The 72089-nt window shown below is 42.8% G+C and overlaps 1 protein-coding gene and 1 long non-coding RNA gene across 2 annotated transcripts in view; one reads left to right on the top strand and one right to left on the bottom strand.

The window, feature by feature from the left end:
- The window catches only part of LOC138664845 (uncharacterized), an 879-nt gene extending 450 nt beyond the window's left edge, over positions 1-429 (top strand). Inside the window, exons 3-4 of the long non-coding RNA XR_011318396.1 lie at positions 40-127; positions 206-429. This is a non-coding gene — a long non-coding RNA (uncharacterized lncRNA). The remainder of the gene's footprint in view (positions 1-39; positions 128-205) is intronic.
- A 10358-nt stretch (positions 430-10787) lies between these two features.
- LOC138664844 (src-like-adapter 2) lies at positions 10788-37679 on the bottom strand. The gene is made up of 8 exons (XM_069751840.1): positions 37559-37679; positions 25320-25440; positions 23682-23781; positions 19361-19447; positions 18909-19012; positions 15944-16093; positions 14934-15063; positions 10788-12487 (listed from the first exon to the last, which is right to left on the bottom strand). Exons 2-8 carry the CDS (start codon positions 25393-25395, stop codon positions 12337-12339), a joined length of 798 nt encoding a protein of 265 aa, XP_069607941.1. The 5' UTR covers positions 25396-25440; positions 37559-37679; the 3' UTR covers positions 10788-12336.
- Positions 37680-72089: the final 34410 nt, after the last annotated feature.

A 72089-nucleotide genomic window follows, 5' to 3' on the forward strand; every position in this document is an offset into this window, starting at 1 on the left:
TTACATACTATACACTTTCTTTCTTTGTTATATATTTAGAAAATAGAATTGACATTGGTTGTCTCCTCATGATGACTAAACTGAAGCGTCACACCTTAATGTCACATTAGACATATGGCTACACCTGGTTAGTATATTAATTCAACTAGCATATTCTTTCACGTTTCTATTAATATACCCATTTTAAAACTTCCTTTTCCTTTAGGGAAACCATTCTCCTGTAAGGTTCTTTTGAGCCAGCCCCCACATACTTTCTGGCCATTCCTGATGTACGGCTATACTTACTAGGTGCACCATAAGAGCAATGTAGCTTGTTCCCTCTCTCCCTACCCAATTTCTCCTACCTTCACCTCCCCCACTTTGCACTTTTTTGGTATGAGATTTACTTGGTTGTTTTATATTTTATATTTTTTGTTCTGTACATATTATTATGTTTCCTTATTTTTGTCTCTTTTTGTATAATGTTTAAGCAGTTTACTGATGAAGGTCTGGTTGTGACCGAAACGTTTATTTTTGGACTGCAATAATAAATCTTTCTAAACCAAAGACGCATACAAGTTGAGTGCCACATTATTATATACTAGACTGTGGCCCGATTCTAACGCATCGGGTATTCTAGAATATGCATGTCCCCGTAATATATGGACAATGATGATTCCAGAATTCGCGGCACACTGTGTCCGTCGCTGATTGGTCGAGGCAACCTTTATGACATCATCGTTGCCATGGCAACCATTATGACATCTACGTCGATACTGTGCCCGTCGCTGAATCAGAAACGTGAGATGTCTACGTCCTTTATGACATCATCGTCGCTGTGCCCGTTGCTGATTGGTCGAGGCCTGGCGGCCTCGACCAATCAGACGCGGGATTTCTACGTCCTTTATGACATCATCGTCGCTGTGCCCGTTGCTGATTGGTCGAGGCCTGGCGGCCTCGGCCAATCAGAGACGCGGGATTTCTACGTCGATGCTGTGCCGGTCTCTGATTGGTCGAGGCCTGTCGGCCTCGACCAATCAGAGAGCCGGGATTTCCAGGACAGACAGACAGAAAGACAGACAGACAGACAGAAAGACAGACAGACAGACGGAAAAACCCTTAGACAATTATATATATAGATTATATATTCGTTATACTATACAGGCTGCCTAATGGGGGTGCATTATATTGTACTGGCTGCCTAATGGGGGTGCATTATACTTTACAGACTGCCTAATGGTGGTGCATTATATTGTACTGGCTTCCTAATGGGGTGCATTATACTATACAGACTGCCTAATGGGGGTGCATTATACAGTAATGGTTGCCTAATGGGGGTACCTCATACTATACAGACTGCCTAAAGGGGGTGAATTATACTATACAGGCTGCCTATTGGGGGTGTATTATACTATACAAACTGCCTAATGGGGGTGCATTATACTGTACTTGCTGCCTATGGGGGTGCATAATACTGTACTGGCTGCCTATGGGGGTGCATTATACTGTACAGTCTTATGCGGAGTGCATTATACTATACAGGCCTATGGGGAATGTATTATACTATACAGGCCTATGAGGAGTGTATTATACTCTACAGCAGGGGTCCCCAACTCCAGTCCTCAAGGCCCACCAACAGGTCATGTTTTCAGGATTTCCTTTGCATTGCACAGGTGATGCAATTATTACCTGGGCAAGACTAAGGAAATCCTGAAAACATGACATGTTGGTGGGCCTTGAGGACTGGAGTTGGGGACCCCTGCTCTACAGGCCTATGGGGAGTGCATTATACTATAGAGGCCTATGGGGGTGCATTATACTGTACTGGCCTATGGGGAGTGCATTATACTATACAGGCCTATGGGGAATGTATTATACTATACAGGCCTATGAGGATTGCATTATACTATACAGGCCTACTGGGAGTGCATTATACTATACAGGCCTATGGGGAATATATTAAACTATACAGGCCTATGGGGAATGCATTATACTATACAGACCTATGGGGAAAGTATTATATTATACAGGTCTATGGGGAGTGCATTATACTATACAGGCCTATGGGGAATGCATTATACTATACAGGCCTGTAGGGAATGCATTATACTATACAAGCCAATGGGGAGTGCATTATACTATACAGGCCTATGGGGAGTGCATTATACTATACAGGCCTATGGGGAATGCATTATACTATACAGGCCTATGGGGAGTGCATTATACTATACAAGCCAATGGGGAGTGCATTATACTATGCAGACCTATGGAGAGAGCATTATACTATACAGGCCTATAAGGAGTGCATTATACAATACAGGCTTATGGGGAGTGCATCATACTATACAGGTCTATGGGGAGAGCATTATACTATACAGGCCTATAAGGAGTGCATTATACAATAAAGGCCTATGGGGAGTGCATTATACTATGCAGGCCTATGGAGAGTGCATTATATTATACAGGCCTATAAGGAGTGCATTATACTATACAGTCCTATGTACGAACAGGATTCACTATTCTTGCTTCCACTGGTGTAGTAGGCTCACTATTAGCTACGCTACTGGTGATTCTACATAGCACAGGTTTACCTGATCTCCTACGATTGTTCCTGCTCACTGTGGGCATGACAGATTCACCATTGGCAGAGGGTGGATTCTCTTGCTCCACTACTGGTGTGGCATCTGCTACTTGAGCCCGCTGGTCTTCAGATTGATCTTGAGTCTCTGCTGATTCAGGTGCTGTAGGTTGAGGAAAGAGCAGAACAGGTACTACAATGGCTTGTTTTACCTGTGTCCATGACTGAGGAAAATCTCCAAGAACGGTATGGATTTTCTTTTCCTTCTCTTCCATGGGTTGAGGGGTATCTTGGTCTTTCTCTGTGTCTCTCAGTTGGTCAGGGCAATCCTTAAGATGATCTCTTGATACTGCTGTTGAGGTTTCTCGTCCATCTTTACTGATGAGGTACACCTTGTTGTTATCAAAGTTTGAGGGCATGACGATGTATGGTTCTGCCTCCCACTGATCATCCAGTTTGTGCATTCTTCTTTTTCTCTTGAGAACTTGTTCTCTAGGTGACAAGGGAGCTGCAGGGGCATGCTGATTATAGTTTCTCTCCTGCCTCTGTCTTGCTTGGGACAAACACCTTTCACTCATTCCTGTACTTTGCGGTATTGCTGCTGCCGCTCTGTGTCCCAATCTGCATCTGTTGATGTTGTGTCAGGTGTCGAAGTCAACAGGTCTCCCTCTCATTAGGTAGGCTCGAGTGCAGTTGGTGGAATTCACCAGGATATGATTGTACACATCTACTAAGTCCAGCAACTTCCCTGGCCACAAGTTTCTCTCTTCCAGGGGCAAAGTCTTCATCTTCAAAAGGTCAATTACCACCTGGTTCATTTTCTCACACATGCCATTTGTCTGTGGATGATACAGTGCTGTCCTGATCTTCTTGCATCCGTACAGGTTACAGAACTTCTGGAACACTTCTGCCTCAAAGGCTGAGCCTTGGTCGGTGAGTACCTTTGCAGGGTAACCAAGTGGTCTACAACAGTGTTGTTGAAATAGCTTGGCTGCCATCCTTGCTGTTTGTTCATTGACAGGCACGACTACCAGGAACCTTGAGTAGTGGTCCACTATAGTCAGGGCATAGGCATAGCCTGAATGGCTTGAAGTCAGTTTCACATTGTCCAAGGCCACCAGTTCAAGCGGCTGCTTGATGACTATGGGCTGTAGGGGAGCCCTCTGGCTGTTACGGTCTTTCCTGTGCAGGTTGCAGGGGCCACATTCTCGGTACCACTTCTCAATGGCTTTCCTCATGCCAATCTAGTAGAATCTTTCATGAAGTAGAACCTCCAACTTCTTCCATCCGAAGTGTCCTGCTCCATCTTGGTATGCATCCAAGATCATTGGCGCACCTCGCCTCGTGACTACCACCTGCCAGATCAGTTCATGAGTGCGTTGGTCAATGTTCCTCAGACACAGCTTACCCTCATAGATGAACAGCTTGCCCTTCTCCTTCCACAACTGTTGGGTCTCTTGTGGAGCATCTGGACCAGGGTGTGAGTCAGCTTGTGTCAGTAGTTCCTTTACTAGGCAGACTTCTGGATAACTATCCTGCGTTTCTGCCGATCCATGGTGGGGCAATGGGTTCAGTGTGGCTTCTCGCCTGTCATTGCGCTTGTTCCTTACTCAATAGGAGTAACCTTGGGGTGATGGAAGGCTGGTAGCTCGATCTCTTCAAGTGCATCCGGATATTTTCCCTCTTCTGGTAAATTGGTAATCCTGGACAGCGCATCAGCATTTGCGTTCTTATGCCCTGCTCGGTACTTGAAGGTAAACTCGTAGCTAGGCAACCAGGCCATCGATCTCTGTTCCAATGCACCTAGTTTTGCTGTTTCCAGGTGGGTCAGCGGATTGTTGTCCGTGTAGATGGTAAATTTTGCTGATGCCACGTAGTGCTTGAAGCGCTCCATTAAAGCCCAGACTATGGCGAGAAACTCTAACTTAAAGGAACTATAGTTGTCGGAGTTCCTTTCGGTGGGACCAAGCTTCCTGCTGGCATAGGCCATCACTCTTTCTCTGCCTTTGTGCACCTGGGACAGCACTGCTCCCAATCCCATGTTGCTGGCATCTGTGTAGAGTACAAACGGTTGGTCATAGTCCGGATAGGCCAGGACTTCATCTCTTGCGAGAGCCAGCTTCAACCAAGTGAAGGATTCTTCTAGTCCATTGTTCCACTCAAGCGGAAGACTCTTGTTCTTAGTCTTCTTGGATTGGTCTAGCAAGTCTTGCAGGGATTCATCTATATTAGTTAAATATTTAATGAATCTTCAGTAGTAGCCTACCAATCTGAGGAGTTGTCGTACTTCATGAATGGTGCTGGGTTTTGGCCACTCCCTGATAATGGTGACTTTGTCAGTGTCTGGTGCCACACCTTGGCGCTTATCACGTGACCTAGGTACTGCACCATGGGCTTCAGCAGGTGGCATTTGGACGGCTTCACCTTCAGGGCTTCAAACACCTCGGCCACATGCTTCAAGTGGTCTTCATAGGTTTTGGAGAAGACGATGATGTCTGTTGTGAATTCTGTGGTGGAGCTCCCTCCTGTGGTCATGATTGGTACTTCGGCTGGTTCTGTCTATGAGCTTCCTCTGGTGGATGTGAGTGAGGCTGCGGCTTCTGAGTTTCCTTCCTCAGGTGACGAGGTTAAGTCGTTAGGTGCTGCTCTATTTAACTCCACCTAGTTCTTTGTTCCTTGCCTCCAGTCAATGTTCCAGTATTGGTCTTGCTCTCTCCTGGATCGTCTTGTGGCCTGTCTGCCCTGCATAAGCTAAGTTCTGCTTGTGTTACTTTTGTTTGCTATTTTTTCTGTCCAGCTTGCTATATTGGTTTTTCTTGCTTGCTGGTAGCTCTGGGACGCAGAGGGAGCACCTCCGTACCATTAGTCGGTACGGAGGGTCTTTTTGCGCCCTCTGCGTGGTTGTTTGTAGGTTTTTGTGCTGACCGCAAAGCTATCTTTACTATCCTCGGTCTATTCAGTAAGTCGGGCCTCACTTTGCTAAAACCTATTTCATCTCTGTGTTTGTATTTTCATCTTTACTCACAGTCATTATATGTGGGGGGCTGCCTTTTCCTTTGGGGAATTTCTCTGAGGCAAGGTAGGCTTATTTTTCTATCTTCAGGGCTAGCTAGTTTCTCAGGCTGTGCCCGAGGCACCTAGGTCTGGTCAGGAGCGCTCCACGGCTACCTCTAGTGTGGTGTGATAGGATTAGGGATTGCGGTCAGCAGAGTTCCCACGTCTCAGAGCTCGTCCTATGTTATTAGTAACTATCAGGTCACTTTGTGTGCTCTTAACCACCAGGTCCATTGTGTTTCTGAATCACCAGTTCATAACAGATGTCGTCCAGGTACAACAGAACGGTTTCAAAGTTCTTATGCCCGAGGCAACGTTCCATCATCCTCTGAAATGTCCCTGGTGCGTTGCACAGCCCGAATGGCATGTAGTTGAAATCGGAGAGGCCTATTGGTGTCATGAAGGCAGTCTTTTCTTTATCCGCCTCTGCCACGAGAAACCTGCCAATACCCACTAGTGAGATCTAGGGCGGAGAAATAGTTAGTGGATCTCAGTGCAGCTAGTGACTCCTCAATTCTAGGTAATGGGTAGGCATCCTTGTGTGTAATGCTGTTAATTTGCCTGTTGTCAACACACATTCCCATGGTACCATCTTTCTTTCTAACGAGGACTAATGGAGCTGTCCAGGGGCTACAACCATCTCTGATGACCCAAGCCTCCCTCATCTCCCGTAACACATCTTTGGCACATTGATAGTGAGTTGGGGGTACAGGCCGGTACCGCTCTTTAATGGGAGGATGATCTCCAGTGGGGATATGATGTTGGACCCCTTTTACCTGCCCAAAGTCTAGTGGGTGTTTGATGATTACCCGCTCATACTCATGGACCACCCGATAGGCCCCATGTTTTTGGTGCAAAGGAGTGGAATCAGTGCCTATGTGTAACTGTTGACACCAATCCTCCAACTGTCCTGCAGAGCCATTGTCCTCCGCCTGGTCAGACGAGACCAATGGTTCTATTGCTTGTATTGCATTGTTACTGACAGTAAACAATTTAGCAAGGGTGGCATACCTGGATAAATGGACCTCTTTCTCCTCACAATTCAGGATGCGTACTGGTACCCTCCCCTTGCAGACATCAAATAGCCCTCTTGCTGTCAGGAAGGTGAGCCTACTATCAGAATACATGGGTTGTACCAGGGCCTGGTAGTCTTGACCCCTGAGGCCTATTGCTGCCCGACACCAGATCCACATTTCACTTCTGGGGTGTATTGCAATGGGGATTGGGTCACTCACTCTGACAATGCTGACTTCTCCACCAGATAGTTCTACCTGTTGTCTCTGCATCAGTGCTTTGATCTCCTTCTGCAGGACATGCTGCTCACTGGAACCAGCATTTTCGGCCACCTGTTGCAACAACACAATAACCTTGCCAAGACAGTTTTCTATTACATTAGTACCTAAGGTCATCATTGGGTTACATTCTCGCCAATCAATATCTACAATTACCAGACCTTGGGCTTTCAACTCTACCCACAACAACTTAATGGTCACCTCCTTATACCCTACTTGTGGCAAATGCTGCCCATTGCTGGCTACAATTGTCAAATCACAATCTGGGCCACGGGTAATGTCTGAGTCAGCCCCGTACTATTTGTAAAGAATATATGGCATTGTCATCACCTGAGAGCCAGTGTCCAGTAAAGTGTTCATCGGGATGCTGTCAATCACAATTGGGAGGACCGGTCATCCTCTGACGTACTTGGCTCGCCAGCTTTGTGGGCCTGGTCGTCTTACTCCTGGGGGTTGGCCCTCTGCCCCAGGGGTTGCTCGTTTAAATTGCAGAATCTTGCAATGTGTCCCACCTTGCTGCAGCAGCGACAAAAGGGTCATCTGTTCTGGTCGTAGCGGTCGTTATCTCTCCCTCTGGTCGGTGGGATCTTCTTCTGCAGTCGCCACGGGACGTCATCTGGACTGGAAGCCAGCTGGATCTTCTCCTTTGGGGACTTTTGCAGGGACTGCATGGTTTTGGCTAGTGCAGCTACACTTTTGGTCAGCTCCTGTACCTGGAGACGCAGACCTGCAGAGGGGTCATTATCCTGGGTCTGCGCGTCGGCTTCCACCAGGTTCTGTGGAAAGGATGCCACTTCCTGGTGGTATGTAATTGCTGTGCGCTAGGGGGGCGCTGTGTGGCTGGAATTTGGTTCATGCAGCACCCGGATGGCCCTATCTTTAATGTGTGCAAAGTCCAGGTCAGGGTTTTGCAGAGCCAAGATGCGCAGCTGTGTCCTGTGGGTGCTGGACAAGAGTCCCTCAATAAACTGCTCCTTTAAGAATCTGTTCCCATCTTGCATGCTGTCAGTGTCAATCTGCTTAATGGCCCGTAGTGCCTCCTGGAGATTAAGGGCATAGTCCCGTATATTGTCCTGCACCCTTTGTTTACATCCAAAGAATCTCATTTTTATTTCTGCTGCAGTGCGATTGTCAAAAGTGCCCTTCAACCCAGCCAAGATTTGTTTGACAGTCCCTTTATCAGTGTTCGGCCAGGACTTTACTTCCCTCTGGGAACGAGGATGTTGACATTTTGCTCCTCAGACAGGGGGTACACTTTAAACAAACTGCAGTCTCTCCTTAAAATCACTCAGGGTTTGTGACTCTCCGGAATATTGTGGTAACCAGGCCACTCCCGGCATGTATGGCATTGATAGCGGCATTATGGGGACTGCAGTGGTGGTTGCCAGATTTTGCTGCACTCTGGAGGCTGCATCTGCATCTGCCACCAGATTCTGCTGTACTATGGGGGCTGCGGCTGTGTATGCCACTGAATCTTGCAGTGTTATGAGGGCTGCGGCTGCCGCTGGCACTGCATCTCCACTCGGGCTGGACATGTTCCTTCCCCCCTAGTTTACCTCAGCCAGGCCCCGCGTTCTGTTACTGGTGTGGCTGCTCCACCGGTGATCTGGACGGTGCTCCTTCCAGTTCTCAGGCCTGGGGCCTCCTGCTCTTCATCCGCGCACCACAGAGCACGGAGTGCAGCTTCCATTCGCGCTCTTTCCTCAGGCTCCGCCCATGCAGACACACCTCCTCTGTTCCTTTTTGCCACACGGTGCAGCAATGGCGGTTATCACTCAGTGTAACAAAGTCTACGGCACACAGCTCCCGGCAATGCCGGAGTACATATCTTGTTCGTGACGCCAAGTTGGAACGCCCACTAGGGCAGTGGGGTACTCATTTACAGTCATGAATATGCGGCTCCACCCCTATGGGAGGTGGAGCCACATATTCATGACTGTAATCGGCGGCCCCACGTGACCGCATACAGTAGAAGGTGCGGCCAGGAGAGGAAGCAGCGACAGCCAATGAGGGAGCTGGGTGAGTATTTTCAGAACAGTGGGGGGGCGCACAGGTAGGTGGGGACATGGACCTTTATTTTATACACGAAAACCACAAAAAATGGATTATTCATATCTTCTTTACAGCAAACGCTGCTGCACAGAAGATATGAATCGCGGCTTCAGCACCAGTGGGGGGGACAGCGCTTACTGGAGCGCTGTCTCCTGCACGGCACACGGGCTGCACACGGACAATGTCCGTGTGCGGTACGTGTTTTACTCGGACCCATTGACTTTAATGGGTCCGTGTAATACGTGCGCTCCCACGAACACTGACATGTCTCCCTGTTTGACACATGGAGACACAGTCCACAAAAAATCAATGACATCTGCACAGATGCATTTATTTTAATGCGTCTACATGTGTCAGTGGCTCCGGTACGTGAGGAAACTGTCACCTCACGTACCGAAGCCACTGACGTGTGAAACCGGCCTAAAGGAGAGCTGAAGTGGTGGTGTGGATAAGGCAGTGGGGGTCGGGAAGGATGCCTGTTGGAGAGGAAGAGGACACTTTGAAGTTTGGCTGATATAGGACTGATGCACCACATGCTGTAGAAGAGGTGTCTTTGCAATGCCAAGTATAGCTCTGCCCAAGCCCTGCCCCATTCCCCCTGGCTAAATGCTTCATCGGCCATAAGGTAATCCTTGTGAGAGTCATATACACATACTACAAGGCTATATTCACACTTGTGTTGTGGCTTATGTTCACCACATTACACTGGATTAATTGTAGGACAGATACTGCCATAGACTTTCTATGTTGTACAAGGGTTTCTTCAAAGGGCAAAAGTACTGCAGCTATTTATATATTTAGTGAATTTATCATGAATCCAAAAAAATGGCTTGATCAAGGACTGCAATGGAACTCTTGGTGCAGAAAGGGTGGGCTTGGCTTCATCAGCAGCCCATGTGGGTCATAGACTGCAATTCCCATCTTGCATTGCACACTGGTGTTCTTCCCATGGCTGCAGAATAGCTAATCTCCACGCTCTTGTTTATTTCATATTATTTCTATTCTACTGCCAAGCCGCTACTATCCCCTAACCTTCTAGTGCTGGAACTGAGCATGCTCAAAAAGCAAAGTGAAGTGGAATTACAAATTGTAACCCTAAGCAGCAAGGTAGAACCATAACATTTTGGGCCAAAAATGCAAGTTTGGTGTAGCAGCCATTGTGATAAAAGAATCCTGTTGACAAAATTAGATAGTTTGGTCAAACCTACCTTTTTCTCATTGATGCAAACCACAAGCACCCTGAAACAGGAGTCTGATGTATTCAAGAGTTCTGTGATGCTCCTCCCTTAACTCTCTTTCCAACATTCTCCTATTGGGCTGGTTATATATCTCTATGAAACATAGTCCCTGCTCAGATCGAAATACCAAGGCCCAATAGCCTCATCTAACCGCATATGAGGCAATTAGATGAAGTCAAAACACCCAGAGACTGGGTTGTTTATTCCAATTTCAGTTTCGGACCTTGTTTCACAGATGTTTGAAACTGACCTTACTTTGCATACAGAAAAATCTGTCAATCAGATTCAGGGGCTGCCATAGCACATCAATGTGCCTTATTCCTGCTTTATAGTGCATGTATGCTACAATGAAACAACAAAAGCAGGATGAAGACATTGCCCATAGAAGGACGGATAAGATACCCCTAACCATGCGAGTGCACGGCGCATGTGCGGGATTATGGCACCACAACTGCACCTGTGCTGTGCATGGGAGGTGGATGCTATTATAATGAAGGGAGGAGGCAGGGATTTCTTCTGGCAATGCATGCCAAGAATAATAAGTGGTAAAATGATGGAAATCACAAGATCAATACACATTTTATTGTTATGCAGATAATTAAAAACTGTAAGCAACATTTTCAAAACATCTCGATTTATTCAGTATTGAGTATAAGCTTCACCACAGAAATACACGCTCTTGCACACTTTGGTATGGTATCAATGAGGTTATAGATGGTTGTCTACGGAATGCACTACCACGCTGATTGCACTTGGGCATGCAACTCATCAAGATCCACAGTGGCAGCATCTTTTGTAAATTCCAACTAATGATGTCCCATGTGCTCGATATGAGACAAGTTCCGAGACCTTACAGGCCGTGATGGCACACAGAAGTACAAGGATCTTGGAACCTGTTGAAAAACGGCTCCTGGGCCTCTTTGGAGAAATGGTTGTACCAGTGATCCATTCTGTACTGAAAATTAAATTGGACATCACAGACTCAATATAAGGTCTATACAAATCATCAGAGTGTTTTTGCACAACATTGGGCATATAACTCTGTAGCCGATGATTTCTATTGACTCCGTACCGGCTTTGTGTGCACATTCAGCTGAGTAATTCTGTCTTATGAGCTGCATGCCTCAGGACTCCCACCTATCTGCTTATATATAAGGGCACTCAAATATGAAAATATCTAAAATATCTTATAAGGGTTTAGTTATGCTTTATGGGAACTTGACAGCTGGAGGAACATGTATGAACTAAATGTATGGCATCATCTGTCTTTTAAGGCTGATTTCAAGCAACCGCATTGCATGTGAAAAGTTTACAGTAGTTCACCTTTTCGAACTTTTGCCACATATTCAAATAAAAATGTGTGCACTATGGGTGAACCATTCCTATTTTGTCTGCTGGTAGTATAGCCACTGACGGGTGACCGTGATGACTGATCAGGCCTAAAACTCAACTTTTCAAACTTCTTTATTTTTCTTTTCAACTCTCGGGTCCTTGTGAACGCCATTGCAAAGAAGAAAGAAATTTGAAATGATGAGAATCAATACTGTGTATTCTGTAAACTTTCCCCAGTCAATGTGGTTGCCTGTAATTAGCCATAAAAGACAGATGCAGTGATATAATTAGTTTATAGATGTTCACCCAGCTGTCAATTTCCCTTTAACGGCTTCTCAATTAGGAATTTTGATGCATTCTTATTAATGATCACTAGAGATTTTCTCTAGATTTCAGTGACTACTACACATTAGTGTTAATTGGTCATTGAATTGGCCATTATTCCAATATACGGAACAAGCTCAGACATTCACATACTGTCTCCATATTCACTATTGTGGTTCAAGTGTTGAATTCACCAAAGGCTTTCTTGCTTCTGTACCTATTCTTTTCGATGTTTGTCATATATTGGTCAGTCCATAGCCACAGCGGACATTTATTTATGATGGACAAATAAGCTGATAATGGCGAACGCAAACACACAGAAACAACAAAGCAGCTCAGCTGCAATAAATATAGTACTGTCCTCTCCAGCACCGGTCAGCGAGCATTGGCCTGCAATGTCTTGCTGAACAGGTACCGATTCACTGAAGTCCATTGACTCATGAAAATTGTTCCTCTCCCAAACAATGAAATGAATTTGCAGGTCGCTTTATACATTCCACCGAAGTTCTCCCTCCAGATCTGTCATTGAGTCCATCTCTTCTGTCATATACATGTAAGAACTAACCGCCTCCCTGAGACCCAAGCTCACCGGGCAGTCATCTTCATTTAAGTTGGTATTGTTACTAAATAAGTCAGATCTGCGGAATGAAAGAAAAAGGCATGACAGATCAAATACAGATTGGTAGATTACTGCAACTCCACGCTCCATACACTTCATAAAACATCTCCAATAAACCTACAACCTGCCTCCCCACAATTTCTCTACCTATAATGTCACCACATGGCAGACGGCAAACTATTTAGGCTACTTTCACAATAGCGTTGTGCACTGCACGTCGCAATGCGTTGTTTTGAGGAAAAAACCCATCCTGCAAAGTTGTCTGCAGGATGCTTTTTTTTGTCCATAGGCGTGTATTAGCGACGCATTGCGACGCATTGACACACGTCGCAACCATCGTGCGATGGTTGCGTTGCGTTGTGGTGGACCATCCAAACAAAAAAACGTTGCTTGCAACGGTTTTTTGAGCGTCGTGTCTGCCATTTCCAACCGCGCATGCGCGGCCGGAGCTCCGCTGGGGCAGCGTATGCGCTGGAAAAATGCATCCGCTGCCCCCGTTGTGCGGCGCTTCCACAGTATGCGTCGGTACGTCGGCCCGACGCACTGCGACGGGCCAAGTACGACGCTAGTGTGAAAGTAGCCTTACTTACTCTCCCACTGCCTTTATTTGTCTCAGGATCTTTCGTTTGTGAGCTCCTAAATCTAAGGCTATCTTTTCTGAATATGAAGGGACTGTCAACACAAAATTACTGTTGAAACCAAGTCCAGCTGCTCGGTGCTTCACGGCGGGGCCAATCAATTAAAAATACTTTCCTACTTGCTTGGTTTCCGTCTATCTCCACCGTTCTCTGGCCCTTTGAAGCCAGAATTGTCAATCAAAGAAGAGGTAGGAGGAGATAGAGAGAAAACAAATAGGTGGGGAGGTGGATTTAAATGACTGTCCCCGCCTGAAGCACCGAGCTGCGGGACACAGTTTGAACAGTCATTCTTTGCTGACAGAGACCCGTTATAGGGCGTCCGTCAGAGCAAAATGACTGCTCACATCAAGCACTGTACTTGGTGCTCATATGGTGTAACTATGCACTTTAGTACACCTTTCCACCTACTTGTTTTACCATTTATCCATGTCCTCATCTTGCTACTGTAAATCTAGAGCTATCAATCACGGAAGAGAAGGGCAAAGATAGATGCAGAAAAAGTTGGTGAGAAGGTGTATTAAATTTCTCGGCCATGCCAAGGGTACACTGATAGACTGAGCTTGGTTTGAACAGTCATGTGTTGTCAGGCTCCTTTTAAGGCCGGGGTCACATTTGCGTGTGTAATGCGAGAAACTCGCATCAATTCCTGGCACTGGCAATTGATGCGTGAGTTTCTCACATTACACATGCAAGTGTGACCCCGGCCTAAAAGTCACAGTGGTTGAATGAATTGTTTAGCACCTCTCTTCTCCACCAAATTTTACATTGGGTTTGGAGAGATGCTGCTACAGAGCAGGTGTGATAGTTACAGAGGTAACCTTCTGATGCTAGGAAGCTTCTAAAGACTGCCTCCACCATCTGAATGTAGCACAAAGTAGAATTTAGGCCTCGTTCACATTGTCAGTATTTGGTCAGTATTTTACCTCAGTATTTGTAAGCCAAAACCAGGAATGGACCAATCAGAGGGAAAGTATAATAGAAACACGTCACCACTTCTGTGTTTATGACCCACTCCTGGTTTTGGCTTACAAATACTGAGGTAAAATACTGACCAAATACTGAGCGTGTGAACGTGGCCTAAAGCTGAGGAGAAAAATGAATAGGGTCTTATCTGGTTGATAAGTAACAGAGATCCTATTGATATGTGCTGACCTGATCCAGGATTGTCGGACTGCTGTGGATCAACGGGTGATTTCATCAAAAAATAAATAAAACATGGAAAGTTTGTGGTCCATATCCGCAATGCCGGCTTGTGAAGACATGTCAAATGACAAAGGTATTATAAAAATTATTATTGGCGTTTGATGTTTCTTCACAAGCCGGCAGCGCGGATATGGACCACAAACTTTCCATGTTTTATCAGAATGCAGCAGAATCCTTAGGACAGGTTATCAATATCAAATTGGTAGTGCACCGATTAGCTGCTAGAAGGTCTCACGGCAGAGGTGAGTACACAGTGTATGGAGCTGGAACAGCATAGCTCCATACACCACACGGTGGCTGTTCTCAGTTACTACAGATCATACTGAATAAGTATGTGTGGATTGCAAACCACAGTGCCCCCTCCTGGCAAATGATGGCAACGATAAATGTCTTCTTATACAGCGCTTCCAGCAGCCAAAGTCAGGCAAATCTCAGCATTTCTTTTTTTTTAACTATTGGTGGGTATCATTTTATTGAACAGAATAGTTTTGCAATCCTGTTGGTGAAATATGCCATAATCTGTAAAGGAGGCTTTCAATCAAGCTTTTCATGCTTTGACTTTCATAAAAGAAGAAAATGCTGGAGAGGAATTTGTTCTTATTTGGGATTTTATCTGTACTTTACCTATCTAGAGCTCGCCAGTTCAGTGTTGGTTTCCTGACCATGGTGGGTTCTGTTGTCACAGCAGCAGGAGGGACAAAACCTTGTACTACACATGGCTCCTTTAAGATGCAGCAAATTCCATCTGCCATTTCTTAAAGAGAAAACCAAAAATCAAACTAAGTTTTTAGATAAATAAAAAAAGAGTAAAATAGATGAAGATGCATTTAACTGGAAATCCTAAACAAGTAATTGGTTTCCATATTTTATATACGGTATCTTTAAACAAACATTGCAGAACTAATGCACAATTTATATTGTACATACTTATACAATTAGTTACTACTATAATTAGCTATTAGTTACAGGTTGAGGATAGGAAAACACTATACACACATATACATACATAGATATACAGTATACATACTAGATGTTGGCCCGATTCAAAGCATCGGGTATTCTAGAATATGTATGTATATATGTATGTTGCGCTGTCAGTGGTGTTTAAATCCCGCACTAAAATCGCTGATTGGCTGATATCCGAGACAGACGGACAATTAGACCCTTAGACAACACAATGGCGGCACTTGACAGCAGTGGAGGACAATGATGATTCCAGAATTCGCGGCAGACTGTGCCCGTCGCTGATTGGTCGAGGCCTGCGGCACAGTCTCTGATTGGTCAAGGCCAGCCATCGCTGATTGGTCGAGACCTGGCGGCCTCGACCAATCAGCGACGTGGGATTTCCAGGACAGACAATTAAACCCTTAGACAATTATATATATAGATATCCACTGTATATATATATATATATATATATATATATATATATATATATATTTTTTTTTACAGAATTAGTTCCACTTTTATCTTACACTGCAAATTAGCCCTATTCAGTTGATTAGTCTGAATAGGTTAGTTGCACTACCAGACACAGCCTGTAGATATTAGTGGCGCTGTTCATGGAAGAAAGAAGTTATATTTTTCTAACATCAGACATCATCATATATTTACTTTATAAAACATGGCCTTACCAGAATAATACTCCACCATTTCCTGAAGTGTGGAAAAGGTCAGACGGGGTGAAATATAAAACCAGCCATTTTCTAACTGGTTAATACGATAATGCTTGACAGAATCCAGGGAAGCTTGATTTGATTTCCGTACTGATAAACTATAACACCCTGCAATAAAGAAATATATTTTTTGTAAATAGGTGTCCTATAATTAACGCATTGCTGTAATGCCGAATTGTGATGCTGCGGTTAAAATAGATGTAAGAATGAAAAATTTGTATTTATTTTTTTCGCTTTCAGCATAATTATTATTAAAAAAAATCTTATACCCAATTTTAGAATTCTTGCTCTATATTCCAAAATTCGCCCCACATTAGACTTTCAAACCAGCACCAAACAACCATATCACTATTCTGTACCTCATTATGCCGCTCTATTAGTACGGTATATCTCATTGTACCACTCACATATAGCCACAGGAGTTAGAGTTATGTTTGCTGTTCTTTAATAATATCCAGCAAATTACACTTGGAGGACCCAGATACATAAATGAGAGTAGCTGAGTACACAATGCATTGCACCTGGGTATGAGCGCCAGGCTAGATGGTTTCCTGTTACTAATGTCTTCAGTGCATCATTTCCACAGCCCACACCACATATTGTTTGACAGGTGTGAGGACTTCCTGATGGCAGACAAGAGCACTCTTTGAAAAGTACGGCCCATTAAACAGACGTACGTCTGATATCTAGCCGTTAGACAATTTAGGCCTTCACTCAACACTAACTGCAATTCTCCTCTATATCCTATTCCTCCTAAGGCACACTAACAGGGGTGAAATAAACTGAGATATCAGTAGTTGCTTGGCTTGGCTTCCATGCTGGTCTTTGACTGCTTCCAGCTCGGTGATCACTATTGAGTGGATCCCTTCTTGGGTCCCTGGGTAAGAATGAGGACCGGGCCGTGGGTACTTGCTTCGCGCTGGGTGCGGAACTCTCGGGACTGTCACCTGTGTTGTCCGGGGGAAAGCTTAGGGGACCGGGCCTAGACATGCATCCGGGAACAGGGGGTGTGGCTAAGCTAAGAAAGCCACAGCGCGTGCGGATGCGGTCAGAATTGACAGGAACAAACAGCGCGCAGCAGGGAGAAGGGAGTGCTCTGTCCCTCGAGCACGGCCACAACTCAGGCCTGCGCCGAGCATCCCTGCTGCCCCCAGCAGAGACTGTGCACAGAGACGTGCAGTGTGCCTGCTGACCCTGACAGAGCAAAGCGACGAGAACTTCGGGCCCATGAGTACTGCGCAAGGGCCGCCTGAAAGACACCAGGTGTGTGACTGTTATGTGCACCCTGACCCCCCGGGGTATATTTGCTGAGCCATGTTAGGCTTAAACACTGCTGTGGCCCGTACCCTCTCTACCGCATCAGTATATGGACTAGAAGCTCAGCGCAGGGTAACAGAGACTAACCGCTGCAGCAAGAAGACGGATCATCGTTATCTCCGGGACCTCACCGGACCAATTCCACGTCAGCCTTTGTTGACGCCACCGCTTGCCTTGCAACCCCCACAGCCTGAAAACCGACTGACTGGATAAGTTAACCCTACCAGAACTATTACCCCCTACTATATCTGTTGTTCCTTCAACCAGTATATCCTTTTATATCTGAACTGCTTATTTTTTCCCCATTTAACTGTTTACCTCCCTGCGTGGAGTATCCCTGTGTTCAGTAAATTAGTTAACCCTTGCTCTGTCTCTTGTCCGTCACTGCATCCTGCAACCTGTTCACACCTGTATGAGTAATGTGGTGAAAAGGGTGGAGGATAGGTGTTATCTGCAGGTATATCTGTGTTTCCATTTTAAGCGTTGAGTTAGTCTATAAGTAACCATCTTCCTCACTGTATAATTAGGTTGTCGGGATGGAAATATTTCAAAATATGCCCAGCCACAGTCAGTATCGTACCAGACTCCCATTGATTAGAATAGGACCTGGGCAGAATGCTCACTGTGTGTCGGATTTTGCATCGCTCTACATTTGATGTTAGATTGAACAACCCTACAGTCCTACGGCCCTGCGCTTAGTTACCCGATGTTTACCCTGGTTACCAGTGAAGACATCGCTGGATCGGCGTCACACACGCTGATCCAGCGATGTCTCCAGGGAGTCCAGCGACGAAATAAAGTTCTGGACTTTCTTCAGCGACCAACGATCTCCCAGCAGGGGCCTGATCGTTGGTCGCTGTCACACATAACGATTTCCTTAACGATATCGTTGCTACGTCACAAAAAGCAACGATATCGTTAACGATATCGTTAAGTGTGACGGTACCTTTAGAGATTGGTTCAAACTAAACTCAACCATAGACACCTCAACCTTTACAAAGAGAATAGATTGAGAAATATCCTGTGTACAGCTCCTGTGTATATGCACCTACATATTTACAGACTACAAACAAACTCTGCACAGTCTGATCCTGCAGCTAATATTACTACATACTATCTTACCCTACTTCTTTAGAGTCAGCTGAATGAATAAATTAGTTCAGATGCTGAATAGTGATGAGCAAAGTTGCTCGGATAAGGCGTTATTGGAGCATGCTCAGGTGCTAATAGAGTGACTTTGACGTGCTTGAAAAATATGTTTTAGTCCCCGCACCTGCAAGTCTCGTGGCTGTTCAACAGCCACAGCACATGCAGGGATTACCTAACAAACAGGCAATCCCTGCGTGTGATGTGACTAACAGCCACCGGGACTCAAACATATTTTTCGAGCATTCTCAGATAACATCTTATCTGAGCACATTTGCTCGTCACTAATGCTAAAGCCTTTTATTGAAAAAAGCTTGAAACTTAATTAGCACCCCAATAAAGTCTATAGCCAGAGATGATTTTATCACACTAAACATTTTCTTTACTTCTATTGTTAAAGTAATCTTAATGTAATGGGTGACTTGTATTTTAGAGAGGAAGGTTATCCTCCAGACCGTACCTCTTCTGGTTTCACTTTCTCGAATCAAGAAGGAACCACTTTGGTTACAGCTCACCAAAAGCAACTCTTCTGCTTTCTCCCGGTTTATTCCTTTATATAACCACCTGTAATAGTAATCAGGAACTTGAGGTTAGGAACGGCCTGGTTCCTTATGTGTTATGTTGTAATTTTGTCATATATTTGTACAGAAGACCCTCTATGTGAGAATACAATGTTAAACTGCACAAAAACAGACAATATAGAAACAGAGACAAATTTATCACATCTACAAGCGTTGTGATAAATTGGGTACATTTTGCTAGATAAGTTAGGTTTATGAATTCTCAAGAAACAGGGAGAGATCACACATATCCATGTAGATATTGCCTTGGTTGGATTTCATCCAGTGACTACCATGTTCCAAGACAGCGGGGCATTGTGCTAAGGTTACTATGATTATGATTTCGATTTACCTGTTGTATACTTTTGCAACATATTTTCTAGGCATGTAGCACTCCTTTCCTGTTGAAATTGACTTTACCTTCCACCAGTCATCATCCCTGTAAGATAATAATAATAATAATAATAATAATAATAAGCATTAGTTATGAATAACTATTAGTTTAAGCTTATCACATGATCAGAGCCATCATCTACAGAGATCTGACAAATGTCCAAGGCAATTCCTAATGTTACAGTGAAGTAATGCACACTGTTCCCAAAATTCATTCCATTGATGCAAAAAATGGATATATCCAGAGTAGGCACAAAGATAGAATCACTGCTGTACGCAAAACATTAGAACAAGCCAATAAAGAGAAGGACTGCAAATAATCTGTCTGTAATGCCCTAGTTGCAGTGGAGATCCACTCCTTTTCATCTTTGAAGAGGGTATTTGTATATTAAAATTCCCAGAAATGCATGTCATGGCCTATAAGTCTCCTTATACTGGCTTGGCACTCTCTACAAGGAGAAACGTTCCCCATTAGACCCACCCATAGATCTCTCACCTAGCCAAGTCAGAACTGCTGCTTTGCTCTTATGAGGATCAACCTCCCCAAAACATGTGTCTGCAAATGGAGAGTCTGGGTTGGATTGTTATCCTAAGATATGTGGCAAGGCTCATTAAAAGGTACATATTGACTTTTACGATTGCTATATCCAATAGGTTGCACTAGAGTTCCAGTTCACTTCCTCTCTGAAGATTTGTATCTGTCATGCCCTGTATCTACTATATAATTTTCTAAAGGTCACTTCCATCTGTCTGTCTGTCTTTCTGTCTGTCTGTCCCGGAAATCCTGCATCGCTGATCGGTCGCGGCCGTCAGGCACAGTCTGGCCGAGAATTAGTCCCTCCCTACTTCCGTCCAGTCAGTGCCCGACACCCGCTCCATACTCCCCTCCAGTCAGCGCTCACACAGGGTTAATGTGTGCGCCGGCGCGACCAATCAGCGACATTGGCGCAGGATTTAAATTATGCTTTGCTGATTGGTCACGGTCAGCCAGTGCGACCAATCGGCGACATTGGCGCAGGATTTAAATCCTGCTTCACTGATTGATCGCAGTCAGCCGACGCGACCAATCAGCGACATTGGTGCGGGATTTAAATCACGCTTCGCTGATTGGTCGCGCCCAGCCAGCGTGACCAATCAGCGACATTGCCGGGTGATTTAAATCTTGCTTCTCTGATTGGTCGCGCCCAGCTGGCGCGACCAATCAGCAACATTGGCGCGGGATCTAATGTTAAAAATAATTAAATAAATAAAAAATCATTATATACTCACCATCCGGATCCAGCCCAGGCCTTTCCCGCTCCTTGCGTCGCTCTGGTGACCGGTCCATGCATTGCAGTGCTCTATACTACGTAGCCTGTGTTATATACTGCATGGGCAGTGTTATATACTATGTCTCTGTGCTATATACTACGTGGCTGTGCAATATATTATGTGGCTGTGCAATATATTACGTGACTGGGCAATATACTACGCAGCTGGACAATATACTACGTGACTGGGCTATATACTACGTGGCTGAGCAATATACTACATGGCTGAGCCATATACTACGTGGCTGAGCAATATACTACGTGGGCTGTGCTACATACTACGTGGCTGTGCAATAAACTACGTGGCAGGGCAATATACTACGTGGCAATTTGAACCACGTTTCGCTAATTGCTCACCAAATCCTGTGTGTAAATTGCATTATTAGAAACGGGCCACCATCTAGTCTACTATATAATTGTCTAAGGGTCACTTCCATCTGTCTGTCTGTCCCGGAAATCCCGCGTCAGCGACGAGCACAGTCTGGCCAATAATTAGTCCCTCCCTTCTTCCCAGCCATCACTGCCCGCTCCATACTCCCCTCCAGTCAGGGCTCACAAAGGGTTAATGGCAGCGTTAGTGGACCGCGTTATGCCCCGGTGTAACGCAGTCCATTAACGCTGCTATTAACCCTGTGTGACAAACTTTTTACTATTGATGCTGCCCATGCAGCATCAATAGTAAAAAGATCTAATATTAAAAATAATAAAAAAATAAAAAAATTGTTATATACTCACCGTCCGTTGACCCCCCGGATCCAGAACAGGCCTTTCCCGCTCCTCACGATGCTCCAGTGACCACTCCATGCATTGCTATCTGGCGAGATGATGACGCGCGGTCTCGCGAGACCGCTACGTCATCATCTCGCGAGACCGCAATGCATGAAGCAGTCACCGGAGCGTCGCGAGTAGCATCGGTAAACGCCTCGCCTGGATACGGTGGGGTCGACGGAAGGTGAGTATATAACTATTTTTTATTTTAATTCTTTTTTTTAACAGGGATATGATGCCCACATTGCTATATACTACGTGGGCTGTGCTATATACTACATCGGCTGTGCAATATACTGCGTGGCTGTGCTATATACTATGTGGCTTAAACACTATGTGGGCTGTGTTAAACACTACGTGGGCTGTGTTATACACTACATGGGCTGTGTTATACACTACGCGGGCTGTGTTATATACTGCGTGCGTGGGCTGTTATATACTATGTGAGCTGTATTATATGCTACGTGGGCTGTTATAAACTACGTGGCTGGGTTATATGCTATGTGGGCTGTTATACACTCCGTGGGCTGTGCTATATACTACGTGGCTGTGCTATATACTACGTAGCTGTGCTATGTACTATGTGGCTGTGCTATTTACTACGTGGCTGTGCTATTTACTACGTGGCTGTGCTATATAGTACGTGGCTGTGCTACATGCTATGTGGGCTGTTATACACTCCGTGGGCTGTGCTATTTACTATGTGGCTGTGCTATATACTACATGGCTGTGCTATATACTACGTGGCTGTGCTATATACTACGTGGCTGTGCTATATACTACGTGGCTGTGCTATGTACTACGTGGCTGTGCTATGTATTACGTGGCTGTGCTATGTACTACGTGGCTATGCTATGTATTATGTTACTGTGCTATATACTACGTGGGCTGTTATATACTACGTGGCTGTGCTATATACTATATGGCCAGCCGCGAACAATCAGCAACAGGCGCAGTCCGGCCGCGAATTGGCGCGGGATTTGAACCACGCTTTGTTAATTGATCGCGCCTGGCCAGTCGAATCCTGTGTATTCAAAGTATTATTCGAAAGTCTTCATAAATAAACTACATACATATTCTAGAATACCCAATGCGTTAGAATCAGGCACCCATCTAGTTTACTATAATAATCCTTTATATGCCTGACCCTGTATGATTATCAATTGCTTTTAATTTTACAGGAATAAAAATATATTTTTATCTATCTCAAGTTTCGCCCAGTTCTTGTATAAGATTGCTTTGGTCTCATTGTGCCTATAGTTTTTTCAATTTATATTCTTACATACCAATGTAGGGATGAATATACGGTATATACCGTACATAACATTGTGGCCTAGATTTAAAGACAATGTACTAACGGTGCGATTAGGAACAGAAATTCAATTCATTGACTTTGTAAAATATTCAAATAGCAAGCATGGGAATATGCTATATACATCTCAGTTTGGTGATAAAAATATCCATTTTATGGGATCTGGTATCTTTTTGTTTAGCAGGGTATGTTAAAATCACGAGGGTATCAAAAGCCCTCTAGCTCATTATTGCAATTCGAGAGCTATCATCCTGGACATGAAGGAAGAGCTGTCCCATATGGTCAGTTTCTGATGCCCTGCCGCATTCATGCAACTGGCAGTGATTTTATCCAACAAGCAAAGGCCCATTTTAATCTGAAGTTATTATTGAGAAAGCATTTAATAAAACCAAAAATAAAAAAAGAAAAGATCTCATTCAGGGGGTCCAAAGAAATGAACGCAATGAGGAATTTATTCTACCATTCCAAATTAATCCAATGTCTGACTTTTTGAAAAAGTGATCTCAAAGTGATCTGGATGTCTGTGACATTGTGATATATCAGTTGGTGTAACTGAGACAAGCTAAAAATGTAAGTCATGAGCTACATCGCAGGATTCCAACACATCTCACAACTTCATTCACTTTTATTCATTCATTCATTAGATCTTAGAATGCATAAATGAAAGAATTAATGAATGGCCCATGTATTGCCCACGATTCTGTTCACAGGGATTTCATCTGATTTTATTCATCTTCGGTGCACAAGGATCTGCGTGTATGAGGCTGTGTGCATGAAATAAGGATGATGCCGGGTTAGGTGAGTATCTCAGACAATGCTAACCTGAAAACATATCTAGCTGCATTATACTAAACTTGCAGGAAAAAACAAGGCAGTTTGAAGTCACTTACTCAGAAAGAATGTTCAGCTGCTCCCCAAGGCGAATGCTTAAATCACCTTGACCACCAGATGGGAAATTGAACAAAGCCACAAACACGCACTTGTCCACTGCTGAAAAACAAAACACCATGTTTGCCAATGCTATAGAGAATGCCACACGTTGTGACTGAACAGGTGGCTTAGTAATGATGAGAGAGAGGAAAAATACCATTCACAGTTCCCTACTTTCATATACTTCAGTTCTCTAAATGTAGAACCAACTATTAATAGGTTTTCTAAATTGCTGACTTACTGGAGACACTCTTGGAACATAACATATTAATCATGTATTAGCAATTCCATAATATAGTATAATTTGTCTCCAGGAGGTAGTCCATTAAAGATGGCAGAAGCAGGTGGATCCAGTAACATTTACATGCTCCATAATAGTACCCATTAGTATTTGTATTATTTGGATGTTAAAAGCATGTATGGAGGTTAATAGCATTACAATATTGTCCAGCCACCTTACTGAAAGCCGATGGACTGGGAGAAAATGAACATTATTCCTTCCGAAAGCCGCTGGCTATCAGTCATAGAGGCATGTCCGGGACAGCTACAGTCAGTACTCAGTGAGTGGTGGCATAAGCACATCCCGGCATTTTGATTGACAGGTCGTTCTGCATAGATGCACATCAATCAAAGGGTTGGGGCTGGCTTCAGCAGCCACTCACAATGTGGTGAGCAGTGACTGAAGCCACTCTGGGGACGCCTCTTTGACTGAAAGCTGGCGGCTCCTGGGAGGAATAAAGCTCATCTCCTTCCAGTAGCTGCACTTTCAACAATGCAGCAGGGCAGCATCTGAACACTATTAAACTGCAGATTAACCCTATATTTGCGGGTTAATAGTGTTTGGGGACATAGCAGGTTTCCTTTAAGCAATGCTACTCTGTACTTGATCCATATGGTCATTTAACTGCTTTATACATAAAATGTACATTTACAAATCTAATCCTATGTTATGAGATCTACCAAAAAATATAGGCTGTAATACAGTCATGTGATAGAGCTCTTACCAACCAGAAATGAGTAGTGCTTGGGAATACCACCTATATTAATTTGTGTTTTTCTAAGGTCAATCACCCCAATTAAAGATATTGTTTACTGTCATAACTATTGTTCCAATGCATCCAAAATGGAAAAAAATAGCAACTTGGCATTGCATTTTCTTTACCATTTTGTTTCTACAGCTCCTGTGCAAATCTATGCAACACCATGGCAACAGACTACAAATAATACTTTTCAGATCTATGCGATTTCATGGTAACACACTACAATCAAACCCTTTTGAAACATTATATACTAAGAATGGCAATTATTGAAAACTTTTACGCGACCATGTGCAGATCAATGCAAATACAGTGGGTTAAACTTCGAAAGTTCGCTATTGAAAGCTTCAGTGTGTTCATATGACAGCAGATAAGAAATGCTTCCCTGTTCTTCACTATTTGCATGCCAGTGTGTTGTCTTTCAGTATGAGTGATGGAAAAAGTGAATACCACAGCTGAGAACAGTGGAGCCGGGCTCCTGGCCCAGCACACAGAAAGAGGGTGTCAAGATGTTTTGCTGGAGAACTACAAATGCAATGGAAAAAAAGTAAAAGTTCTTACCAACAGGGCTTCTCTGAGTGCTGGACATGGTGGACTGTATAGCTGAATATCCCCTTTTGCTGGGCAAGCTCCCCATTCCTTACTCTGCTTTCAGTAGTGAAATTCCTTCAGACGTAAGAATCTGCCAGAAATTAGAGCCAAGTAATTATACTATTATTTGCTAATTCTGCTTATAGGATTATGCGTCATGCATCAGGATAAACAGAAGCACAACAGTGTTGATAGATGATCAGATGTAGCAGAGCTGAATTGGTTATTAATCCTTTCCTGCATCATTTGAGTAATGATATTCAAGAGGTTTACATTCTGTCTACTTCGGAAACTAAGGACCTGTATACAAAGCCAAGCACATACAGAAGGACTCACTGACAAAGTGTAAAGTTAAGCTGGCCATACATATTATATGGCTACCAGAGCACAATTCTTCGGCTAATGGTTTGGCTGACAGCCATCTCAGCCGACACTCCTATACACAGGAGATCTCGCCCGGCCAAGCACTCCTGTGTTCTCTAAGAGAAAGCCACCGACTGAGACTGTGATCGGCTGACATGCACAATCAACATCTCTCCCGACCATCAGTCGGCCTGCGCCCCCGCACACATTAGACTGTTGGGAGAGTCCATTAATATCGGCGGATTATGGAAAGTTAAATGTATTGTTTTCCTTTGATAACAGGTTATCCTGCAGTCCTATGCAAAACTACTAACGACACATTTTAGTATAACATTTTCTTGCAGTGTTTCAGAATATTTCCGATATTATTACATACATACACCTGACTCAGGTCACACAATTTCTGATACCAATCAAGACAATGAATTCTTTAGAAACCACTGTAAGATTTCCAGCCCGATAACATTTGTATAAACAGAAGTGAAAGAACGCGATCATCATATATACGTTGAATTTCTATCTCCTGTACAGCGGAAAATTATTCTTGTAGTGTTCCAGGTGTGTGATGTGTGGATTACACATTACACTTTATTTCATGTGGGTGATGGGAGAGCCACCCTTTTATAATAAAGATGCCTTCTGGTAAGTAGAAAAGTTTGCACGTGGAAAAGCTACAGCTGTCACCAGGTCATTGAAATGGTTGACTAACTGGAAAAATGTAGGTAAGATCAAAGACAGGGAGAATAAAAGTGATTGCGCTAGAGCATCCTAGGCAGCTCTAACTACATACATTTTTATTTAGCAGGTGTAAATTTGTGCAATAATTTGCACCAATTTATTTCACACTTAAATAAATTTCTTCCTGATGACGGCACCACCCCTTTAGATAATTCCACCTGCTTTTTTGCTACTTTTTAAAAGTTAAGAAAAGAGAAGAGTGAAAAAAGTGGCATAAATGTATTTGTACCTAAATTTGCAACTTTCTTACGAAAATTGTTATCAACTCCTCCTCCTCAAAAAAATAATTATGAGTAAGTTTTTGAGCTAAATTCAGAAATTGATTCAGCAAGAAAGAGAAGCATTAGTGTTTTCCTCATCTTTTCCATTTCATTTTAGCCTACTCCTGAATTTGACTCAAATGTGCATAAAAACTTGTATCTTATATGAGTGTTGAAGACCACTCGTAGGCTAGGGTCACACAACAGTATAAAAGAAATGGTCCAATTTTTATCCATGTCCAGTCCGTACGCAATCTGTTTTTAACTCAACAGCTACTAATCATTTACTAGACTATAATGAACATTGATCTAATAACCGGTCATATTCACTACATTCAAAACTATCAATGGTCACCTCATCCATAAATATTGCCCATGCGGAGATCTATCTATCTATCTATCTATCTATCTATCTATCTATCTATCTATCTATCTATCTATCTATCTATCTATCCCATATCTATCTATCTATCTCTACCAGGAAGTACACAGGAGAACAGGGAGTAGGGCCTGCAGCATTGATAAGAATTATTAATCAAAGATGCATAGAGAAGTACACCTGAAGAATTAAAAAAAATACTAAGAGGTAAAAATGATATTGCCAGGTGTGCTTCAAGTAAGGAGTGGAACCCACTCCATTAAGGTCAAAGAGAGTAACTATCCCCAACAATACAGACTAAAAATACCTGACCACATGAAATTAAAATAAAATTACCTTTATTTATATATAACATATGGCAAAAATAGTTGTATACAGGTTAAAAAACGCCTGTGCACAGGACAAAGATCAAATAAAATTAATAATATTAAAAAATACAAAAAATATATAAAAATACTAGTGACGGACCTAAGGTATAAAGTGGAAAGAAAATAATATCTGGTTTAAAAAAAAATACCTAAAAGATATACAAATAGTATGTATAAAAATATAAAAATCAATTACCTGTAGATACAAGTGTGGGCAACTCTAATCCAAAAAAAATTCAAATAAATAAAAACAGTCCATAGGAGATAATGACTAATCACATTGAGAAGAAGCAGTGTGCTGATAAATGTATATTTAGCAGATAAGAGTAGGATTGTCCATTCAGCTCTGTAAAGATGGATGCAAAGAGGAGCAGAAAAAAAAATAAAAAAAGACAGGAAGATGTAAGAAAAAAACACTATATGTTGTTCTTGTACTGTATAGTAACAATAGCCATGAAGATACTTTGTTCTGTGAAAAATATTGTCATTCTGGGAATAACCATTTAAAAGTGGCCAGACATATTCAATTACATCAGGAGAAGGTGTGTGATCTTTATGGGTACATTACTTCAAAGCAATATAAAGAATGTACTGTATAAAGATCTAGTGTCAGACAACTGAAGGATAATGTTACATGCAGCCAACCATATTTCATTCACAATGTGTCGTCCGTTGGCTAAAACGATCGTTCACTGTTAAATTTTATTTATTAAAGGATCCGTATGGTTGAAGTTGCCCATCTTCATATAATTTAGTCTACTTTGCACATTAAGTCTAGTAGGCACGATCTATCTTTATTTCCCTTGAAGTTTGCCACCAGATCAAAGATCAAGAGAATAAAAGATAGTCTTCCTAAAGAGATGGCCTTTTGGTTATGTTTCCTTGAAAAAAAAAAATGTGAATCAAAATAAATAAAATATAGCATTACAATAATCCCCAAATTATAATATGTAGCTACTAGTGATGAGCGAATATACTCGTTACTCAAGATTTCCCGAGCATGCTCAGGTGTCCTCCGAGTATTTTTTAGTGCTCGGAGATTTAGTTTTCCTCACCTCAGCTGAATGATTTACATCTGTTAGCCAGCATAAGTACATGTGGGGGTTGCCTGGTTGCTAGGGAATCCCCACATGTACTTATGCGATGTAAATTATTCAGCTGCGGAAAGAAAAACTAAATCTCCGAGCACTAAAAAATACTCGGAGGACCCCCGAGCATGCTCGAGAAATCTCAAGTAACGAGTATTTTCGCTCATCACTAGTAGCTACTGCAGGCAGCAAATACGCAAATCTGTGAGACTACCCTGGCCTAAGATGCTGATGGGGTATAGACATTAGTTTGTGTATGATTATTATACACTTTTATATCAAGAAGAGAATATGTATTCTCTTCATAAGTCATTGTTAAATGATGAATTCAGTTCTGCTACATCTGCATATAGCAGGATTATACAGGTCCTCCTCAAAAAATTAGCATATAGTGTAAAATTTCATTATTTACCATAATGTAATGATTACAATTAAACTTTCATATATTATAGATTCATTATCCACCAACTGAAATTTGTCAGGTCTTTTATTGTTTTAATACTGATGATTTTGGCATACAACTCCTGATAACCCAAAAAACCTGTCTCAATAAATTAGCATATCAAGAAAAGGTTCTCTAAACGACCTATTACCCTAATCTTCTGAATCAACTAATTAACTCTAAACACATGCAAAAGATACCTGAGGCTTTTATAAACTCCCTGCCTGGTTCATTACTCAAAACCCCCATCATGGGTAAGACTAGCGACCTGACAGATGTCAAGAAGGCCATCATTGACACCCTCAAGCAAGAGGGTAAGACCCAGAAAGAAATTTCTCAACAAATAGGCTGTTCCCAGAGTGCTGTATCAAGGCACCTCAATGGTAAGTCTGTTGGAAGGAAACAATGTGGCAGAAAACGCTGTACAACGAGAAGAGGAGACCGGACCCTGAGGAAGATTGTGGAGAAGGACCGATTCCAGACCTTGGGGAACCTGAGGAAGCAGTGGACTGAGTCTGGTGTGGAAACATCCATAGCCACCGTGCACAGGCGTTTGCAGGAAATGGGCTACAGGTGCCGCATTCCCCAGGTAAAGCCACTTTTGAACCATAAACAGCGGCAGAGGCGCCTGACCTGGGCTACAGAGAAGCAGCACTGGACTGTTGCTAAGTGGTCCCAAGTACTTTTTTCTGATGAAAGCAAATTTTGCATGTCATTCGGAAATCAAGGTGCCAGAGTCTGGAGGAAGACTGGGGAGAAGGAAATGCCAAAATGCCTGAAGTCCAGTGTCAAGTACCCACAGTCAGTGATGGTGTTAGTCCACTGTGTTTCATCAAAGGCAGGGTCAATGCAGCTAGCTACCAGGAGATTTTGGAGCACTTCATGCTTCCATCGGCTGAAATGCTTTATGGAGATGAAGATTTCATTTTTAAGCACGACCTGGCACCTGCTCACAGTGCCAAAACCACTGGTAAATGGTTTACTGACCATGGTATTACTGTGCTCAATTGGCCTGCCAAGTCTCCTGACCTGAACCCCATAGAGAATCTGTGGGATATTGTGAAGAGAAAGTTGAGAGACGCAAGACCCAACACTCTGGATGAGCTTAAGGCCGCTATTGAAGCATCCTGGGCCTTCATAACATCTCAGCAGTGTCACAGGCTGATTGCCTCCATGCCACGCCGCATTGAAGCAGTCATTTCTGCCAAAGGATTCCCGACCAAGTATTGAGTGCATAACTGAACATTATTATTTGATGGTTTTTTGTTTGTTATTAAAAAACACTTTTATTTGATTGGATGGGTGAAATATGCTAATTTATTGAGACAGGTTTTTTGGGTTATCAGGAGTTGTATGCCAAAATCATCAGTATTAAAACAATAAAAGACCTGACAAATTTCAGTTGGTGGATAATGAATCTATAATATATGAAAGTTTAATTGTAATCATTACATTATGGTAAATAATGAAATTTTACACTATATGCTAATTTTTTGAGAAGGACCTGTACATGAACATGATATATACGTTAGAAGAGTAGTAACATGAATTAAAGTGTCGCGTTACCCAGAGTTTTCTTAGAACCTAGTTATATATAGACATTGCCTCCCACCAGTGGTTGAGGTTAAAAACCAGAGGAAAAATAATTTAGTGGCTGTATTGTGTGGACAAATTGTTATATTTTGTTGCCAGCAAAATTGACATATGCAAAGGCGCTTATTATGTCATTATACATGTTTTAGTTTTATTTTTTAGAGAGAGGGTGGCAAAAAAAACAAACTACCACATAAAAAAAAAAAAAACATCTCACTGAAAACTGGATGTGAGGGAGCTTAGGACATGATGGGAAACCGTAACAAAAAATATATTTTTTCAATTTTAGATGCGGGGCGCCACTGCCAGCATTTTTCCATCCTGTGTGATTAGACCACAGTCATCTTATATCCATAGTGAAGTGATATTAAATGAGCTTCAAGACACATTGATATTTTATCTACCCAATGTAACTACAAGTGGCGGTCTTTAGATACAGTGGCTTAGCTGGTGAGAGCTCCACAGAGTTGGTTGCCCATTTGTCAAATTATATGGGAGTGCAGAATTTTCCACCATTTTCCTCCTTGTCAAATGATATAGGACCACCTCTGGTGAATGGCCACTGCACTGAGCTTTTTGGAAACAGTATGTGAGTGCAGTGAGTGCTTCACAGTGGCTGGCAAGATGAGAATGCTCTCTGTATAATCAAGGCAGCTTTGCCATCTCAGTTGTTGGCTATATAGAGAGCAGCAACCGATGGCAACCTCATCTTGAATGTTGCAATTTGTAAAGGCAGCGTCCGAGATGACAGAGACTGACAAACTAATGAATGAAAACGGTGTTGAATCATGTGCTCTTCCTTAGCTCTCTACCTCTTCTCTTGTAATTTTTTTTTTAGAAGAGAGACAGATACCTCCTGGAAGGTCCCCTTTAAAGAAGAGAATGAATAAAATATGTATGTTTATATAATTTTTCATTTTTACACACTTGTGTAACACTGCCTATTGAAATTTCTAGGGTTAGCATTAGGGCTAGCATTAGCATTAGAGTAATTACAGAATATAAAAATGTAAGAACACAAAAATTAAAATAAAAAATATATATATTACGAAAACGCATAACTGTTTATTGGCTAAATTTTATGTCAGATTTCAGCAAAATTCTGAAAAAAATAGAGAGTCTAGTACAAACTATAATTACATTTTCTTAAAAGATAATACATGTGTTGTGGAGATAAAGGGTTAGCTACTGCACTAGTAGAAAGAACTTATGAAGGGCTAATGGTCCCCAGGTCAGGGAGAGTAAAATACTTTTCTTGCCCTGAGCTCTGGCTACCCATGCTATGCCACTGTATGGACAACCGTGACATGGGGGTTATGCGGTCTTAGCAGTCAGATGGCTTTATTACTCATGCAAGGATCACATCGCAATCCTCGGACTGGACGTCAACTCTCCTGACCTAAGCGTGACAGCTGCATAGAAATACATGCTGTCACGCTCCAGTCAGGAGACTACCGGCCAGTCCGAGGATTGCGATGTGTTCCTGGCGCGAGTAATACGGCCGTCTGACTGCTCCCTCAGACAGGTTGACGTGATAAGCTGCAATGAATTTCCCGACAAAATGTGGTATGATTATTACTTTCATTACGAGCCTAGAAAACCAATGGGGATATCCTAGTAGGCAATTACAGTAGACCATATACAGATTAATGCTGACTAAAAGGGGTTTCACAATGAAGTTTCTAAGGGAAGATGCGCTGCAAGGAGAAGGAATATTCATACTGAAATCTCTCAGGAAATTCTAATTGTCTCTGCATGACTAACTGGTATGTCAACATGTCATATATAGTAGGTACCTCACTTATGCTAATGCTGCACATAGACTATAAAGCTCCAGTTACTTTCTGTGTCTTATAGACAATAATTTTTTTGCTGATTGATCAAGAGTTACCTTGACCATATGAAGTCTGAGCTTTAGTAGCATTGGTAACATTAAATGGACTCTAATGATTTCGAGCACTGACTATCCAGTCTATATGTGTTGGATACATCCAGTGTTGTTTCATCTGTACCTGTACAGGGAATGCGGCATGTACTTATTCAATTGTGAAGATAGATGTATGCATAGGAAAAATGAATGAATATCCAATAGCTATCTATGACCATTGCAGAGGGCACTTAGGTAGAAACTGTCCTCTCAAAAGGTGTTCTGATTTAGCACCCATTAATGTTAATGTCATTCAGTAAATGAAAAGTAGACCTAAACGTTTTTGGCAACTGGATCTTTTTGGACTAAGTGAAAACTAATATGATCTAGATAGAATAAGTGAGTGCCTACAGCAGGAGAACAGCCATTCATCGTTCGGTCACCCCCCAATTTCAGTTGGCAGAGAATTGCAGTTCCAAATCTGGATGGAAGACGGTGAAAAAGGAAACATTTGCTCAAGAGTCATTTTTTAACAACACACAGATGATTGTTCATGGGAGAGGTTTACAGAATGATTACCAAAGTCCACAAAGGTGAAATTTTATTTTACAAAGTGTAAAAGTTAGACCTCAATCCAATCACACATAATGTTTAAACACATACCAGAAAAGAATGGTCCCTGTGTCATGAGGGGTTTGGATCAATGTGTCCGTTTTTAACATGAGTGTCATCAGTGGTTTTTATGGATGGATAAAAAAATAAATAAGTGACAAAATGTCTCCTATACTTTGCTGTGTTAAATACAGACAACACACAATTTGTACACTGATGCCGTGTGCTGTACGTATTTTTCATGGGCCCATAGACTTGCATTGGCCCTATTCATTTATGATACCAGACAAAAACGGACAAGTCTCCTTGAGTTTTGCATGGACACACGGTCTGTGAAAATACATGGACATGTGACTAGCACCATAGATTATAATCGGTACGTGTGCTATACTTGAAGAAAATGAATAGAACATGTACGTGAAACAAGGACGTGTGAATGAGGCCTTAGGGACAGAGAATATGCTCTCATTGCAAGGATCTGTTGCTTTCCCTTGTAGATGCAGCTTTCAAGCTAACACAGCCTCCATTATCAGGAAAACCACAAACTATTAGGCCATGTGCAGCTTATCAGCCCTAGATCTAGATTTCACATCTGTGCCATTAGTTACAGTGCATAATATTTTTATGCATTTTCATGTAGTATTAATATCATATATTGATGATATAGTTGGCTGTACATGAGAGAAAATAAGCAAGTGTCCCCTTACTTTACATGATAGATGGAGATGAGGTAGGTAGATAAATATGAACAGTGAGATGATATTTGGTAGACTGATATTAACTAATTAAATGGATCTCAGCTGAATGTGACAGATATATTAAATAGATAGACAGATAAATAGATAGATAGATAGATATGGGATAGCTAGATAGATATGTGATAGATGGATGGATAGATAGATAGATAGATAGATAGATAGATAGATAGATAGATATGGGATAGCTAGATAGATATGTGATAGATGGATGGATAGATAGATAGATAGATAGATAGATAGATAGATAGATAGATAGATAGATAGATAGATAGATAGATAGATAGATATGGGATAGCTAGATATGGGATAGATAAATAGATAGATAGACAGATATGGGATAGATAGATAGATAGATAGATAGATAGATAGATAGATAGATAGATAGATATGGGATAGATGGATGGATAGATAGATATGGGATAGATAGATAGATAGAAGGATAGATTGACAGATAGACAGATAGATAGATATTGGATAGATAGATCTATAGATAGATGGACAAATAGATAGATAGATATAGGATAGATAGATCTATAGATAGATGGACAGATAGATAATTGATAGCTAGATAATAGATAGATAGACAGACAGCTTGAAAAAAGGCTTATAGCCGAAACATTGCCACGCAATGTGGACCTAATAAAGTCCACCTTATTTTGAAACTATTTTTTTGAGTGCTGCCTTCCGTTTCTTACTACTATATGTTGGCAAGTATGGATTGATTGCTGGGAGACTTTGCACCCATTTAACTTTTAGTGCTGTTCCATTTTTTCTAACTAGATAGATAATAGATAGATATGGGATAGATAGAAAGATAGATAGATAGATAGATAGATAGATAGATAGATAGATAGATAGATGGATATCTACGGAGTATTTTAGTGAACCTTCTAACACTCATTTGGGAGAACTCTGTAGTTATCCGATAGAGAAGCACATTTATTGCCTTGTGAATTCACAATAAATTCTGCCAAATTCCTCATGGATAGTTTTGACATTTTAGATTCAGAATTATAAAATATTTCATCAGATCAGAATTGGAATTGCAAGTTGTAGTTACCACAATAAACCTTTGCATATGATAGAAAAACAATTCCAATGTCATCTCTTCAAGGTTGAGATTACGGTAGGAGATAATGGTGCGAGATCTTTTTTCTATTGCCAAAAAAATCTACAAAGACTCCAGTGCTAGTTTAATATTAAGTAACAAGTGCAATGAAACCTCAAACACTACCAAAATGTCAGAAAATAAATCTATTGGCCTGGTCTGACATGGTGAAGGATCTCCGCCAGTTTTTAGACATAGAACATGTGATCTATGCCTAATAAATTTGGTGCATTCTCCAAACTACTAAGATTTGGAAAAGGACATTCAATTTCTCTATATATATGTCTTCCCTCACATGTAGGATTGTAACAGAATCCCTATTAACAGGGAAAGCTGACTAGTAGCTCTACGTTGTAGAATATAACTTTTCTGAGTTAATTTGCAAATACTATTACTACATTATTTAATAACCGTCATTTATGTAGCACCAACTTATCCATTTGAACAGGACAAAATGCATATACTCACATATGAGCACAATTTCATTTTATTTATTTATCTCCAGTTATGTTATTTCTAACATAAAATTAATACTTTTGTTTTCTAGGAAAAATCATGAACCAATAAACATAAATTTTTGAACCTAGTTTTGCTTCCAAATCCAAGTTTACGTGCAATTTTCTTCAAAAATGCCATGGTAGAGACATGGTAACTTGTAAAATTGTAGAATTGCCACATTGCCATACACAGAACCAGTACATTATTGGATTACACAACTGAGAAAATAATACATCAGACCTAGGTTCTACCGATTACATGCTGTTTATTACCAATACACAAAATCAAACTCTGGCAGCCACAATTTGTTAGAAACTTTTTAGGCATTTATACATGTGCAGATGTTGATGCGTGAATGAATTGATACCACACAATTCTAAAAAAGCAGCATAAACAACAAACCTAAGGACAAGCAATGTTATTAAAGTACACTAATGCTACATACAAACCAGCAATGTGCAGATGCGCGTCCCATTACTTTATCAAACACAACTGTACATCTTGTAGCCCGCATTGACCATTACAGTCCTTGTAAGAAGCCATACATATTCAATGACACCAGGTGATGAGCAAACAATCTTTTTAAGGAATGTTCTTTCAGAGAAAGATCTTTTGTGAATTGGCAACTATGGGACAAAAATATAAACATGGCTGACTTCTCTTCAGTCAGTGGCCGGCTGCCATAAAACTTTCAAAGACCATTTTCTTTTACGTTTCATTCAGTCATTGAATAGTTTGGTGGAAATTATCCATTTCCATTTAGACTAATATGTATGGCCACCAAACGTCATAGAGCAATATAGAATTATTTTGCCCCCATATCATGTTACAAACTCCAGCCTGACCGCAGGTCCAATTACCAGAACAGACATGATAGATGCCTATGTGTCTGTGTATATACCAATCATTCTAAATGGATTGTCAGCGTATAAATCCTTACACCACCATAAACATTCACAATATACATCATACATCCTTATGATGCTGTTTGCTCAGATCACTAGTCCTTCAGTTGGGTCGGCATTAAGGGGAGAAAAATGCGCCTGTCCAAAATCTGATAACGTACCTGCACCCAGTGGCAATACAACGTGGAAATTCACAAGACAATAGAAACAGAAGACATAACAAAGTAGAAACTTCTCTTTATGGCCTTCATGGTAGCAAATTTGGTGATAACACTTATTTCTAAATATTTCCCCGCAGGTTTTCAACCTTTACAAATGAGGATTAAATACTTTATTATGAAGCATAATAATCCCAAATATTTCATCGTTAAATCCTATTCCTTTTGGATTAAAATAGGAATCACACAATGATGCAGATTTTTAAGCCACTTGTAGAAATGAATCTAAAAAGAAGGAAATGTATAAAGGAAAGACTGGAATTCTCTTATGGATTCACTCTGCGTTTGGCTCAAAATCTTCATCAAAAAGTACAAGTGTGATTCCGACCGAAAAAAGTCATATCATGTAATGTTACCAGAGTCCGTCGTTTTGGGTTGGAGCAGTGGTTGTCATCACCAGTCCATTTTGCATTTGTCCAGAAAAATGAAGGCAGCACTCCAGTAGAAAAAATAAAAGTGGTTTATTGGCCCATGTGCGACGTTTCAGTCGAGAGCGTGGACCTTTCTCAGTCCATTTTGCAGCTTTGAGAAGTTAAATGGACATTAAGACTAAAAAAAATTTCCCACTGTGTTACTATCAACTTTGTGGTTCTTTTTGCTTCAATTACTTATCCTAGAATGACCCCTATATATTAGATTTACGTATTGTTAAACCATTTGAAGTGCTCCATCCTACTGTTTTCCTTTGAGATTAGCAGTTGCCATAAGTGTTTGGCAGCTCCTTACTCTGTTCTCCCCATTAAAAACGCACAAATGCTCGGGCCAACCCATTTTTTTTAACCAGAACGTGCAAAAAACACAATATAATAAAATGACAAAAAACTAACTTAGATACAGCCATTTAGCATTAACTGCTGTATTTATTTATATACATAGTGATAAGATGAGGCTATAAGTTCACCGGCAGTCCCATGTAAAACATCTGAATTGCAGATTTGCCCCTTCTACTTTTGACATGCTCAGCTCTCCTAAATGATGCATAATATTCATGACAGTACATCGAAAAACTTACTTTGCTAGCATGTTTTCATCTGCTCAGAGCAAGGTCTGGGTTCACGTCAGTGAGAGTTAATGAAGGAGGAAGTTTCCAGGTTGACAGCTTGGTTCTTTATGAGCGGCATATAGTGACACCAGCATCTAAGTGGGAAGTCACTGCTGGTGACATTAGAAGTTATGTTCCCACAGGCGGCTTTCACTCCCAGATCTCTTAGGGGAGACCTGAATGTATCATTTGTAGGGGTGTCTGAAACTACGGTGTTAGTCGCCTGTTTGTGTCATGGACTGTATGCTGCAATATCGCTAGACACATAGGTCATGGAAAGTACAAATTGTTTTTATGGCTCTTTAACGTATAGAACATTGAAAACACATTTCTCAATATATCACACCTTAGTCACCCCCAAACCACAAGCCTCTACATAGCCTGGGATTCTGACATCCCACTCAACAGCTATGAAGAAAAAGTGTATGTCCCTTTTAATTGCAATTTATGCAAAATCACAATATAGGAAAGCTCTATAAAAAATCTCTATGAGCTACTACAAACATCCACTTTTTAACCCTAATGTGACTGCAATTTAAGGAGTTGTAAAAAATTTGAAAAATACACTTTTAATCATTGATGATCTTTTTAATCATAGACCTGAAACAGGGACAAGGGGGCAAAAAAGGTTTAAGCATAATAACAGGCGCGGATTCTTTACTGTAAGAGCAGTGAGACTATGGAACTCTCTGCCGTATGATGTTGTAATGAGTGATTCATTGCTAAAATTTAAGAGGGGACTGGATACATTTCTGGAAAAGAATAATGTTACAAGGTATATACACTAGATTCCTTGATAGGGCGTTGATCCAGGGAACTAGTCTGATTGCCGTATGTGGAGTTTTTTCCCCAAGGTGGAGTTTACTCTTTGCCACATGGGTTTTTTTGCCTTCCTCTGGATCAACATGTTAGGGCATGTTAGGTTAGGCTATGGGTTGAACTAGATGGACTTATAGTCTTCCTTCAACCTTAATAACTATGTAACTATGTATGTAACTTTCTTCCAAATATAGCACCACATCTGTCTATAGGTGGTGTGTGGTATTACAACTCAGTCAGCCATGATTTCAGTGAAGCATAGCAGACGTGCCAAAATAATTAAACGACAGGCAAAGTCAGCCATGTGTACAAACCCTATAGGGGACCTTCAGATTATTTTTTTTCTTGCTCTGTTAATTGTGTGACATTTTGAACATGTATTTTCCATGGTATTTTTGTTTAACAAAGAAGCCTATAAAGAAAAAACACCAGAAAAATGTCATAACTGGAACAAGTTTTTATTAACCACCCCAAAAATAGAAAAGAAACATCACTGACCTTCCACAAAATGCTACAAGAATGCAGAAACTCTGTAGTCTTAACAATATTTACCTGGAGACTTTTAAATCTCTCGTGAATCCCGCAAAAAAACACCATCAAATACATTTGTAAATTCTATGGCCCTGATTCATGCGTTTTCGCATGTGCTGTGTGGTGCTACTAGCCCCTAAACCACTCCATGTAAAAGGCTGCTGAATTACAGATGAGAGAAACTGCACTATAGGAACCTTTCCCTTAGTTATAGGGATCAGTGAATTGTTTTGACCTCGGCAACGAAAACTGAAAGTATTTTGTACTTAATATATAATCTTTCAAGGGTATTTCATTTAAACTAGAGGCTCATAGTAACATTCGGACTAAGGACATCATAAATTCCTAGTTTCATATAGAAAAATATTTAGAATTGAGAGTCCTCAGTGGGGGATCATGTATTATTCTTGGTTAAAAAAATACATTTTGTTGAGATAGATTAGAAGCAGATGAATTTATAATTTGTACAACCTGGGCAGCTACACAGGGTCCCAAGTTTTTAAGGGGGCCCACAACCACCTCCGAAACAGGTGGAACTGTGCATTCTGATGAACTTTTGGACTGCAAGGGGGCCACATTTTTGTTTCCTGCAAAAGGGCCATCTTTTCCTTGTATCCACTCCTGTGTAAAAGATATGCCATTTCAGATTTTGATAAGAGGCTAGTAAAAATTTTATAGGAAGCCACAATCCTGATGTTCTCATGCATCTGTTCCCGGAGTGTGCAGAATATTGGGTAATGCTGCTGAACCCTACTACTTCACAGACACCTCTGATGCAAGCTTGGATGACTGTGAAAATGCAACACATGTACGTATACACATACTTATTCACATATTTATAGACAGAGCGAAAGAGGGCGATATATGCGAGATAATATCCAGTGTGATGCCTGTACAAGCACAATACTTTCAACTTTAAACAGTCTTTCCTTTTGTAAGGAAATGGACATATTACCCATGCTCCCCCTTGAAAAGCAAGTGTGGTGTTGTATTGTGTAATGTAAATTGTGATATGCGCTTATGATGTTGGTAATGTGTGTTACTCAACAGTAGGGAGGGTTAGAATACCAACTCTACCCTCTCCTAGTGTATCCTCACCCATCCCCTGTAGACTGTGAGCCCTCGCGGGCAGGGTCGTCTGTCCCTCTGTACTTGTGTGTGCCTTGTATTGCTCATGTTTATTGTACTTGCCTATGTTTGCCCCGTTCACATGTAAAGCACCATGGAATAAATGGCGTTATAAAAATGTATAATAATAATAATAATAATAAAAAAATAAAGTTCAGGACTAGCCCAGAGACAGAGGGGCTAAGCTGTGAGGACAGAGTAAGTTTCCTGTTGGAACATCATGCAGAGCGCAGTGTGCGCAGAAAGTAGTCTTAAGGTCTTATCTAAGCAGTGTCGCATGACATGGGTGTTCCAAACGTGAGAGGAGACCGTGATGAAAATAGCAAGATCTCGGTAGAGTTAAGGGGAGAAGTAACCGAAAGACAGTGATTGATCGGAGACAGATCCCAGGAAAGGACGACTGGCAGTAGGACCCAGAGTTTGTAAATCCAAGAGGTAATGGACCAAGACAGGACAGAGTACGTGAGACGTAGAGAGTACCACGGCAGTTGCAGGGAGTCAGGGACAGAGAAGATAATTACCAGCCATACTGGCAATATAGTTCCCTGGAGAAGAACCACAGGTTAAGTAAAGGACTGTTGCTAACTGAACTGTGGTACTGAACTTGGTTGTGATAAGGTAGAGAGGAACGGTGAAGATAGTGGACAAGTGAGTAAAAAGTACTTGAAGCAGTGTTTAGAAAATGCTTTGCTTTAAGAAGGAAATGTTCACTAAGTTGTGTACTCGCTATCTACTGTATATAATCCCCGCTAAATAATCGATTAGTAAAAAGTATATTTTTGACTGGCAGTCTCCCTCATTGAACTGTGAAACATCTGGTCCTAGCCAACCAAAATCATTGATTACACGTGGCCTGCATGGGCGTAGTGTCCCCACAGCACAAGTCCACACACCCACACACAGTTAGGACCACCACCTTCATATAATGTGCAGGGGTGTAAGAGATGAGTAGCTCACTCACAGCTACCGCCCCTTGCCACGTTACACTTTACACATTCAACTTACTATGTCATAGATGTGGCACAAAACTGGAAGACATAAGGTACCGCCACACTAGATGATATCGCTAGCGCTGTCTGTCCTCGGCGCTCTGCTTCCCTGGTCTGGCTGTGAGCACAGCGGCCGGAAAGCAGAGCGGTGACGTCACCGCTCTGCTTTCCGGCTGCCCGGCGCTCACAGCCAGACCAGAGAAGCAGAGCGCCGAGGACAGACAGCGGTAGGTAAGTATGTAGCGTTTGTTTTTTTACTTTTAGGATGGTAACCAGGGTAAACATCGGGTTACTAAGCGCGGCCCTGCGCTTAGTAACCCGATGTTTACCCTGGTTACCGGGGACCTCGGGATCGTTGGTCGCTGGAGAGCTGTCTGTGTGACAGCTCTCCAGCGACCAAACAGCGACGCTGCAGCGATCCGGATCGTTGTCGGTATCGCTGCAGCGTCGCTTTAGTGTGACGGTACCTATAGTCAATCAGCAGATACATAAAAATGGATCTCTGAACAGATTAAACGATGCAAACTACATAAATTATTATGTAAATTTCAGACCCAATGAAACTGGTGTACTTACTTTGAAAGTCCATGTCAGAATTCTCCTACAATTGGCTGAGCACCTACGGTGGATATAAAAGGTCTACACACACCTGTTAAAATGTCAGGTTTTTGTCATATTAAATAAATTCAAAGAATCAAACATTATTTCCACCTTTAAAGTCACCTATGCTATGACCTGTACAATGCAATTGAGAGAATACATTGAATTATTTTCAGATGGAAAAATAAAAATAAAGAGCTAATGCACACCCTTAAACTACTCCTTTGTTGAAGTACCCTTTAAACTTATGATAGCATTCAGTCTTTTTACGTAGGAGTCTATCAGCTTGGCACATCTAGAATTTGCAATCTTTGCCCACTTTTCTTTGCAGTAGCGCTCCAACTCTTTCAGATTGCGAGGGCATCTGCTGTGTAAAGCGCCCTTTTCAGGTCAACCCATAAATTTTCCATTATATTCAGGTCTGGTCTCTGTCTGGGCCATTCAGAAACTTTGATCTTCTTCTTGTGATTTTTTTTTTGTTGAATTGGAGGTATGCTTAGTGTCATTGTTGTGATGAAAAATGAAAGTTGTCTTTATTTTCATCTTTTTAAAAGAGGCCTGAAGGTTTAGATGCAGAATTGACTGATAATTGGAAATGTTCATAATTTCCTCCACCTTCATTAAAGACCCAGTTCTAGCTGCTAAAAACTAGCCACAAAGCATAATGTTGCCTCCATCATGCTTCATTTTGGGGTATTATATTCTTTTGTTGATGTTCAATGCTGACTTTGTGGGAATTATGGCCAGAAAGTTCAGCCTTGGACTCATCAAACCTTACCACCTTTTCCCACATGCTTTTGACAAACTTTATCTTGGTGTTGGCAAAAAGCGGGGCATTGATGTTTTTTTTGTAAGAAAAGGCTCCAACCTTGCCACCCTACCAACCCCAAAGGCCAGATTTATGAAGATTATGGGAGATTATTGTCACTTAGGGCTCACTCCCACTTGCGATGAAATCGGACGAGTGCAATCAGATTAAAAATCAGATTGCATTTGGACCAATGTTATGCTATCATTGTGTGTTCATCTGCGTTTTTTTTCCAGCTCGAATCGGATCACGATCGGTCAAGAAAAAGTTTGCAGCATGCTGCGATCGTAATCGGAAATTGGATAGCATTTTGCAATAGAAGTCAATGAGTGTGAGAAAAAAATTGCACAGCACTCGATCCATGTGATTGCTGTCCGAATTTTACACACCGATCTCTTTTGAAAAGCCAGCAATTCATCTGCCGCGTGCAGTAAAATCACAGAGTGACAGGTTAGAATAGAACAGTTAGAATATATGTGCACATTCGGTATGCAGTGGGCGCTCACTTGGGGTCAGTTAGGTGAAGTGAGTTCATTGGTTGTGAACTCCCGGGACCTTTCTGACGGCACTGCGAGCCTGAGAACTTTCTCACACTTGTGGTGCCATCAGACAGGTAATAGGAGTTTACAGGGAGACACTGGGTAGTGGTAGCAGAAGCTGGACAGTGTCTCTGCTGGATGAAAAACTTTTTCGTCGCATCATGTAACCATGAGTCTGCCATCTAGATGTAGCAGAGCTAGACTGGTCATGGGACAAATGGATTAGCAGCATTTCGGCTGAAGGGGGGGAATATTGTTGTTTTTTATTTTTAACTCTTTTGCAGATGGCAATAACATCAGTCGAACGGGCGAGGTCGTAAGTATGGTTTGATTAAGATCTATTAAAGGTGTCTGTGTAATTCTTTCAATTAAAGGACTTTATTCTGGGTGCCTGTGTTTTCATACATGTGACTATGGGGTTTGTAATGGGGGCGTCTTATTGACACCTCTCCATTACTAACCTCGGGGCTTGATGTCACCTGACAATACAAAAAAGTGATATCAACCTCCCCTAACTATTACTCCATTTGCCACCACTATAGGGTAAGTGGGAAGAGCGAGGCTAAAATGTATACCTTTACGTAGAGATGTGTTTAAGCTTGGATCAGATTTTAGAGAAGTATACACATTACTTTCAGATATTATGTCATGAATTAGCCTTGAAATAATCCGATTTATTTAAAATGACTACTGATCCACCTTTATCTGACATTTTAATAATAATGTCAGGGTTATTTTTTATTTTTTTCAAGGGATTCACGTTCTAATTTAGACAAGTTAAATTTTCGGGAACAGGGAACTGGTTTTAATGTGAGATTGCGGATTTCCTTTTCTTCAGTCTCTTGAAAACGCTATAGCCTCAGTCCTAGTATGAACTGGATAGAACAAAGGATTTTTCGTTTTGAACAAAGGAACATTATTAAGATGCTCCATTGTTTCAAATTCCATGTCTAAATCCATAAGACACATCAGACCACCATTTTGTTCCAAAATTTTTTTTACCATAAAATTCATTAGGATGACAAGGTGAAATAGGAACTTGAGATTCCTTATTTTCTTCAAAAAAATGTATTGATGTCTTTCAATGTTGAAAAAATGTCCAATCCGGTGTTGGTGGGGGCAAAATTGATACCCCGAGATAGATGTTTCATTTCCACATTAGAAAAAACAGTAGAAGATAGATTAACAACATCTAGTGAGGTGTCCTGTTTTGACTTCTCAGACGATTCTGAAAGATCAAAGGTATGTTTGCGATGTTTTCTCCCGCTCCTCCTGATGCGTTTCTTGATGTGTTTTTTGAAAAAACAGAGTTGTTCTGTGTGGTCTTACGATAATACCGGGCTTGAGATTTAGAGCTTGATGTGGCCTGATGAATATCAGCATCATGGCTAGAAGAACCCAAAGAAACATCAGAGGACTCAGGGTCCAAAGAGGAAAAAGTAACTTGGTTTTGACGTGTAGCATAGAACGTGTGATTACGTTTCTTCAAAATTGATCTAGGCATTGTTGGGCTTCTCTCCCATCTGCCCCACTTGTATACTTGGTTATTTTTATAATCAAAAACATCCCTGTTGAATTTACGTTTTTTAACTGCAATGATAGACTCTTCCAGGGCATGCAATTTAGCTCTCAGATCTTTTTTGGAAGTCTTCAAATTCATGGTTAGTTACAGTAGATTTGAATGACACAAGGTCTTTACTCAATTCAGTTTTGATGTTAGATAACTCCTCATTTTCATATTTGATTATAAGCTGCATGAGATGTTTGGAACTGTCAGATAAAATCATGTTCCATTCTTTGACAAAATCATCACTGTATACTATGGTGGGGATTTTCTTAATATGTAAGCTTCTTGGAATAATATCCTGGGCTAAATAATTTTCTAAGGTGGTTTGGTCCCACCAAATGCGTGTTTCATTTAAACATAATTTCTCTATAGTAAGCATTGCATTGAAAGAATTAGGAGATGTATCTGAGCTCTTATTTACTGATTGAAAAACCTGTGCCGCACGTTCCCTCCTCGAGGGATCGATAAGCGACTCCATTTTTAAGGGTTATGAATTAAGAAAGCTCAAAGACAGGTTTCGTGAACATCTTTACGACATTGTACCACCAGCCATCCGTCATGTGTCTAATGCGTCTAACCATTTTATAAAAATTCATAACAGACAAACCACATCTTTGAGAGTTTTTGCTATATAACAAACATATAGAGATGTACGAGGTGATGATAGAGAGAAAAGATTGCGTGATAGGGAAGTCTTCTGGATTCTCCGTTTAAACACCAGGGCAGCCTTAGGACTAAATCTTAGAAAGGAAATTATGCTACATTATTAATAATCCTCATGTTATAGACTGCAGACTTGTGTAATAAATATCCTTTATTGTTGCACTGTTTTGCCTCAGTTAGTATATAGTATAAGGAAAAGATAACGTTGAGGCATATTTAGTGGATATTAATTATTAATAGTCAAGTTTGGCGATAATAGTTAATATCGGACCTCAATAGAGGTGTAGGGAGAGTTCCTCTTTTGGTATCCATAAGTTTCAGTATTAGTAGGGGGTAACCCCGTCCCTTTAATAATGGCGAGCTACAGGCCCACTGTTTAGATTTTGTTTTACATGTTTTGCTGTTTGAATTTCTGATCATCGTCTGTGAACTGGTCAGGCCGGAGGGACGTGGACAGATTACATTGATAAAGGGTGAACTGTTGTGTAATTCTGTGCGTTCAGAGCGCTGATAGTTCAGACAGGTGACACAGATTTTCAATACAAGCTATACATGGAACAAAATCAGTAAGGCTGGTTTCACATTTGCATTTTTTTTTTTTGCGTTTTTGCGGTAAAAAACGCAAAAAAAGCATGCGTTTTCCCCCCTATATTTAACATAAAAAACGCATGCGTTTTTTTGCACGCGTTTTGACACGTTTTTGCAACGCATGCGTTTTTTCTCTGCATGTTTTGTGTTGCAGAAATGCAACAAGTAGTAATTTTTGCGGCTTTTTTTTTGGCGCAAAAAAACGCATGCGTTTTTTCGCAGCAAAAAAAACTATTGATATCTATGTAAACGCATGCGTTTTTAAGCACATGTGTTTCTTTGTGTTAAAAACGCATGCGTTTTTATAAAAAAAAAACAGAAAACACACTGATATGCCACCCCCCACCATAAAGGTGATAAAGGGATCCTAACCCTAACCCTAAAGGGATCCTAACCCTAAAGGGATCCTAACCCTAAAGGGATCCTAACCCTATCCCTACCCCTAACCCTACCCCTAACCCTAAAGGGATCCTAACCCTAACCCTAAAGGGATCCTAACCCTAACCCTACCCCTAATCCCTTTAGGGTTAGGATCCCTTTAGGCTTTGGGTTAGGATCTCTTTAAGGCCCCGTCACAGATAGCGACGCTGCAGCGATACCGACAACGATCCGGATCGCTGCAGCGTCGCTGTTTGGTCGCTGGAGAGCTGTCACACAGACAGCTCTCCAGCGACCAACGATCCCGAGGTCCCCGGTAACCAGGGTAAACATCGGGTAACTAAGCGCAGGGCCGCGCTTAGTAACCCGATGTTTACCCTGGTTACCATCGTTAAAGTAAAAAAACGCTACATACTTACCTATCGTTGTCTGTCCTCGGTGCTCTGCTTCTCTGGTCTGGCTGTGAGCACAGCGGCCGGAAAGCAGAGCGGTGACGTCACCGCTCTGCTTTCCGGCTGACCGGCGCTCACAGCCAGACCAGAGAAGCAGAGCGCCGAGGACAGACAGCGATAGGTAAGTATGTAGCGTTTGTTTTTTTACTTTTAGGATGGTAACCAGGGTAAACATCGGGTTACTAAGCGCGGCCCTGCGCTTAGTTACCCGATGTTTACTCTGGTTACCAGCGAAGACATCGCTGAATCGGCATCACACACGCCGATTCAGCGATGTCAGCGGGACCTCAACGATCAAAAAATGGCCCAGGCCATTCCGACACGACCAGCGATCTCACAGCAGGGGCCTGATCGCTGGTACGTGTCACACATAGCGAGATCGCTACTGAGATCGCTGTTGCATCACAAAACTTGTGACTCAGCAGCGATCACGCTAGCGATCTCGCTATGTGTGACGGGGCCTTTAGGGTTAGGGTTATGATCCCTACCCCTAACCCTACCCCTAACCCTAATCCCTTTAGGCAAGTAGAGGAGCTGCGGAGACACCATCACGTGTTTCTCAACGCAGGCAGTGAATAGCCAGGCCTTTCACCGGGAAGGAACAACAAACGGAAGGGCAGCATCCAATAAAGGAAAACATCCAATAAAGGAAAACCACCTATGCCAAGCATGGTATCCATCCACAGACAGCTGTTTTGGGGTTTTTGCTCCTCATCAGTGTGGAGTAGGAAACTGGCTATCAGGAGCAGTGCCTAGTAAAAAGTCTATAAAGGCACGGATGATTGACCTCGTGGAGACCAAAACATCCAAGCATGGTATCCATCCGTGATGGTGTCTCCGCAGCTCCTCTACTTGCATTTGCATATTTGGGGGCAGTGTTCTGGATCACTGCGTTGAGAAACACGTGATGGTGTCTCCGCGGTGTTGGATGTTTTGGTCTCCACGAGGTCAATCATCCGTGCCTTTATAGACTTTCTACTAGGCACTGCTCCTGATAGCCAGTTTCCTACTCCACACTGATGAGGGGCAAAAACCCTGAAACAGCTGTCTGTGGATGGATACCATGCTTGGCATAGGTGGTTTTCCTTTATTGGATGTTTTCCTTTATTGGATGCTGCCCTTCCCTTGGTTGTTCCTTCCCGGTGAAAGGCCTGGCTATTCACTGCCTGCGTTGAGAAACACGTGATGGTGTCTCCGCGGTGTTGGATGTTTTGGTCTCCACGAGGTCAATCATCCGTGCCTTTATAGACTTTCTACTAGGCACTGCTCCTGAAGCCAGTTTCCTACTCCATCCTAATCCCTTTAGGGTTAGGATCCCTTTAGGCTTAGGGGTAGGGTTAGGATCCCTTTAGGGTTAGGGTTATGATCCCTACCCCTAACCCTAACTATTTCTGTTTATAGTGGGTTTTTTACTTTATTTTGATGATTGGCAGCTGTCACACATTTCTCAGCATGTGTTTAAAAAACGCAAACGCATGAAAAAACGCATGTAAACGCATCAAAACGCCGCGTTTTTTTCACCACATGCAAAAACGCATGCGTTAAAAAAACGCAGCATTTGCACGCGTTTACATGTGTATTTTCACCTTGCGGTTTTTTTTTAAACGCATGCGTTTTGAAACGCAAGTGTGAAACCTGCCTAACAGACAACCCAGTCTTCTGATTGTTAACATTTTTTTTCTTTTTCCTTTGCTTGATATTCTTTGATAGTTTGGGGTGTTCTTTACCAGTCCAATCTCCCAAAGAGTCTTAGTCGTTTTCAAGGTAAAAGTCCAGCTGGTCAGGAAAAGGCATTCCAGAGGTAAAAGGACCTTTTTCAAGCAGCACAGAAGGGACAAGGAGGACGACCAAGATGGCTTCAGGAAGAGTGAGTATGGACTTATCAACCCTTAAAAGATTAGCAAAGCACAGTGAATTTCACCCAGTAACCCCCACTATACCCAAATCTGCAGAATTGAATTACTGTGGTCTGCCCTATTGGAACAAGCATGTGGGCATGACAGCATGTGCATAGAGAGACGGTTGGTCTTGACTAAATCAAGTAAATGACTACAAATGTTAGCTAAACTGATCTGTGTGTATGAGGAGTCCCTGTGTAATGCAGATTCCCCAAATTTCCACTGCCAGTGTTGTGTGACTAATGTGCAGAGAGTGTGTGCCTTACAGACACAACTGGCAGAGAACGAGCAGTATAATGTGGACAGAGAAAAGCAGATTGCCAGTCTTGAATCACAACTGCTGGAAATGAAAAATCATTGTGTTGATATGGAAGCCCAGCTGACTCAGTCTGAGGCTGAGATCAAAGCTGTGAAGAAAATGGCAGCAGCTAGTGATGCCATTATTAATCAGTGCAGTGTGGAGCTGGATACTAGTTCCCAACTGATTACTAGTCTGAAAAATATCATCAATGATTTTTCAAATGTGGTGCCAGCCTTCTCTTTGTCTCTGAAAACAAGGTCCGATCCCCGAACACTTGTGCCCTGTGCAGGGCAAAAAGGGGGGAGTGATGGAACAGGTGAGGGATCAAATAATTTATCAAATTTTGATCCAATAACGAAAAGTATTGACAGATATGTGCTGTCTAAATTACAAAGAAAGTTCAAACGTGACATTGTTAAGAGTGCATCCTTAGTAATGGAAGAGTTTAAAAGTTCCAGACAGAAGGAAATATGTTCTGTCCGGGCCCCTAAATCAGGCATGGCATGTGTTAGATGTTATGCCTGTGCTGACTCTGGCCATATTGCCAAGTACTGCAAATGGCTGGGTACAATGAAGGAGAGGAAATATTGTTCTGTGAAATGTTTTAAATGTGGTCACTTTGGACATATTGCAAGGAACTGTTACTGCACAAGTAATTAAGAGGGGCCTAGCAATATTGTCAAGGAGCACAGGCATTTTCACAGACATAATGGCATTCTCTCTCAGCCTGTGCCCAGACATGGGCAGACTCCACAAAATGGCCGATTACAACCAGGGAGGCTATTGAGGCCTTGATGTAAACTCAGTTTTCAGAGTTTCAGTCTGGCCTCTGGTCTTTCTGATTGTCTGTTTGTTTTAGTTTCTTTAAAGGTACCTTCACACATAACGATATTGTTAACGATATCGTTGCTTTTTGTGACGTAGCAACGATATCGTTAATAAAATCGTTATGTGTGACAGCGACCAACGATCAGGCCCCTGCTGGGAGATCGTTGGTCGCTGAAGAAAGTCCAGAACTTTATTTCGTCGCTGGATCTCCCGTGGACATCGCTGGATCGGCGTGTGTGACACCGATCCAGCGATGTCTTCACTGGTAACCAGGGTAAACATCGGGTAACTAAGCGCAGGGCCGCGCTTAGTAACCCGATGTTTACCCTGGTTACCATCCTAAAAGTAAAAAAAACAAACAGTACATACTTACCTAACGCTGTCTGTCCTCCAGCGCTGTGCTCTGCACTCCTCCTGTACTGGCTGTGAGCGTCGGTCAGCCGGAAAGCAGAGCGGTGATGTCACCGCTCTGCTTTCCGGCCGCTGTGCTCAGTCAGTACAGGAGGAGTGCAGAGCACAGCGCTGGAGGACAGACAGCGTTAGGTAAGTATGTACTGTTTTTTACTTTTAGGATGGTAACCAGGGTAAACATCGGGTTACTAAGCGCGGCCCTGCGCTTAGTTACCCGATGTTTACCCTGGTTACCGGCATCGTTGGTCGCTGGAGAGCGGTCTGTGTGACAGCTCTCCAGCGACCAAACAGCGACGCTGCAGCGATCCGGATCGTTATCGGTATCGCTGCAGCGTCGCTTAATGTGAAGGGGCCTTTACTCTCCTTCTATTTGCTAAGTTTGCTCTTTTGTAAGTGAAATGTATTGCTAGACCAGTGAGGACCAGACAGGAGGCAGAAGATCCTTATCTGAGGTGCAATGTAATTGCAATGATAACAGGATTTGTTAGTTGTTGTTTGTTTGCTGTTTTCTATCAGACCCCCTGTGAAGTAAATGAGGTTTATTTACTGGTAATTTTTTTAGCGCCTGTTTTCCTTAGAATTCATAATGATAAGAGTAACACAGATCGCAGGATAATAGAGTCACATCCATGGATGCTTTGATTTGTTGCTTGAACTAAGAGAGTTAAGCAGGTGTGTGTTCACCTAGGCCTTGAAGTTCAGCTGTAAAATTGACTCCGTTTGTTTGTTTCCTGTGCATCTTAGATTGGATAAAGGGTGCTGTTACGTGAACTAAGGGTACCGTCACACAGTGGCACTTTGATCGCTACGACGGCACGATCCGTGACGTTCCAGCGATATCGTTACAATCTCGCTGTGTCTGACATGCTACTGCAATCAGGGACCCCGCTGAGAATCGTACGTCGTAGCAGATCGTCTGAAACTTTATTTCGTCGCTGGATCTCCCGCTGACATCGCTGAATCGGCGTGTGTGAAGCCGATTCAGCGATGTCTTCACTGGTAACCAGGGTAAACATCGGGTTACTAAGCGCAGGGCCGCGCTTAGTAACCCGATGTTTACCCTGGTTACCAGCGTAAACGTAAAAAAAACAAACATTACATACTTACCTTCAGCTGTCTGTCCCCGGCGCTCTGCTTCTCTGCACTCCTCCTGCATCCTGCGTCAGCGCCGGCCAGCCAGAAAGCACAGCGGTGACGTCACCGCTCTGCTTTCCGGCTGACCGGCGCTGACAGTGCAGAGGAAAGCACAGCGCCGGAGGACAGACACGGAATGTAAGTATGTAATGTTTTTTTTTTTTACGTTTACGCTGGTAACCAGGGTAAACATCGGGTTACTAAGCGCGGCCCTGCGCTTAGTAATCCGATGTTTACCCTGGTTACCAGGGGACTTCGGGATCGTTGGTCGCTGGAGAGCTGTCTGTGTGACAGCTCTCCAGTGACCAAACAGCGACGCTGCAGCGATCGACATCGTTGTCGTATCGCTGCAGCGTCGTTTCAGTGTGACGGTACCCTAAGACAGGCGAAGAAGCATGGACAAATAACGGACATACACGAGGGAGTATTGTATTATATTGTGTGCTGACCTTGAAGTTTGGACGGATAACATGGTTTTGTTTAAGACCTGATGCAGGATACAACTAAAGTCAGTGTACCTTAGTTTAATGTTTAGTTTTCCTAGGGTGTTAAGTAGCTGCAGGGGTTGTATGTTACTCATTTCAATTGTGGAAAACTGGTAGGGGTGTCTGTATAGGAAACAGAGGCAGTTGACTAGGATCAAACTATAAGAAAATTGCATTCATTTTGTGGGGTTCAGGAGAGTTGAGGCATTAGCTAATTACTGGGCAGCTCAAGAAAGGTTAACAGGGGGAGGTCACCCTGAAGTAAAAGTATAAAGATTGAGTGAGTTTGGAGGGACAGGGAAACATCAAATAGGGATGTTTATTAACTGCACTGGGAGATTCCTTTTGTCCCGTTTTAGGTATCTATGTAGAAGAGCACCTATCACTCCAGAGAAGAAGTCTTGACCTTTGCCCAGATGCCCCTGAGAGACTCCAGAACACCCCTCTTACGTTTGATGCCGAGCTGAAACATCTCCTCTCAGATTTCAGCCATGAGGAGACTGTAATAAAACCCAACGCCACTTCGTCTTGTCATTTTCCTCCTGGTCATTATTTTATATATATTGGACTGTTTATGATCTGCAGGAGAACCAAAAGACTGGACACCCAACTGCATGGAAGTCAGGTTGAGCACCATTAACTCAGCCGGTGTAGGGGGGTTAAGGACATAAGAAAAATCCAGTCCTTTACCCCGAATCCAATATATATATTGTATATAATAATGATGTTATATTCATTGTCGTGTTACTGTGTAGTAATTCCATATGCGTGCATATAGACACTTTAGGTGTAAGTCCAGGACTACCTGTACATTGACATACTCAGTAAGTGTGTTCATGTGAAGGTGTTCATGCATTTACAGCCAGTAGATAACTCCAACTGTACGTGGATCAATGATCTTCATGTGCATTATGGATCAGTAGCAGCCATGTTATTTTAGATTAAGTCTCTATATGCATTATGGAATTGTAATATACTGTATGTGTTTTGTGTGAATGGGGAAAAGAGTGAGGTTCTCTAGGGACAGGTCCTCTCAGCTTCTAAGTTATTTGCCACTTTAACCCTAGCAATGGTGAAGTTCGTAAGAGATGGATTGAATGTCAGTTAGAATTAGAGGGTGTTTTTTCCCGCAGCCAATTTAGGTACTGTGACATCACTCCCTACTCTAGAAATTCTGACCTGCCTAGTAAAGATCTGTGTATCTATGTATGGAGGAACCTCATCAACGATCTTCATTCAAGATTACAGGAGAAGTGCCTGATGGAAGTCGTGTCTGATGCATGTCTGATGAACGTCATTTCCAGTGCCTGAGTCCAGTCGTTTCCAATGCCAGAGTCAAGTTGTTTCCGGTCCACGAGGCAAAAAAAAAAACCTGTGACATCCAGCAGTCTCCACGCCAGACATACTCAAAATCCTGCTGAATCAAGCTATAGGAGAGTAAAGTGAAGTGTGTCAAGGTGACGGGTGCACACAGGATGATGTTGACTGACTATGGACTGTGAGGGTGAAGCCGTTCCAGAGTCTGAGCAGTCACAACTGGAGAAAGATGGCTTTGGGATGGGCTGATACCTGAAGAATGACAATTAAAGACCAGAACAGAGACTGAAGACTGCAATAAGACTCCACTAAAGAAGAAAAAGGTGTACTCTGTGGATAGAGATGTGAGTTACGGTGAACAGCAGGGAAGAGCTGATGGCCGTGTGGAGGATGTCTAGGTACCTAAGTTCAGAATTATGCTTCATTCCATCCTGAGTTGTCACTAGTTATAAATGGGGTTGAGTAGGCAAAATAATCCCAGCACAAAACGTTCCTCAAATTTCATTGCCGTGTTCTCGACAACAGGGGGAATGTAGAAGGGAAGTGCTCGATAATGTATATCTTTATGCAAAGATGTGTTTAGTGATATATAATTCCCCCACATGTGCTCAGTAGCCCCCTCCTCAAGCTGGTATATCAGATTTCATTTAGGACTTAGGCCAGTGTACAATAGACTTGTGACCTCATCCCCACACACCTGGGGCTGGACACACCTCTTCTAGCTGGACATAAAAGGCACAAGACACATGTACTCTGCCTCTTTTGCTCTCTGGCTTGCTGGGAAGATCATGGACTCACATGGTGGATAAGTACTCTGTATCCCCTTTTCTTACTAGGCCCTGTAACCTCTTAGGTCTTAGGTCTTAGGGTTAGTAAGCTATAGATTGGGAGGGCTGATATTGTATGTGTGATTTGGGTAATCAGGTAATTGTGGGTTTTTATATTGTGGTGATATTGTTGTGATATTACTTGACATTGTGGGTTATTACTGTGTGATACTGTTGGGATATCACTGTATACTGTATTGATATTATTGTATCAGAGTTGTGATATCCGAATATTTGCATATATATATTTATAGTCGCCAGCTTGGGCATAAATATATATGTGTTATAGACTGCAGACTTGTGTGTGTGTAATGAATATCCTTTATTGTTGCACTGTTTTGTCTCAGTTAGTATATAGTATAAGGAAAAGATAACGTTGAGACATATTTAGTGGATATCAATTATTAATAGTCAAGTTTGGCGATATAGTTAATATCGGACCTCAATAGAGGTGAAGAGAGATCCTCTTTTGGTATCCATAAGTTTCAGTATTAGTAGGGGGTAACCCTGTCCCTGTCCCAATATGTTAGCTAAACCTTTAACAGAGGCTAAGTGCCAGAATTGGCACATCATAGAGATTTGCCTTTTCTGGGCTGGTGTTTTTAGCAGGGTGGGGGGGAAGTATCCATGATCCCTTCCTAGGCTATTAATATCAGCCCGCAGCTGTCTGCATAGCTTTTGCTGGTTACTAATTATAGGGGGACCCTACGTCATTTTTGGGGGGTCTGCCATTTTAGTATCCAGTAAAGGCTAAGCATAATGTTGTGAGCTAAAATTAATAGCATGGGAAGCTCCATGGATATTACCCCCTTCCCAGGCTAGAAACATTGGCCCCCAGCCATCGACTTTCCCCTCTGCTGGTTAAGAAAATTATGCAGGAGCCCACGCCATTTTTTTCAGAAAAATAATCTTTTATTAATTAAATACATGTACAATGAGCTGCACACGCACTGTACTAATTGTATATGTCCATGACATCTATTCTATGTGTATTTACTGTATGTAATCCATCTATTCTATCCTGTTTGGATGAAGGGTTTAGGAGTTTCAGCTACTTAACAGACAAAGAGACAAAGGCTTGTGTGTCAGAAAGTGTGTTTTTTTGTGATCAAGTTAATTTTCATGACAAGGAAAAACTTTGAAATGTTTTTGGACTTAATCTGATCATTCTTTATAACACCCTAGAGTTAGTGCAAATTGCTCCTATAAAAACTGGAGCAGCAATCTTTGTAAAAAATAAAATTTGTGTCAGTCTCAGTACTTTTTTATCATGACTGTAGATACTCATTAAAGTAGCTGTTACAGAACCCCCCCCCCAGCACCAAGAATGTTATGCAGTATATGTATGTATAATAGGTTCCATGTGAAATGCATCAGTCCACAGGCTGCGCCCCTGGGCAGAGGGGACAAGATAATCTCCTTCTGTCCTCCCCCACCTTTGTAATTCCCCCAGTAAATATCAGCAGGCTCCGGCCCCCTGCAGCTATTGTAATGTATATCTGGCCTGCTTTTTCTATTGGCCTGCCCTGTGTATCTGTGTTATATATTCTGTGTGCTGTAAATAAAGTGAGTTCTTTGAGACTGGAAATACGTGGGGTAGCAGCCAGCTTTTATATGCTCTCACGTAACCAAGGAATTCCAGCCAGCGTCCTTCATTCAGAATCCAGCAAAAGCAGAGTGGACCTCCTGAAACACGGGGTGGTACTAAAAGAGGTACCCCAGCTTGGTAGACCCCGTTACAGTAGCATTTTAGAGTTATGTTGCATTTTGGATAAGGAGCTGGATCATTAAAAATAAATAAAATACTAAAAAAGGTTAAGGTTTTGCAACTGTTTTGCTAGTTCAATTTTACAAGCGCATGCGTCACAACAATATTTGTTTTATTACAGGGGTGAAGAATTCAAACAAAAAATATTGTTCGATAATTAGGCATTGACCCAGAATAGTTCAAATTAAATGTCTTTATTTTGGCAACTTATGAAAAATAAGCTCAAACATTATCCTCCTGTTTGCAGCCTAATCATCCGTAACAGGCCCTATCAGTCTTCATGTAACTCATGGATGCAGCAATGGCTTTGCTCTCTCTGGCTCTGAGCTGTGGTCAGTGTAACACAGACCAAGCATACACAGAGCTCCTGCTCTGCGATTTACAAAACCAATACTGACACACCCAACCCTTACCTGAAAGTTTAAATGGGAATCATGGACATACGCCACTTTTAAGACCCGGACTGGAGGGAGAGATCTGTCTCAGGCCGCTTTCACACGACCAGATAATTCTGATACCGGAGAAATCGGCACCGGAGTTATCCGTGTATCCGTGTGCACCGCACACATGCACACGGAGAACAGTGTGCACTCTCCTCCGTGTGCACATACCGCCCGCAGGAGAGACAGCACTACAGTAAGCGGCATTCATCTCTTGTCCCCTGCAGGAGAGAAGAGATGAAAAATCAAGTTTTTGTGTTAAAAATAAAGTTTGGGGGTCAACTCCCACCTCCCATCCCCTGTGCGGCCGCCCGCTTGCAGAGAAATACTTACCCAGCTCCCGCGATGTCTCCTCTCAGCGCTGGCAGCAGGTCCTGTGTGAGCGGTCACGTGGTACCGCTCATTACAGTGATGAATATGCGCATGGGGATAATCAAAAAGGTGTGGGCCAATATGGTAGCCATGATACAATGTGATGTCATCATACATTGTGGAAGGTACTTTGGAGGCCATCATACACTGTGGAGGGCATTATGCTGTGTATAGGGGAGCTGTGGGGAAACCTTACTGTGTATTGGGGAGCTGTACAGGGGTACCTGGGGATGTTATTACTGTATGTGGGGAAGGGACTCAGGGGACATTATTGCTATACATAAAGGGGATTCAGGCAACTTTAATAACTGGTCTGGAGGGAGTCAGAGGACATTATTAAACGTTAAGTGGGCAACAACCCTTTTAATAGAATTATATAAATCCAAACGACACATAACTTTGTACTCCCAGACTGTGATTTTATGTCAATTAAAGGATAAGCGAAGCAGGCATCTACCCCATAAAGGCACAATTTTTGGACAATCTTTACATTTAAGTAGCCCATAAAGTCGAACAGTGCTGCTTGATGTTAACAACTTGTCATCTACCACGGGATACTCTCCGTTGTTCCATAGCTGGATAGGCTGAGATCACTTGGACATTGGTAAGGTTGTGATTGCATTAAGTTGCTCAAATGGAGTTCAATACAGTGTAAACAGACCTCAGAGTATTAGACACGTATGTTATGTAAAGATTTGGTGAAGCTGACACATTTGCATTTTAAAAGATTTACAAACATCTACTAATGATGTTTCTTGCTTTAGAAGCACGCATGTGATATCCTGTAAGTAAGACAAGAGCACTCACGTGATTACATCAGTCATCACCTCATAATCCAAACATTGTCACCAATCACTTACTGTAACAATAGGGTTAGTCTTCTCTTTAAAATCTACGCAAATAAGCCTTTCACAGAAATCATTTACATTATGAGATATCTTGCAAAGAATACACGACTTTCACTTCTCCAAACATAGGCCCTCATACACGGTGTTCCCTACACAATCCTGAAGTATAAATACAGCAACTTCTAAGTTACTTACCCATAAACTGCGACGCTAGAGGATAAAGTTACATGTCTTATTATATTTAAAGGGTTTTTCCATTTGAAGTTTTATTGTACCATACAGTTGCAGAGATGTAAACTAGCAGAGAGAGCAGTTACTCACCCTCCTCTGGGCCAGCACCGCATTTTGGCTACTGTTTTAGCCTTTGTTGATCGCTGTAGCAGTACCGTTGCGTCCACAGCGCTTGGAACAGCTGCAGCTGATCACTGGGTTGATCAGCTCTTGGGAAGTTGAAGATGCTGTTGCAGTTGATCAACAAATAAAAGGAGTAGTCGGTACTGGTCAAGCAGCAGTTGTTACTGGTCAAGCAGCTCTGGAGCTAACTTACAATAAATTATTAAAAGGATCTTCGCCTCTAAATTATGTTCTGGCTATTTTTGGGGGGGAAATAAATAGGCACCATGAAAGCAGTTTGCACAGCTATCTCCCATGGGACATTTGTGTATTCGTTAGAGATGAGCATATTGAGAAGCTCAACTTTGACTCGAATTTCCCCAAATTCATAGGATCTCCCCACTGTGCAGTTTAATTTGTGAGCATTGCAAAAAACAATGAAGAAATGCCCAGTGTTATTTCACACACTGCTGAAGTCTCACAGAGGGTGCTAGTAATATCAGAGGCACAGGCTTGTCCATAAAGACTTGCAGCTATAATACGTAATAATAATTTTATTTCTACAGTGCTAACATATTCTGCAGCACTCTACAATTAGGTGGAGACATGTACAGACAATATAGTACAAAGTAACACATAACTACACAGTTACAGGAGGAGTGAGGGTCCTGCTTGGAAAATTACAATCTATAAGGAGAAAGAGGGGACACAAAAGGTAAAAAGTGCTTGTCATGTATGGTCCAGCTATCATTATAATAAATAGGGGTTTTCAAATAAAGCTGCAGGATCCGGTCATCAGCAAGGATCAAAGGATATGTCATGCCCTCACCCGCGGGCCCGGTCTCTCATGGACAGGGAGACCGGCGCCTATCAGGCAGCTCCACTGGTAGTGCGCACCCTGTCCGTGGCTGCAGACGATTGGCGGCTCCTTTCTCTGCTAGGAACCTGCATCCCCTTGGTAGGTCTTAGGAGGCGCGCCCTGCTTCCTGCGCATTCTTAAAGCAGCAGGGCACCTGTTCTCTATTAGGGCTTTCTGTGCTGTGATGCTCTGTTCATAAAAGGCATTCTTCCCTTAAGGGAGGTGCCTGGGCAACATGTTCATTCTTAGGATCGTTGCCTCCTGCTCAGGCCACACTCTGCTGTGCTTTGCGATTGGAAGTCTGTGGCTTTGCAATTTAATTATATCTCTGTCTCCACAGAATCCTCTGCTGGCAGTTCCCCATCATTGATTCCTCTGGGATCTATCCAGGTACCACTACCGGCTGGATCAGTCTTTCCAGGATTACACAGAACTCCCAGGATTCTCTCCACTAACAGAGCCAGTAATCTACAGTCTCTGCTATATGGTCTGTACAGGTTGTCTCTCTGGTCTGGGATTCACTGCATTAAGGCCTCCTGCTGTTGTGATGGGGGAATTCCTGTATGGGGTTATACCTTGCCCGATGCTCCACTACGTGGTACAGTGTTGTGATCCAGAGGGTCCTCCCCTCAGGCACCTTTTCCCTTTTTGTTAAACTTCCTTTAATAAATATATTTGGGTTTATTAAGCTCATTCTCCTGTCTCTTGAGTGAGTCCACCATACATCTTCATGCCTTTTGGGCTTAACAGTACAGTTACCAAGTGCTATTTGATGCATGGTAATTGTGGAGACAGATAAGTAGGAAGGAACAGATTATGCAGAGAATTTAAAATGAGGGAACAGGGAAGCGTTAGATTAGTGAAGTGAAGTCAAAGGCCTGTCTAAATAAATGTTTTAACCCATTACTTGCCAAATTAGCAATTTTCATTTTTTTTTTTTTAAATGAGATTTTTAATAATTTTGGGTCCTAAAGAATCAGAAACATAATTTGCCAAATTTTTACAAGTACGGATTTTTCAGAAAAGGGCATCCCAATATTCAATTAAAAATGAAAATGACATGATTCCCTGTTTTGAAAACATTCATTTTACAAACACCACAAAAAATTGGACCTAATTATAAAAATAATAAAATCTTAGTTGCTAGAAGCAAAAGATTAGGTGCCCCAAAAAAAGGATATTGGTAGATAAATGGTTAAATGCATGATGAAAAATATGGGGCCTAGCTATTAATCGGATCATCAAGGCTGGTGGATTTCAGAAAACTGGCTCAGCACGAGAGAAGTCTTGGAGACGTAAGTGAGAGATTTGGATTATAGAGAATGTTAGTCTTAGATCAGTTGCAGAACAAAAGGCATGGGTACGGTGATACACAAGGGTGAGGGAGGAGATATAGGGTGGTGCAAAACTGTTGAGAGCTTTGTGGGTTAGAGAGATAAGTTTATACTCTGTAGCAGATGGGTAGCCAGTAGTGATGAGCAAGCACTAAAATGCTCGGGTACTCAGTACTTGAGTCAAGCAAATTGTAATGCTCAGGTGCTCGACCCGAGCAATGAGTATAATGGAAGTCAAGGCATCATGAAATGTGAAGATTCCCAAGGGATTTTGGGTTATAATCTAGTGCCCGGGGTCTGGAAGCTGGGATAGCATCCTAGATTATGGGTCTTCCAGAAGGACAATGACCCCAACATACTTAAAGAAGCACCCAGAAATAGATGGAAAGAAAGCACTTGAGATTTCAGAAGTAGTAATTCCAGCTCCAATAGCGTAAAGTGTCCCACCACTACCTCTTACATACAGATGGTAGTGTAGAGAGAAACTGTGAATGGACGGATTAAATTAGTTAATTTTGCTTGCTTTGATGAATTTCTGATTACAGAACACAGTGAAAACATGAATCGGTCCATGGAATAAAGCAGGCCAGGACCTCCAAGGCATGGAGAGTCAGCTTGGATACCCAATAGTTGCAATGCACAAAGGAATCACGGAGGATGCTGGTAGGGTCAGCAAGGAACTCATTCACTATCTTCCAAAACTTTTCCCTCATTGTCAAAGTACCTGTGCATCAGGGAGAAAACGGTCCCACACCTTTGAGAGTGTTGCCCTGCATCTGTTGTGTGTCTCACTAGTCTCCATTCCTTAGTTGTCCAAGGAACTGTGACCTCTGCCGCCAGCTTTCTCAGATGAGAATTTAAAAAAAAAATAATTCTTCAACTAGGGCCTTCTGGCACTGCAACATTTTATTAGACCTCTCCGCCATGGGAAGGAAAGATGTAAAGTTCTCCTTGTAGCATTGGTCTACAAGGGTGACCAACCATTAATTAGTGTTAGCCAAAATGCATACAACACAAGGGTCACAGAAAAGGCAGCAGAACTGCCAGACTGACCAAAGTCAAGACTTCCCTGACCCCACCAAGAGTGCGACTCTCCATGTTGTCGTCCTCGTCCTCCCTCTCCTCCTTGACTTCAGGCCATCCATGCTGAACAGATGGGATGAAAGTGGTGTGCGTATCACCGTCTGTAGCACAGGGAACCAACTCCTGTTCCTCCCTCTCCTCATTATCGCCCATTTATTCTGCGTTGTGAAGATGAGATGAGACTGGGCTGTGTAGCATCACCCAGTATACCTTTTTACTCCATGCCAACTTGCTCTGCCTTCAAAGCCTCCTCTTTAATTGTGAACAGCAAGCGTTTCAGTAGACAGAGAAGGGGGATGGTCACGCTGATAATGGCCACATTGTCGCTCACCATCTTGGTAGAGTCCTCAAAGTTTTGGAGAATCGCACAGATGTCAGACATCCATGCCCACTCATCAGCTCTTATGTGCGGAGGCTGACTGGAATACTGGCGTGCATGGTTTAGCTGGTATTCAACTACTGCCCTCTGCTTCTCACAAAGCCTTGCCAACATAGGTAACGTTGAGTGACATCGCACACCAGTCGATGAGATGGAAGCTGTAAACTCTGCTGAAGTACTGCCATGGTGGTGACATCTGTTGCTGACTTGCGAAAATGGGCACACATGCGGCATACTTTCATCAATAGCTTAGGCATTTCTGGGTAGGTTTTGAGAAACCGCTGCACTACTAAGTGGAGCTTGTGGGCCAGACATGGTACGTGTGCGATGTTTCCAAGCTTCGGAGCCGCCACTAGGTTACAGCCATTATCACACGTGGCCATTTCTGGTTGTAGGTTCAGGGGCGAGACACACTGATCAATCTGGTCTGTTAGACTTTTCAACAACTCCACGGCAGTGTGCCATTTGTCACCTAAGCAGATTAGCTTCAGCAGAGCTTGTTGCCGCATGGTGGTCTTTCTTTTTCCTGGGGAATAAGTTCTTGTAACTTTGAAAGGCGAAGAATAAAGCCACAATTTATTAATAAATCACACATGGACTGACATCTCTTCAATTATCCAGCAGCACAGAGAATTTCCACTAAATTTTCCTTCTGGATAAGAGTCAGGGAAATGTAGCATCCCAGGCAACAAGCACTTGTCCAGGTGTCCGTGGTTAAGTGGACCTTCCTAGTCAAAGCGTTGGTCAGGGCAAGGCTGATGTTATGGAACACGTGCTAAAGTAAAGCGGGGACAGCATACCAGGAGAAATAGTGGAAGATGGGGACCAAGTACCGAGTGAAGGCTGCTGCCGTAAAGTTGTGGAAAGATTCCATCTCCACAAGCCTAAATGGCAACATTTCCAGGGCAAGAAGTCTGGAAATGTGGTTGTTTAGTATTATAGCCTGTGGGTGGGTGGATGCATATTTAAACTTGAGTTCCAAGGACTGTGGTGGGGACAACTGAATGCTGCGTTGGGACAAGAACGTAGACGTGGTTGATAACGGTCGTTGCAAGTGTGCAATGACAGGTGCAGAGTGAGAGGCAGCAGTCACCCATGGACACTGTTTCTGCACCCTGGTGTTCGACCCAAGTAGTCTGGTGCTTTGCTTGCATGTACCTTAGCTTGCTGGTGGTGGTCAGGCTGGTAGTTGTTTTGCTCCTGTTGATGCCTGCATGGCAGTGTTGCAAGTGGCCTTTTTTAGTTTAACTGGACTGTATTTAAAAATGCGCCAGACTCGAACTCCTAAACCTTGGCTTGGCAACTTCACACATGTTGGTGCTCTGGGGAACAGTTACCTGGCTTGTGTCACTGGCCAACCTACTACCTCTTCCTGCTGTTTGTGGTGCTGGGATCTCTCCCCCTGTGTGCTTGTGTCCTCACTCTGCATGTCACCTTCCCAGGTTGGATCAGTGACTTCATCGCCATCACCTCGTCTTCCAATTCCACACCCTGGTCCTCCTCCTGATTTGCTGATGTAACAACACACATGTTGGCAATTGTGTCTCATCCTCATCCTCTTGTGACAGTAATTGCATTTTTTCACCTTTGTCTTCTTGTGAGCGTGGCTGCTCAAATTTTTGGCCGTTGCTACATTCAATTACCTTATGTCCCCCGCTTGAAACGAGCAGAGCGAGAGGCCATAATCTATAAATAGAAATGTGAACAGCTCTTTGGAGTGTCCAAGTGTGGATCACTTGTCTCTGGGCACTTGGCATGGTGTAAGGAAGGCGAAGGACCCTGTCAGGATTATGTGGTCCAGAATCATGGCTACTGAGACTTGACCGTGAGGTAGACATGATGGTGCTGGCAAAGTGACTGGAAGCATTATCTGCTATCCATCCAACAACCTTTTCATACTGGTCTGGCTTTAAGAGTGGTGTACCGTGCCCCCTATAAACTGGGACAGGAAGCTAGATCGACATGTTGTGTGTTTGTTGTGCTTTCATGGCAGTTTCACCTCGCCCACGACCTCTGGACTCATCATCATCATCACATCCACTTCAGTCCCTTATAAATTAGGTATGATATATCCCTGTTGAGAAAATGATGCAGACAGTATTACAATGCCAGCAAAATTTGCCCACTACAGATGGATGTATAAGACTGCAGTATCAACATAGAAATGCAATTTTTTAAACATTTTTTGTCTTTGGGAGGGTTATGAGGCCCAGCTCTACCATGATAAATTCTGTAAAAAATTTCACAGCTGAAACAAAATGTAGTATTACAATACTAGCAAAATGTGCCCACTTCAGATGGATGTACAAAACTGGAGTATGAATATAGCAATGCAGTTTTTAAACAGACATTTATTTTTTGGCTGGGTGAGTTTGAGGCCCAACTATAGCATGATAAATGCTGTATAAAATGGCACTGCAGAAAAAAAATTGCAGTATTACAATGCCAGTAAAATGTGCTCACTTCAGATGGACATACAAGACTGCAATATCAATATAGCAATGCTATTTGTAACCAAACAATTTTTGGGGTGTTTTGAGTCACAACTCGAGCACAATAAATGCCGTATAAAATTTCACTGTTCAAAAAAATTGCAGTATTACTATTGCAAGAAAATTTGCCCCCTTCAAATGGACTGTTACACTGCAGAAGCAATATAGCAAAACAATGCTATTAAAGGAAACCTGTCACCTGAAATAGTTCCGGGACATAGTGTGTCGGCGCATGGGCACTAATGCTTTTCGGCTTTGCCCGCAGTTGGGCAAAGCATACTGCGCGTGCGCAAGACAAGATTGCCTTGCGCAGGCGTGTATTACGGAGGACAGAGAATGAACTTCAATCCAATATTGCAGCCAGTATGCAGCCAGCGGGTAAGGAAAGGGTGAATCAAACACCCGAAAACTCCGCCCATATGACCAAAAACCGGTCCCGCCAAATTCAGGTGACAGGTTCCCTTTAAGATCCAACCAAGTCTGGCTATATTCTTTTGAAGCACAACTGCCGCAGTGTAAATCAGGTATAATATTTCCCTGCTCAGAACAATTTGCAGGAATAAGAGCAAAAAGAATATTATTAGCCCTGAAAAGGGGTTTTGTTGTATCAGTTTCAGTCTGCAACATAAAGGATATGCAGTTCACCCTAACCTGTCCTACATGATCTCTGAGGCCAGTCTCACACGTCCAGATAATTCCGGTACCGGAAAAATCGGTACCGGAATTATCCGTGTCCGTGTGCTCACGTGGCACATCAGTGTGGCACACGTGCGGCATCCATGTGCCGCCTGTGTGCCAACTGGGTACCACACGCACCATGCAGGAGACAGCGCTACAGTTAAGCGCTGTCCCCTGCATCTGGTGCTGAAGCCGCCATTCATTTCTTCTCTCCAGCAGCGTTCGCTTTTTTTTTTTGGTGTTTAAAAAAAAAAATCCCTGTCCCCAACCCCCTCCCACCCCCTGTGCGCCCCCCCGCTGTTAATAAAATACTTACCCGGCTCCAGGGCTGTATTTGCCACTAGGCACGCGAGGGCACGTGCCTAGGGCGGCGACATTGCGGGGGGCGGCACCTGAGCAAGGTGTGTTTTTTTTTTTTATAAGTCCGGGCCCGGGTCAAAAACGCGCCCGACGGAGCCATGCAGAGGGAGGGGGGGGGGGAGGGGGAATTATGAGCGCCATCAGCCATGCATAGGGAGGGGAGGGGGGGGGGGGAATTATGAGCGCCATCAGCCATGCATAGGGAGGGGGGGGAATTATGAGCGCCATCAGCCATGCATAGGGTGGGGGGGAGAATTATGAGCGCCATCAGCCATGCATAGGGAGGGGGGGGGGAATTATGAGCACCATCAGCCATGCATAGGGAGGGGGGGGAATTATGAGCGCCATCAGCCATGCATAGGGAGGGGGGGGAATTATGAGCGCCATCAGTCATGCATAGGGAGGGGGGGGAATTATGAGCGCCATCAGCCATGCATAGGGAGGGGGGGGGAATTATGAGCGTCATCAGCCATGCATAGGGAGGGGGGGGAATTATGAGCGCCATCAGCCATGCATAGGGTGGGGGGGAGAATTATGAGCGCCATCAGCCATGCATAGGGAGGGGGGGGGGAATTATGAGCACCATCAGCCATGCATAGGGAGGGGGGGGAATTATGAGCGCCATCAGCCATGCATAGGGAGGGGGGGGAATTATGAGCGCCATCAGTCATGCATAGGGAGGGGGGGGAATTATGAGCGCCATCAGCCATGCATAGGGAGGGGGGGGGAATTATGAGCGTCATCAGCCATGCATAGGGAGGGGGGGGGAATTATGAGCGCCATCAGCCATGCATAGGGAGGGGGGGGAATTATGAGCGCCATCAGCCATGCATAGGGAGGGGGGGGGAATTATGAGCGCCATCAGCCATGCATAGGGAGGGGGGGGGAATTATGAGCGCCATCAGCCATGCATAGGGAGGGGGGGAATTATGAGCGCCATCAGCCATGCATAGGGAGGGGGGGGGGGAATTATGAGCGCCATCAGCCATGCATAGGGAGGGAGGGTGGGGAATTATGAGCCATCAGCCATGCATAGGGAGGGAGGGGGGGGGAATTATGAGCCATCAGCCATGCATAGGGAGGGGGGGGGGAATTATGAGCCATGCATACAGGAGGAGGGGAGGGGGATATGAGCCATGGCCATTATACAATATGGAGCATCATGTGGTGTCATTATACAGTATGGAGCATCATGTGCAGTCATTATACAGTATGGAGCATCATGTGCGGCCATTATACAGTATTGAGCATCATGTGGGGCCATTATAAAGTATGGAGCATCATGTATGGCCATTATACAGTATGGAGCATCATGTGCGGTCATTATACAGTATTGAGCATCATGTGCGGCCATTATACAGTATGGAGCATCATGTGTGGTCATTATACAGTATTGAGCATCAAGTGCGGTCATTATACAGTATGGAGCATCATGTGCGGTCATTATACAGTATTGAGCATCATGTGTGGCCATTATACAGTATTGAGCATCATGTGTGGTCATTATACAGTATTGAGCATCATGTGAGGTCATTATACAGTATGGAGCATCATGTAGGGCCATTATACAGTATGTGGAGCACTGCGTGGCCATATTTTTTTGGTTTTAATTATTGTATATGAAACAGTGTGATCAGCAGTGCTGAATGGGTGTGGTTGGGACTTGGATATGGGTGTGATTAGTTGTGAAATAGGTGTGGTCAGAGCCGTGGCCCAAAATTTGCCGCGGCGCGCAACGTGCGCCGCAACCTTTACACCTTTTTCCCTTCTTCAAAAGTTGGGGGTATGGTACCGCATTTCCCAGATCACAGCAAGTACCGCAAATCCCATAGGGAATGAATGAAACCAAACGCAGTGTTGCCGTAAGTGATCCGTTACGCGGCAGATGCAGAAAAACTGCCCGATCTGCTGCAAAAGGCGACTTTCACATCAGCGATTCTTGCCAAAGTCACTTCGGATAGTGTCATACTCACCAATGGGGGAGGCAGCACTAAAAGTGCCTAGGGCAGCAGAAACTCTAAATACGGCCCTGCCCGGCTCCCTCGCTGCTTCCTCTCCTCGCCGCAGCTTCTCCTGTATGAGCGGTCATGTGGTGCCACCCATTACAGTGATGAATATGCGGTTCTACCTCCCGTAGGGAGCATGCTCACTCATCACTAGTAACCAGTGCAATGTTTGGCACAAGGAGGAGGAATTGGTGTAGTGGCTGGACAGATATGACCATGGCTACTGCATTTAGGTTGGATTTGGGGGAGTTTGGTAAGAGGGAGACTTTTCAGTAGAGTTAAAGTAGTCCAAACAAGAAGGAATAATGGCGACAGTAAGGCCGGCGTCCCACAGCGCATGGAAATACGGTCCGCATAAAAATTCCAGAAATGGTGATCCGTATGTAATCCGTAGGCAAGGTGTGGTCGCGTATTTTGCGCATGTAATGTTGCGTATTTAATCCGTATGACATCGGTAATGCGTATTTTTCATGCAACCTGACAAAATGGACATTTAACGTTTTTTGAGTCTGAAATTAATTTAAATCAGCATCAGCAACCCTATTTAAGGCCTCTACAACAGGTGGCACCCTCCCATATGGCAATTTTGTGGTTGTGCATCTGTTGGTGTGTTGTGGTAACGTTTGCACCATGTCTGACCTACTGCACTTCACCCCAACTCAGCGGGTTTTGTTTAACTGGGTCTTGTCGCGTCGGTTTGGCCAGCCATACCCTGTGATTGTAGATCCGCGAAGGAGGAGAAGAAGAATGTGGGTGCATCCGCTTTTGACTAAACGCCTCACTAAAGGCCATTTTCAGAGGTTCTATACAGCTCTGCGGGCACATCCTGACAAGTTCTATCTGTACTGTCGCATGACCATCAGAACCTTTGATATATTGTTGGAGATATTACGTCCAGGCATCACCTATCAGGACACAAGGATGCACAAAGCCATATCCGCAGAGGAGCGTCTTCTCCTTACCTTACGATATGTATCCAACATCCTCACATACTGTATGTTGATGATTTTTTTGTTTATGTGTTGTGTTCTAGCAGGTTTTTTCAAGTACATGTGTATATTAGGGCACAAGCAGATCCAAAAAAGTGTGTTTAATGTTATAGTTAAGTACCCTAGGTAAATTTTTCATTTTACAGCGTTAATCATGTTTTTTAAAATATCCAATCTACTTGTGCTTCTTCATGTTTTGTGTGAACTCCTGTTACATACCTAATATTCCTTTTTTTACACTTTCAGCTTCCTGCCCACTGGCTTGTCGTATGCGGGACTACACCTGGAGTTTCTGATTGGCCGGTCGACAATTTCGGGCATTGTGCGGTCAACCTGTAGTCAAATATGCGCTAAACTCCAGGAACTTGTGATGCCTGAGCCAAAACAGGCTGATTGGCTCAAAATAGCCCATGGGTTCCAGGACACTTGTGACTTCCCAAACTGCATTGGAGCTGTGGATGGGAAACATATCAGGGTACGTAAGCCGCTCAACTCTGGCTCCCAATTCTACAATTATAAGCAGTTTTTCTCTGTAGTTCTGTTAGCTGTAGTTGACAGTAACTACAGGTTTATAATTGTAGACATTGGGACCTATGGGCGAACTGGAGATTCTAGGGTCTTCATTATGGGTCAGCGGCTACGTGACAACCAGTTAGACCAGGCTCCAATGCAGAAGCAGTTCCTTTTGTTCTTGTTGGAGATGAGGCATTCCAACTGACCAGACATGTCATGAGACCTTATCCCCGGCGCAACCTGGACCACCGGCAGAGGATCTTTAATTTGCAGCTTTCTGGGGCGCGGAGACTGGTGGAGTGCGTCTTTTGTATTCTGGTGGCCAAATGGCGTGTCCTCCAGTCTGCCATTCAGCTCAGTGAGGCTACAGTGAATGAAGTCATAAAAGCCTATGTAATGTTGCAGAATTTTACCCGCATACATGATTGCTCCTCAGCGGATATTGCTGAACACATGTTGAGCAATGTGATTAGGCCTACACCACATGGCCCTCATCCGCACCGTCCCCTTTCTGGCATAAAAGATAGGGATGTTTTCACCAATTATTTTGTTTCTCCTCAGGGTGCTACTCCCTGGCAAGATTATGCTGTTTCTGAGGGTATGTGCACACGTCAGGATTTTTAGCGTTTTTTTTGCGGAATTTCGCCATAAAAACACTATAAATCCGGTAAAAAAAGCTAACATTATGCATCCTATCATTTAGAATGCATTCCGCATTTTTTGTGCAGATGTTAGCGTTTTTTTCCGCAAAAAAAACGCATCCCGCAAAAAATCCGGACATGCTCTATCTTTTTCCGGATTTTCTGCGGATTTCCTATCAAAAAGGACATTCCGGAAAATAAAAAATAAAAAAACGCAAAAAATCTGCAAATAATCAGCGCAAAAAATGCGCAATTTCCGCGAGAAATCCGCACGAAAAAAGCACGCGGATTTCTGGCAGAATTCTCAGGATTTTGCCAGGAAAAAATCCTGACGTGTGCACATACCCTCAGTTGTGATTTTCTTATTTTCAAAATATATTATCAACATAAATTATTTTGTGCCAAAGAAACAGTACTGTGTGTGTTGTATTTCCTTAATTACCAGATGATTATGAACAGAGCATATGTGTGTGATGTAATAATAATTGTTCCACAAACATCAATTGGCTTTTGACAACATTTTTTACTAACCGCAAAAGCCTTTTGTTGTAAACTTATAACCATATGTTTTGCATATGGTTTTAATTTTTTTGTTGTTTTTGTATTTTTTTTTTTCCAACAAAACACAACAAAGTGCAAATACAGCACAAAATAAACAAAAACATGGTTTTGCGTAACAAAGAAAAAGAAAAAAAAAAATTGGCTTACAGATCCCTGTAAGTTGGCGGGGGAGAAGGTGGCAGCTCAGGGTCCTGTTCAAGGGGCCTTTGTTGGGCCAAATGTCCTTCACCCTGTGAGGATGCAGTGGGTTGCTGAGCCAAATACAGGCCTGGGTCATGTTGGCCAGTTGGATATTGGCCATAAGGTATTTGTCTCTGGCCCTCATGCTGACGGACATATTGGCTGGACTCATACCCACCCCCAAAATGGCCATGTTGTCCAAACCCAGGTTGTGACCAGCCTACATCACTGGGTCTGGAAAAGTGGCCATATTGGGAAGTTGGGTTGTAGGCTGCCATTTGGTACGGTGCTGGCCTTTGTTGATTTTGGTTTGGGAGGGGTTGAGGTGTAGGCATATGTGGAGGAGGTGCTTCAATTCCTGATTGACTATGCACCTGTTGAGTTATTTGAAGGCGCAAGAGGTTAGTTTGTGAAAGCTGCCTTCTCTCAAGAAATTCAAACACCTCATAGGGGTTATTTGGAGGGGTGCTTAAATCGATCAGGATTTGAATACACCCTCTCACATGTAGCCTCATCTCACGGGGAAGGGGACGAAGGTACCGGGCAAGGCTGCGAGCAAAGGCCTCCTCTCCATCATCCGTGGCTGCCCTGGCCAAATAATAGAGGACCCCAGCGTCCACATCCCTCCTACTGGCTTGCAGCTCTCTACTTCTGCGGCCTCTGCGTAAAGCCCCAGCTGCCTGTGGGGAGGAAACCAGTGGGACAGTAGGGCTGCTGCTGTGCCCATGCTCTTCCAGGATCAGGTGCTGCTGAGGGTGGTGGTGCTGCATCTTTCACACTTGCTGCTGTCTCTTGTGATGCAGAAGCCAATGGACCTGGAAGGATGGAGGTAGAAGAGGCCAAAGATGGGCCTTTTTTTTTTTTAAGTCATTTGATAACATAATTTTATTAGACATCTGTGACCTCGTCTCCCGGTAATTACCTACACACAACCTCCGATCCTCACAAGATCTCCTTCTCTACTCCCCTCTTATCTCCTATTCCCACAATCATATACAAGATTTATCTTGTGTATCACCCCTACTGTGGAAACCACTACCACAACACATCATACTCTCGCCAACCATTGAAAGCTACAAAAAGAGCATAAAGACCCACCTCTTCCAACAAGCAGATAACCTGCAGTAACCACCGATAGACCAAACCACTGCATGAACAGCTCTACCCTCGCCTACTGTATTCTCACCCATCCCTTGTTGTAGCTTGTGAGGCTTTGCGGGCAGGGTCCTCTCTCCTCCTGTACCATTGTGTTTTTTTTCATTATTCTTTTGATAATATTTTTTGGGAAAATGTTTTATCCCTCCTTACATGTAAAGCGCCATGGAATAAATGTCACTAGAACCAGAACAAATAATATTAATACTAATATTAAAACAAAAAAAAAATGTTGTGTTGTTTTGACTTACTGTCTTAGATCCATAATGGCATCCAAAAAGGAAAGACTATCGTAGTAAATGTACTTCCTCTTTTTGGATGGTGCTGCTGACCCACTTCTTGCCCACTGCTGCCTTTCCAGCTGGTACTGGTCCCTGATGCTGCGCCATCGTCTCATAACATCATCCACTGCAATGACATGGTAACAAATATTGTTTAAGTTCATTCTGCACATTGCTTAAAACAGTTGGCATTGATAGTTCATATTTGAACGATGATAATGAAATGCCTTCTTAAATGATTTGCATAAAGTTACAATTGCTTAAAATACAACAACAAAAAAAAAGAAAACACAAGGACAGGGTCCACACCCCTCTGAACCAGTTTGGCGTAAACAAAAATAGTACTCAACGCAACATCCATATTACCCATGTACGTAAACACTTTCTCATGTTAATCATCTTTGTTTTTTAAAAAAAATGCAAAAAAATACCATACTAAGGCAAAAAATATTCTTCCTGTAATCATGTAGGTGAAGCATTCTTAAAGGTTAATTAATGTGGAAACATGAGTGTACTTACAAAGTTTTGTCTGCTCCACACGTGGCCATTGGTCATAATCTGGGAATAGGATCCCACAGATGGTCCTCCAAGCTGCCTCTTTCCTGGCCCGGTTGGAATAATTTGAATCCCGCTGGTCCCAGATTTCTGGCCCTTCTTGGACCAGGATGAGGAGCATATCCATGTTAATGATGCTTGCCATGCTGCTTGCAACTCCGTGGAGGCGAGCACCAGACTTCCGGGATGTCTGTGTGGCTTTTTCAGCTAATTAGCATGTCTGAGCTTCCTGATTGAGGGCTTGGCACAATTCCTGGCACCTGGAGATGTCTGGCGTATTTCTCGCAAGTCACACTGCTGGTCCGTGTGTAATCTGTATTTTTCTCGCCCCCATAGACTTTCATTGGCGATTTTTTTTGCACAATACGCTGACAAACGCAGCATACTGCGATTTTCTACGGCCGTACAAGA

The sequence above is a fragment of the Ranitomeya imitator genome, chromosome 2 (genome assembly GCF_032444005.1).
Source record: "Ranitomeya imitator isolate aRanImi1 chromosome 2, aRanImi1.pri, whole genome shotgun sequence".
Lineage (NCBI taxonomy): Eukaryota > Metazoa > Chordata > Amphibia > Anura > Dendrobatidae > Ranitomeya > Ranitomeya imitator.

What these genes read in the sequence shown, in the direction of transcription:
- LOC138664844 (XM_069751840.1), bottom strand. Translation starts at nt 25,395, where the DNA reads ATGGGGAGCTTGCCCAGCAAAAGGGGATATTCAGCTATACAGTCCACC. An exon ending in GTTGCAAAAGTATACAACAG is followed by an intron (nt 19,013 to 19,360) that starts GTAAATCGAAAT and finishes TTACTATTACAG; the next exon opens with GTGGTTATATAAAGGAATAA. An exon ending in AATGGTGGAGTATTATTCTG is followed by an intron (nt 15,064 to 15,943) that starts GTAAGGCCATGT and finishes TTTCTCTTTAAG; the next exon opens with AAATGGCAGATGGAATTTGC.